The sequence below is a fragment of the Coenobita brevimanus genome, chromosome 13 (genome assembly GCF_032717465.1).
Source record: "Coenobita brevimanus isolate Jiangsu-jjx chromosome 13, ASM3271746v2, whole genome shotgun sequence".
NCBI lineage: Eukaryota > Metazoa > Arthropoda > Malacostraca > Decapoda > Coenobitidae > Coenobita > Coenobita brevimanus.
Genome location: NC_136966.1, coordinates 8,061,320 through 8,133,408, shown reverse-complemented (window position 1 = coordinate 8,133,408; position 72,089 = coordinate 8,061,320). Strand labels below are relative to the sequence as shown.

The 72,089-nt window shown below is 45.0% G+C and overlaps 1 protein-coding gene across 1 annotated transcript; it reads left to right on the top strand.

Annotated features, from left to right (window-relative positions):
• Positions 1–25,332: 25,332 nt before the first annotated feature.
• On the top strand, positions 25,333–47,199 carry LOC145414827 (uncharacterized). Its single transcript, XM_080284251.1, has 7 exons — positions 25,333–25,352; positions 31,017–31,228; positions 35,456–35,587; positions 36,343–36,418; positions 38,569–38,681; positions 43,481–43,667; positions 46,709–47,199. Coding segments are annotated over exons 1-7 (1,212 nt in total). The 5' UTR covers positions 25,333–25,351.
• Positions 47,200–72,089: the final 24,890 nt, after the last annotated feature.

Below are 72,089 nucleotides of genomic sequence, written 5' to 3'. Positions count from 1 at the left end.
TTAGTAGGAGAAGAACGATGGCCGTCTACAACAGCGGTTATAGAACGACCAGAAAGGAAGCTAGCGATGAAGGCACAGATAGCAGGATAGAAAGCGTAGGAGGGCAGTTTGGAAATTAAAGATTTATGCCAGACTCGATCGAAAGCCTTAGATCGTTTCGTTTCGTTTTGTTTTTAAAGGCTCCAACATGCTTGCATGTGTCGGCTTTGGTCACCTAATGGCGGCTCTCCACGCTGCATGATCCATTGCAGCCTCCCTGTTCAGTCCCTTAACCCTAAGGTCACACTTAATGACCTCGTCCCATGTCTTTCTCGGTCTACCCCTCATAACCCCACCCCCAATATTAACACCTCTCACCTTCCTCACCCAATTATCATCCCCCATCCTCTCCACATGTCCAAACCACCTCAATCTACCTCTCCTCATCACAACACCAATACACTCCAGTCCCATCCTACCTCTCAACTCTTCCATCGTAAACTCAGCCCCCCTGGACCTTGCACGGAGGGACGCAATACACATCCACCTAATCAGTCATTTCTGTATATCTGAGCCGGCGAATATCTTCCTCCTTCACTGCCTAGGTCTCACTGCCATACAGCATTACACTCCTAACACATGCTGCATACAAAGACCCCTTAGCACGTAGGGAGAGCCCTCTCAATGTCAGGAGAGACAAGAGCTCCCTGAACATCTTCCAACCACTTCTCACCCTAGCCACAGAGCTAGCTCCAGCCCCACCTCCAGCACACAACATGTCTCCCAAATAACAAAACTCTTCCACACACTCAAGAGATTCACCAGCAAGTTCAATCCTTTCATGTCTGACGATCTCCACCTGCTCACCCCGGCACGCCGTACACATAAAATCAGCATTATCTCGCAGTCTACCTCTGATACCACTACATCTCTTATGCACCCATTTATCACACACACCGCACAAGATGGAATTACTTCCCACGCCCTTGTGGCAAACTGCACATGGCCACTCTCCCTCGTCTTTGACAGTATCGCCACCAACCCTAGATATCATCACTTTTGTTTTATCTGCATTTACCCTTAAACCCTTTTGCCCCATACCATCTCTCCACTTCCTAAACCTTTCCTCCGCCTCCCTTTCATTCTTTGCAATCAACACCAAATCATCAGCATACAACAACTCCCACGGGAGTCCGTTTCTAAAGTCACGTGAAAGGGCTTCGAGTACCATGATAAACAACATGGGACTCAAGACTGACCCCTGTTGCACACCAACATTCACGGAAAACTCATCACTCAAATCTCCATTCACTCTCACCTGGGTGTGAGCACCCACATACATGGCCATAACCACCCTAACCAGCCACTCCTCCAAGCCAAGCTTTCTCATTGTCCACTTCACCACCTCTCTAGGGACTCTGTCAAAGGCCTTTTCCAAATCAACAAAAACAAAATAAAGATCCCTTCTCCAACCAATATATTTTTCCTGAAGCTGTCGAACAATGAATATGGCATCAGTGGTCCCCCTACCTGTCAAGTGCAATGGCAAAGCTTTCACCAAAGTCCCGAAAGGAGGATGACCAGGAGTCTGAAAGGTAGGTGAGAAGATCGCCAGTGGAGCATCCCTGACGGAACCCGTACTGACGATCGGAAAGAAGGTTGTGATAGGAAAGATGCCTTAAAATTTTTCTATTGAGAATTGACTTGAAAACTTTTGAAATACAGGACGTTAAAGCAATTGGACGATAGTTGGAGGGTTGGGAGTGGTCACCCTTCTTTGGGACTGGCTGAATGAGAGCAAACTTCCAGGAAGAAGGAAAGGTACAAGTTGACACACACAGGCGAAAGAGTTTGCCTAGGCAGGGTGTAAGCACAGAAGCACAGTTCTTGAGAACAACAGGAGGGACCCCATCAGGCCCATATGCCTTGTTAGTACTTAGGCCAGTGATGGCAGAAAATACATCAGTTGAAGAAATTTTAATGTCAGCCATGAGGAAGAGGGGGGAAGTGATGAAGGAACAGCACCGGCATCGTCTAAGGTGGAATTGGAGGAGAAAGTCTGTGCGAAGAAATCTGCTTTATCAGTAGAAGAAATAGCTACAGAACCATCAGAGTAGAAAAGAGGAGGGAAGGATGATGAGGTAAAGTTGTTAGAAAGTTTTTTGGCAAGGTGCCAGAAGGAGCGGGAAGAATTCGAGTTGGAGAGTTGAGAGCATTTAGTATGGATGAAATTATTTTTAGCAGAGCGAAGAACAGACTTAGCATGATTCCGGGCAGAAACGTAAAGATGATGTGATTCATGGGTGGGTTGGCTCCGGTACCTTTTGTAGGCCCTCTCCTTGTTGTGGACAGCATTAGAACAAGCGTGATTAAACCAAGGCTTTCTTGTGTTAGCCAAAGGATATGAGAAAGGAATGTATGCTTCCATGCCCGAGAGATTAACCTCCGTAATGTGCAAGGCACACTCAGATGGCTCCCGGCCATGGAAGCAATAATCATTCCAGGGAAAATCAAAGAAGTACTGCCTGAGGGCCTCCCAGTCCGCGGCTCCAAAATGCCACAGACGACGTTTCCCTTGAGGGTCCACAGGCCGTACCGGAGTGATAGGACAGGTTAAGGTGATAAGGTTGTGATCGGAGGAGCCCAACGGAGAGAAAAGATTAACAGAGTAAGCAGAAGGATTAGTTGTGAGGAAGAGGTCAAGTATGTTGGAGCTCTCTCCAAGGCGATCAGGGATACGGGTAGGGTGCTGTACAAGCTGCTCTAGGTCATTAAGGATAGAAAAGATGTAGGCTTGTTCACCAGGTGGATCACTGAAAGGAAAGGAGAGCCAAAGGTGGTGGTGAACATTGAAATCTCCTAGAATGGAGATATACAGTATAGATATATATATATAGATATAGATATGTAGATATATATATATATATATATATATATATATATTTAAATATATATAGATTTATATATATATATATATATATATATATTTACATATATATATATATAAATATATATATATATATTTATATATATATATATATATATATATATATATATATATATATATATATATATATATATATATATATATATATATATATATATATATATATATATATATATATATATATATATATATATATATATATATATATATATATATATATATATATATATATATATATATATATATATATATATATATATATATATATATATATATATATATATATATATATATATATATATATATATATATATATATATATATATATATATATATATATATATATATATATATATATATATATATATATATATATACAGTATATATATATATATATATATACTGTATATTTTTTTTATGCGAGGAAGAAGGAACCAAAGGCCATGAGCCTGCAGTAACAGTTCCCTCCAAGAGAAAAACAAAATACAATAGAGAGCCAAATTCAAGATCCGATCATTTTGAGATGCCTGGACACACTGCGTTTGAAAGACTGGAGATCATAGGCTGCAGGAAATACAGACAGAGGGAGACAGTTCCAGAGCTGACCTGTTGCATATATGAAAGACTGGGAGTAACGGTTAACTCTTGCATTAGAGAGTTGGACAGAAAAGGGATGAGAGTTTGCTGCCAGACGGGTGCTACGCGCCCGTCGTAGAGGTGGAGGAATGCAAGCAGACAGTTCAGAGGAGCAGTGACCATTAAAGTAGCAATAGAAAAGAGATAAAGATGCAACAGTGCGGCGAAGAGAGAGAGGTTGAAGGGAGTCAGTAAGAGGAGGAGAGTTAATGAAACGAAAAGCCTCTGACTCCACCCTATTGAGAAGAGCTATATGTGGGGAGCCTCCCCACACGTGAGAGTTGTACTCCACACGGGCGGATAAAACCTCTGTATAGAGTCAACAATTGTGCAGGGGTAAAGAAAGAGCGGAGTCGGCTTAGCACACCCAATCTCTTGGAAGCAGATTTTACAAGAGATGTAATATGATCTTTCCAAGATAAGTCCCGAGTAAATGAAACCCCAAGCATGTTCAAGGATGATGCAGGATTAAGCTGAATATTATTAAACATTAGTGGGTATACCTGTGGAAGATTTTGACGGGTTGATAGGTGTAAGAACTGAGTCTTAGATGCATTAAAAATAACCATATTATTTTTACCCCAGTCAGAGATACGAGCCAAGTCAGACATTAGGTGTGCCATAGCCTCATCCCTTGTTTGTTGAAGTAATTGTTGAGATGGGCGTTGCGGGAACCGAATGGAAAGGTGAAGGGTGGAGTCATCAGCATATGAGTGGATAGGGTTAGATGTACAGCTTAGAAGATCATTGATGAGTAAAAGGAAGAGAGTTGGTGATAGGACAGAGCCCTGAGGAACACCACTGTTGATAGATCTAGGAGAAGAACGATGGCCATCTACAACAGCGGCTATAGTACGACCAGAAAAGAAGCTAGCGATGAAGGCACAGATAGAAGGATAGAAAACGTAGGAGGGCAGTTTGGAAATTAAAGATTTATGCCAGACTCGATCGAAAGCCTTTGAGATGTCAAGTGCAGTGGCAAAGCTTTCGCCAAAGTCCCGAAAGGAGGATGACCAGGAGTCTGAAAGGTAGGTGAGAAGATCGCCAGTGGAGTGTCCCTGACGGAACCCATACTGACGATTGGAAAGAAGGTTGTGATAGGAAAGATGCCTTAAAATTTTTCTATTGAGAATTGACTCGAAAACTTTTGAAATACAGGACGTTAAAGCAATTGGACGATAGTTGGAGGGTTGGGAGTGGTCACCCTTCTCTGGGACTGGCTGAATGAGAGCAAACTTCCAGGAAGAAGGAAAGGTACAAGTTGACAGACAAAGGCGAAAGAGTTTGCCTAGGCAGGGTGTAAGCACAGAAGCACAGTTCTTGAGAACAACAGGAGAGACCCCATCAGGCCCATATGCCTTGTTAGTACTGAGGCCAGTGATGGCAGAAAATACATCAACTGAAGAAATTTTAATGTCAGCCATGAGGAAGTCAGAGGGGGAAAGTGATGGAGGAACAGCACCGGAATCGTCTAAGGTGGAATTGCAGGAGAAAGTCTGTGCGAAGAGATCTGCTTTATCAGTTGAAGAAATAGCTACAGAACTATCAGAGTAGAAAAGAGGAGGGAAGGATGATGAGGTAAAGTTGTTAGAAAGATTTTTGGCAAGGTGCCAGAAGGAGCAGGAAGAATTCGAGTTGGAGAGTTGAGAGCATTTAGTATGGATGAAATTATTTTTAGTAGAGCGAAGAACAGACAGTACGATTCCGGGCAGAAACGTAAAGATGATGTGATTCAGGGGTGGGTTGGCTCTGGTACCTTTTGTAGGCCCTCTCCTTGTTGCGGACAGCATTAGAACAAGCGTGATTAAACCAAGGCTTTCTTGCGTTAGTCAAAGGATATGAGAAAGGAATGTATGCGTCCATGCCCGAGAGAATAACCTCCGTAATGCGCAAGGCACACTCAGATGGCTCCCGGCCATGGAAGCAATAATCATTCCAGGGAAAATCAAAGAAGTACTGCCTGAGGGCCTCCCAGTCCGCGGCTCCAAAATGCCACAGACGACGTTTCCCTTGAGGGTCCACAGGCCGTACCGGAGTGATAGGACAGGTTAAGGTAATAAGGTTGTGATCGGAGAAGCCCAATGGAGAGAAAAGATTAACAGAGTAAGGAGAAGGATTAGTTGTGAGGAAGAGGTCAAGTATGTTGGAGCTCTCTCCAAGGTGGTCAGGGATACGGGTAGGGTGCTGTACAAGCTGCTCTAGGTCATTAAGGATGGAAAAGATGTAGGCTTGTTCACCAGGTGGATCCGTGAAAGGAGAGGAGAGCCAAAGGTGGTGGTGAACATTGAAATCTCCTAGAATGGAGATTTCAGAGAAAGGAGAAATGGATAGAATGTGTTCCATCGTAGAAGTATGATAGTCAAAGAATTTTTGAAAGTCAGTAGAATTAGGGGATAAGTAAACAGCACAGATATATTTAGTCAGAGAATGACAGGAAAGCCGAAGCCAGAGTGTAGAGAATTCAGAAGAATCGAGTTCAGGAACACGAGAGCAAGATAAGTCGTTGCGTATATGTACACAACAGCCACCTTTGGCTTTGAAATGAGTATAGAGAAAGTAGGAGGATACAGAAAAGGGTTTGCTGTCAGTTGCCTCAGACAGCTGAGTCTCCATTAGAAAAAGAAGGTGAGGTTTAGAGGAGGAGAGGTGGTGCTCAACAGAGAGAAAATTAGAGGAAAGGCCGCGAATGTTGCAGAAATGAAGTAGAAGAGAGTCAGACAGTGGTTCCAGGCACCTCGAGTCGTCACCGGGAGAGGGGCGGATGGTGGGGGCATTTATGGTCCCCCCCCCTGGGGACTCCAAGGCTTGGTGAAGAGATGGCATTTTTGTTTAATTTTGAATAGGAAGTGTAGTGTGTACTGTGCATGTAGTTTGGTGTAGATAGTTAGAGAAATTTGTACTGGAGAGCATGCTGGCCTACTCTCTGTGTAACTGAGACACTGAAAAAGTTCAGCAAAGGGGGATGGTCAGGAACTAGTCCTGAGGGCTGATGAAACGGGAGCTCCAGCACTCCCTGTCATATATATATATATATATATATATATATATATACTGTATATATCTATCTATATATATATATATAACTATATATATATATATATATATATAACTATATATATATATATATATATATATATATATATATTGTAGATGATATATATATATATATATATATATATATATATATATATATATATGAGCCCGGGGCTAGGGAGTTGGTCTTGACATTTAAGATGAGCGTGACCAGTCTCACTCATCCCTGAGTGGCATTACATGAGCAGTCAACCCCAACCATCCCTTGGATATAAACCTTCACCGACTCAATCCGATTGGAGCGCAGTAATTACCCACTAAACCACCAGGTGCCAAAATTTGGCTATATGGTTACCACCCAGCATAGTAAATGGTTTCCTGGTGTACAGGAAACCATTTAGCTTGTCACTCAGTGTAAAGTCATCCACAGGCAGAAGTAAAAGGAAAGAATGAAGGAAAGAAAGACAGAAGAGGGAGCATAAAGTCATCCGTAGGCAGAAGGACAAGGAAACAATGAAGGAAAGACAGAAGAGAATGGAAGGAAAGAAGGATGGAAGAAAGGAAAGGGCAGACACCCGAGAGGAGCACTACATCGAGTGAGTGGATGGTGAGCGCTCCCACCTATCACAGATATATATATATATACTGTACATATATCTGTGATATATTATGTCTCCAAGGGCCAAAAAAAGTCGAGGCATGAGGGGGTACCACCCATATGTAATTTTTCCTATAAGATTATGTATTCTCAGTGCTCGAATTCACACTGCGCGAGGTCGTGGACTGTCCAATCTCCCTTGGACTGTGGAAGCCTACTGTATATATATATATATATATATATATATATATATATAAGTAATCCCTCCAATATCCGATGTAATAGGGCCATAGGCAGGTCCGGATAGTGGTCCTGTCTGGATATTGGGCCCCAGCTTATGGACTTGTACTTATGGACCCTAACTAAGATAAACACCTATACAACTCCCTCTGGACATGCATAGCACCTAATTAAGACCTGCATAGCACCTAATTAAGACCCAAATCACACCAATAAGGGACATAAAAGACTGAAATAAATGCAAAAGAACCATAAAATGAGGTTTTATCTATCTATCTATCTATTGCCAGACGCCTCAATCCCGTTTGGGGTGGCCACAAACAAATCGCCTCCAAGTCGCCCTGTCCCCCGCCATTTCACTGCCCTGTTCCCAACTCACACCCCCCTCTCTCATATACCTCTCCACCCCATCCCTCCATCTCATCCTCAGCCTCCCCCTCCCTCTTCCCCCCTCCACCTCACTCACATACACTCTCTTCGTCAGTCTTTCACCCTCCATCCTCTCCACATGGTCAAATCCTCAGTGTGTTCCTCATAACGCTTCCTATCACATCCACATCCACACCACAACGCTCCTTTATATCCTCATTCGTCAGCCTGTCTCTCCACGTGACTCCACAGGCTCCTCTTAAATAACTCATTTCCACTGCTCTCACTCTTGACTTGTGTCCTTCCAACAGTGTCCAAGCTTCACTTCCGTACGTTAGAGTTGGTATCACAATACTGTCATGTAGTAACTTTTTCACTTCCATGCTCACTTCCCTGTTCCTTATCACTGCTTTCAAGGAACCAGCAACCTTTCTTCCCTCCTGTACCCTTTCAAGCACTTCACCCTCCAAACCTCCATCCTTACTCATCACACTACCCAAATACTTAAACGTACTCACATTTTCCAATTCCTCACCATCCAACCTCGCTGTACATTCACTAACTTCACCTCTCTCAAAGACCATCACTTTACTCTTCCCTACATTCACCTTTAGGTTCCGTTTCTTACACACTCTCTCAAACTCATCCACCAAGCCTTTCAGCTCCCCTTCGTCTTCACTCAACAACACAGTATCATCTGCAAACAACAGTACAGGGAGTTTCCAAACACTATCCTCTCTCACCAGGGCCACTCCAGCATCCACTACCCTACCTTGTACCTCTTTTATTACCCCATCCATGTACAGATTGAACAACCATGGAGACATGACACATCCCTGTTTCAAACCAACTTTCAAAGAGAAAAATTCACTTAGTTCACCATCCACACGCACTGCAGCCTTTGCACCATCGTACATACCTACATTCACCTTTAGGTTCCGTTTCTTACACACTCTCTCAAACTCATCCACCAAGCCTTTCAGCTCCCCTTCGTCTTCACTCAACAACACAGTATCATCTGCAAACAACAGTACAGGGAGTTTCCAAACACTATCCTCTCTCACCAGGGCCACTCCAGCATCCACTACCCTACCTTGTACCTCTTTTATTACCCCATCCATGTACAGATTGAACAACCATGGAGACATGACACATCCCTGTTTCAAACCAACTTTCAAAGAGAAAAATTCACTTAGTTCACCATCCACACGCACTGCAGCCTTTGCACCATCGTACATACTCTTCACAGCATTCAACAACTTCCCATCTACTCCATATATTCTTAACACTTTCCACAATCCTTGTCTATCCACCCTGTCATATGCTTTCTCCAAATCCATGAAAGCCGCATACAACTTCTTTCCCTTCTCTAGAAACTTTTCCACTAAAGTTCTAAGAATGAATATCTGATCTACACAACCTCTTCCCTTCCTAAAGCCTCCTGTTCCTCTCCAACTAATTTCTCTGTTCTTTCTCTAACTCTGTCTATAAGTATCCTACCATACACTTTTCCTATTATACTAAGAAGACAAATGCCCCTATGATTACCACACACTTCTTTTCCCTTTTCCTTTGTACAAGGGAATAATTATACCTGACTTCCAATCCTCCGGGACTCTACCTTCCTCCCAGGCCAATCTGCACATCTTCCACATCCATTCTACTACTATCTCTCCCCCATGCTTCAGCATTTCACCACACACTCCATCAATTCCTGGGGCTTTCCCCGATTTAACTTTCTTCATTGCTTCCACAACTTCTATCCTACTGATTTCTTCCTGTCTTCTCACCTCCCTCCTTCTCCCAGCCATTCCCCAGCCACTTATACTCGCATTACTTCCATCCTCTACGTTCAACAATTCCTTAAAGTGTTCTCTCCATCTGCTCACTTTTTCTCCCTTCTCCACTAGTAATCTACCATTTTTATCTTTCACTCTCCTGCTAACTTCACTTCCACCCTGTCTTACTCTTTTCACTTCTCTCCAGAACATTTTCTTACAGTCCCTCCACTTTACACTCAAATTCCTTCCAAATTCCTCATCCACTCTCTTCTTACTCTCTCTTACTAATCTTTTCACCTCTCTCTTCCTTTCCACATATAACTCTCTCTTCCGCCTCTCAACTTCTTCCACACCCCTATTTCTCATCCATTCATTGTATGCTTTCTTCTTTTGTGCCACAGCCTGTTTCACCTCTTCAGTCCACCACGCTGTTCCTTGCACCCCCCTCCGTCTTCTCTTCCTTCCACACACCACATCACATGCTGCACATATTTCTTCTGTAAATATCTTACACATACCTTCCACGTCTCCCATCTGCTCCAATTCATATTTGCCCAATCGTTCCTCCACTTCTCTCTTATACTCTGCCTTTTTCTCATCCTCTTGTATCCTTTCCACTCTCCTTGCAACTACTCCTTCCTCTCGTCTTTCCCTTCTTCTATTCCTCCATCTTACTTGCATCCTAATTCTGGCCACCACCAAGTAGTGGTCAGAAAGTCCACTCCCCCAACCTCTATACACTCTTGCATCCTTTACACATCTTCGCATCCTTTCATCCACACACACATAATCAATCATTGCCTTCCTTTCATTCATTCACCACCCACCCTTCTCATCACTCGCCATGTATACCTGTGGATTATTTTATGCCTGAAGAGGGTATTGGCTATCACCAACCCCCTCCCAGCACAAATGTCCACTAACGCACTCCCATTCTCATCTATCTCAGCAGGCACACCCCACTCACCAACTATTCCATCCACCTTCACATTACCAACTTTACCATTCAAATCACCAATCAAAAACACTCTCTCATTCCTTCCAAACTTTTCCATGCACACTTCCACATTTGTCCAGAACTCTTCTCTCACTCTTCTAGCACGATCTTGTGTTGGCGCATACACACACACAATCGCCCACATTTGTATTCCAACTTTCAACTTTACCCACACAATCCTTGACCCAACTGATCCATACTGTCTTATGCTCTTCTTCCATCTTTTACTCACAACTATACACACTCCTTCCTTTGCCCTCTCATTCTCATCTACTCCTGCACATATACCCCATACAATATTAAGCATTCTGGGTACTTACAAGTCCCTGGCTCCTGGACTGGTTTGAACCGCCAGTTTGCAGTCCACAGTTAATCCTCTGCACTCTAAATTCTACAATTAACACCATGTTGATTATTTTCACGCTATGTAGGGTAGCAGCTTAATCAGAGATAGCAAACAATCCATCATCTCCATCCTGTGTATCCTCATACATGTGAAAAATCCATTTGGCAATGCATTATTCTGATTCATTACCAAACGAATTTTTCATTACCAAATTGGCCCACACTTGGTAATGAAAAATACCAAATGGCAACCCTGACAGCAGAGGGGGGAGGGGGGAGGAAGGAAGGGGTGAAGGGACCATGGTGTAACAGCTGTTCGGTGCCAGTTGGCAATTTCAAATTACGGGTGGGAAAAAAGTCAGATTTTTTTTCGAATTTTTTGTGGTTTTTGGCCCATTTTTGGAATATTGGATCCCAGGATGATTATGTCCAGTTAGTGGGGATGTTCGGATATTGGGCGTTCGGATATTAGAGGGATTACTGTGTGTGTGTGTGTGTGTGTGTGTGTGTGTATATATATATATATATATATATTGTTACGGTTGCGCCAGCCCGGGGCTATTACAAAAAAGACAACAAGTCAGCCTTAGATGATCGGCCTCCACTGCGTTGCAAAAATAACGCAGACCCCGGCACTGACACTCCGCAAACTAGAGAAAAACTGCGCAACGGAAAAACTAAAACGCAACACTCTGTACTTTGATAATAAACGGAACAGCCTACCTATAGATCTAGCCTACTATCGTCACTACCGGAAGTAATACCGCCCGAGACAGTATACAGGAACACCTCCCACTTACTTCCGGTGGTGACGACTTTCTACTTAACCCGTGTCCAAGGGGGAACGCAGTTAATAGCTCACGATGGTTCTCACTAGCCTTGAGCAAAGAGATGGGATTAACTGTGTAGGGGTTAGGGGTGTGAGTGTGTATGTACGTGTGTTGGGGAACGTTAACAAAGGCAGCGAGACCACGGTGAGCCAAACTGGCCCTCCAAAGACAACACGGTTACAAAAACAAAATAAAATAACTACTTCCCTCAGTCAGCAACAAAAGAATAAAAATAAACTTAAATGAAAACGCCAGCTCGGCATAAAAATGACTGGGGAGAGAGAGAGAGTGTACAAGCACCCGATACTAAAGCTGGCTGGGATGATACTGACTCTGATCAAGGCTCGCGCACGGCCAAGCGCGAACGCATAATCAAATTAATTGATAAGAACTTATATTCGTGCCCCTCTCTCTACAATAAACTGGTACTTCTAATGCAAGCAAAACATCATTAAATATACTGGTAGCTCACACAAGACAATCAAAATAATCAAATGCATTCTCAGCATGGTATTAAATAAAATTGCCCTCAGTGGCAGGAACGAAAGAAACAAAAGAACTTGTAACACTCGCTAATGTAAACTCCGCGAATGACACGGATACATACTGCATAATCCCCCTAGCCCAGCTGTAACGGCTGCATCCGTGGGAACGAAAGGCGGACAACGTAACACGCCCTTCCCCAAGGGAAAATTTTGAGCCCTGGATCAAAATTTTCGAATCAAGACCCTGACCCCTCCCTGGATAAACAATCAGCAATTACGTTATCAATCCCCTTAATATGCCTAACTTCTAAATTGTACTCCTGCAAAAGCAAACTCCAGCGGGTCAAACGCTGGTTCTTGAATTTAAACTTGTTCAAAAACTGCAGGGGATGATGGTCTGAATAAATCTTGATCACAGGGCCAAAAGGGGGCAGGTAGACAGCAAAGTGTTGCAGGGCCAGGATAATCGCTAATAACTCCTGCTCTATGACAGAGTAGTTCTTCTGAGCTCTATTAAACTTCTTTGAGAAGTATGATATGGGATGTTCAACCTGGCCCTCATCCGGCTGCATCAACACTGCTCCTACCCCTACTCGGTTAGCATCAACTGCCAGCACAAAAGATTTGTCAAAATCTGGTGCACGCAATATAGGGTGGTGGCACAGCAGAGACTTAACAGTAATAAAAGCTTGCTCACACTCGGCTGTCCACTGCCACTTCTTATCCTTGCGCAATAAGTCAGTAAGAGGGGCAAGCACTGTGGAGTAATTCCCAATAAATCGTCTGTAATAGCCGATCATGCCCAAAAATCGCTGGAGGGCACGGCGACACTGGGGTGCTGCAAAGTTGGAAATGGCATCCACCTTAGCCCGAGGTGGAGCCACTTGCCCATGTCCTACAACAAATCCAAGGTACTGGACCTTAGCACGTACGAACTCGCACTTGTCTAAGTTGACTACTAAGCCAGCTTCCTCCAACCGCTTAATGAGCATTTCCACATGATCAAGGTGCTCCTCCCACTTGGTGTCATACACAATGACATCATCGATGTAAACGACACAATTGGGTATGCCATCCACCACTTTATCCATAAGCCTCTGGAAAGTGGCTGGAGCATTCTTCAATCCATAAGGCATCACCTGGCACTGATATACTGCACCACTGACAACAAAGCTAGCCACTTGTTTAGCCCGTTCCGTCAGCGGGACCTGCCAGTATCCTTTTACTAAGTCAAGCTTGGTGATATAAGTGGCATTTCCCACCTTGTCCACGGAGTCATCGACCCGAGGCAAGGGATAAGCATCGGTCTTAGTGAGTTAACTTTCCGGAAGTCCACACACAACCTAACCTTCCCATCTGGCTTCGGCTGCAAGGTAACTGGTGAACTCCACTCACTGAAACTCCTCTTGATCAATCCATGGTCCAACATATACTTGATCTCATTATCGAGAGCTTTCTGTCTGATAGGGTTGATGCGGTAGGGAGCTAATTTTACAGGCTTACTATCCCCAACGTCAATGTCATGAGTAGCCCAAGTTGTCAATCCCGGTGAATCTCCAAAAACTTTCGGATGTTTCCATAATCTGTTGCAGAGCTCTTCTCGCTTTACTGGATCAAGGTGTCGCAATTTCTCCACCAGAGCTGCATAACCATTGCCCTCCCATAGGTCAGCTGGTAACATCTCACCACGACTAAACACTTCCTCCTGCTCCTCCAACTCACTACCAACCACCAAAACTACAGGAGCGCTCTTATCCCTAGTTCCCTCAACGTCCACTCCAAAGTCACCTTCCAGGAACTGTGGCTGTAACCCTGGTCCACCACTCACATCACCGGCACCAACAGCTCCCTCCACAGCACGTTCCCTTGATGCCACGTCCTCCATTCCCCGTCCTTCACATCCCAGGTGAGAGACATCAGCAGTCATCCCACAATGAGAATCAACTGGGCGGTAGTATGGCTTCAACATATTAATGTGGCACAACTGAGTACTCTTCCGCCTGTCTGGGGTAACAATTAGATAGTCAAGTTCCCCAACTCTCTTCTTCACAATATAAGGACCACTGAATCTAGCTGCCAGAGGTTTTCCTTGCATGGGCAGCAGTGCCAAAACTTCATCTCCTTGCTTAAACTCACGACTTCTGACCTTCTTATCGTAATGAGCCTTCATTTTCGCTTGAGCCCCGATTAGATGGTCACGGGCAAGCTCTAAAGCGCAATGCAGTCTCTCCCGAGTGCGGCAGACATAGTCAAGCATGGACTCCTGGTTGCCAGATTTGTTGTTACTCCAGGCCTCTCGCACCACATCCAAGGGACCACGAACTCTGTGCCCAAACACTAACTCATTGGGTGAAAACCCTAACGACTCAGTTGGTACCTCTCTCACTGCAAACATAACAAAGGGTACCGCTAGGTCCCAATCCTTTCCACTATCATAGCAGAAGGTGCGCAGCATGGTCTTTAAGGTCTGATGATGCCTCTCCAGGGCACCTTGTGACTGCGGATGGTAGGCACTGGACAAAATGTGTTTGATGCCCAACTCTGTCATTGTCTGCTTAAATAAATTAGATGTAAAATTTACTCCACGGTCTGACTGCAACTCCTTGGGCAGGCCAAAATGAGTAAAGAACAGGATAAGTTGCTTGACTACTGACTTCGCCTGCATGCTTCTGATTGGTATAGCCTCTGGGTATCGCGTTGTAACATCCATTATGGTTAACAAATACTTGTTTCCAGCAGAAGTAGGAGGTAAAGGGCCCACAATATCAATGATTACCCGGGTAAACGGAGGTTCAACTGCAGGAATGGGAGTCAAAGGGGCCACAGGAAGAACCTGATTAGGCTTGCCCACTATCTGACACGTGTGACAGCTCTTGATGTACGCAGCAACTTGTCCCGGCATACTTGGCCACCAAAAGTTATATCTTAAGCGCTGCACTGTCTTCCTGTTTCCCAAGTGACCTGCTAAAGGTCCCTCATGTGCTAACTGTATTAACGGCACCCTATACTGCACAGGCACCACCACCTGCACTAACTCACCCACTCCTCCATCCACCGTGGCGCCAGTGGGCGTCCATCGGCGATGTAAAACATTGTCTTTAAACAGGAACTCCTTACCACACTCCATACTTCTTTCTTCCCCTACTCGAGCAAACAAGGGCTTTAATGTTACATCCTCCTGTTGCTTCACCCTCAATTCTGCTGGCCCAACACCCGCCAGCTCTACTGAGGACTGAGATAAGGGACTGGTCGGGACACTGGATTGCGAAGGGCGATCAATCTCAGCGTCACCTCTAATACACTTGACAGGGGGAGGAATGTCAGACTCCACACTGACATCATCACCTCTACCCTCAACAGAGGCACTCTGTTCCTCAGGCGCGTTTGACGGTGGTCCTGCATCCCCGCAGTCGACCCCAGCGTCCTGAAATTCTAATTCAGTCGGTGGGCTGGGTTCAGTCTCCACACAGACATACTCAGCACCACCTCTAGTGTCCTGAGTGGGAAGTGGGGCGGCACCCATGCACGCATTCCCACTCTCCTCACCCACCACAGCAACACTCTGCTCACTAGGTTCCTCCATTGGTGGCCCTGCCTCACCACAGTCGACCCCAAGAACCTGTGACTTCACCAGTTCTTCCTCCCGGGCTGCAACCTGTGCCATAGATCGTGTAATTGCACAGACCGGGAACATGGCTTCCACTTCTGCATCAACTTCAATACCAATGTCTGGGGCGTCAAAACACTTCTGTGCCACAACAACTGGTGGGGGAAGAGATGGAAATACCTTCTCCCCAGCCAGGTCGTTCCCCAGCAGAAAATCAACCCCCTCTAGTGGCATTACATCAGCAACAGCTACTTGAGCTGCAGCCTGAACAATGGGGCAATCGAGTTCCACATGAACATAACCATAGTATTCATCTGAGTTCATGCCTCTACACAGCACATACTTCCCTGAGTTTACAGGCCCTCCAGTCACGTTTCTGCACACAGACTGTTGTGCACAGGTATCACGAGCCACAGTAACTGGATAACTGATCCCATGAATTTTCACTGTGCCGTGACATATAAAAGGTTTACACCAGTCTAGGGACGATTTCTGAGGCAGTTCATCCGGAGGTGGCGTAGCATGTTGGGTAACCTTTTCAGCCTGAGCTGGCAGCGAGCACAGCCGGCTGCACTCCAGCTTTCCACAGACTTCTCCCTCACCGTTACCACTCTCCCAACTCCTCTCGTTCACCTGACTCGAACCTACAATTAGTGCCACTGGTTTGGCATTTTGGGAGGCCTTCCACTTAGGGCAGTTAGGCTTGATGTGCCCACTCTGTTTGCAAAAGTAACAAACTAGCTTCGAACTGGATACAGGGCTCTTTCTCCCAGAATTCTTTTTCTCCTCTGAACTTCCCTTGGACTGATTCACGGGAGATTTATCCCAGGCAGGGCCACTCACAGTCCTCTCCCTGGAATACTGAAAATTAGCATACTTGACCCCCATACTCCGCAAGGCAAACACCCGGTCATCAGCCCACGTCGCTGCTTCCTTCACGGTCTTTAATCTCTTCTCCCTAATTTTAACACCAATTTCTTTGTCAGCCATGTTGGTAAAATGTTCCATCAAAAGCAGTTCACGCACCTCGTTATACGAAGTGGCGCTCTCACTCAGCAACCACTCGTCTAACCTCTCCTCCAGATACCTAGCGTAGGCCATATAGGTGTCAGCAGGCCTTTTCCGAGCACCACGGAACAACAACCGATAAGCCTCTGGTCTAAGTTCATATGCCTTCAGGATGGCTGTTTTAAATTCATCATAATCATCTACATCCTCAGGGCTCAACCTATTATACACTTCCAAGGCTTTTCCCTTCAGCACATTAGATACCAACCCCACCCAGCGCTGCCTTGGCCACTCAAACTCCCTAGCCTTCTTCTCAAACCTGACAAACCATTCTGTCACCTTCAACTCATCAAATGCTGGCACTAATTTTAGACTCCTTGAGAACCAACTCTCCCTATCCTCTGCACGGCCTGAGGTTTGGGTATCTGAAGTTGGTCTATTAGCAGTCACCTCCAAGCGAGTCTTCTCCAGCTCAAATCGCATCTTTTCACGCTGCATCTCCATCTCCCTCTCTTCTTTCTCTCTGGCACGCTGCATTTCCATCTCCCTCTCTTCTTTTGCACGCTGCATCTCCCTCTCTTCTTTTTCACGCTGCATTTCCCTCTCTTCTTTTGCACGCTGCATTTCCATCTCCATCTTTTTCAACTCTAACTGCAACTGAGCCTCAGGTGACAAGGCTCCAGGGTATATGGGAGTGGAATGAACAACTCCAGGGAAAGCACTAGACATACCTGGGGGAACTGCTCTAAACTGGCTCGGCGGCATCATAGATGGTAATAGTGGGGTAGCGAAACGAGGCATTTCAGCACCATAGTCAAACTCAGGGCTCACACGGGGAGTACCTTTGCTATGTGCCTCTCGTTGTTCCATATCCACAGGTGACTCAGCACGTACGCGATCTGGTGTAGACACGCGTGACTCCATGGCGACAAATCAATGGCAGTACTAAATAATGAAATACTAATGCTGACTGAGAAACTACACACACATCAACTTCACCTCAAAGCACAGAGAACGCCAAGGTAACGATATCCTAGCAAGAAGAAGACACTGTTAGGATATCCTGATGCGAGGTCGCCACTGTTACGGTTGCGCCAGCCCGGGGCTATTACAAAAAAGACAACAAGTCAGCCTTAGATGATCGGCCTCCACTGCGTTGCAAAAATAACGCAGACCCCGGCACTGACACTCCGCAAACTAGAGAAAAACTGCGCAACGGAAAAACTAAAACGCAACACTCTGTACTTTGATAATAAACGGAACAGCCTACCTATAGATCTAGCCTACTATCGTCACTACCGGAAGTAATACCGCCCGAGACAGTATACAGGAACACCTCCCACTTACTTCCGGTGGTGACGACTTTCTACTTAACCCGTGTCCAAGGGGAACGCAGTTAATAGCTCACGATGGTTCTCACTAGCCTTGAGCAAAGAGATGGGATTAACTGTGTAGGGGTTAGGGGTGTGAGTGTGTATGTACGTGTGTTGGGGAACGTTAACAAAGGCAGCGAGAAGACCACGGTGAGCCAAACTGGCCCTCCAAAGACAACACGGTTACAAAAACAAAATAAAATAACTACTTCCCTCAGTCAGCAACAAAAGAATAAAAATAAACTTAAATGAAAACGCCAGCTCGGCATAAAAATGACTGGGGAGAGAGAGAGAGTGTACAAGCACCCGATACTAAAGCTGGCTGGGATGATACTGACTCTGATCAAGGCTCGCGCACGGCCAAGCGCGAACGCATAATCAAATTAATTAATAAGAACTTATATTCGTGCCCCTCTCTCTACAATAAACTGGTACTTCTAATGCAAGCAAAACATCATTAAATATACTGGTAGCTCACACAAGACAATCAAAATAATCAAATGCATTCTCAGCATGGTATTAAATAAAATTGCCCTCAGTGGCAGGAACGAAAGAAACAAAAGAACTTGTAACACTCGCTAATGTAAACTCCGCGAATGACACGGATACATACTGCATAATCCCCCTAGCCCAGCTGTAACGGCTGCATCCGTGGGAACGAAAGGCGGACAACGTAACAATATATATATATATATATATATATATATATATATATATATATATAATATACTATAGCACTAGCCGTGTGTGTGTATGTATTTTGGGCAGCAGAAACTGCACATTCAGAGTGCACCAAAATTGGCACAAAAATTGCAAAAAATTCACTGATGTGAAAAAACTTGGTCCCATCACAATTGAAAAACTTACTATATTTAATGGGTTTATTGCTCACGTAATGCCACTCGGCGATGAGTGAGGCTGGTCACTCTCATCTTAAATGTCAGGACCAACTTGCCTGGCCCCAGGCCCCTACGCTCCTCATGGGGCAACGTAGGATTGGCTGGTGGATGATGGATGAGAGATCATAGGGCTCTTGCTAACTGCCGATGGTTGCGAGCCATTTAGCTCCTAAGGTTTCAGATTTACAAGCCAAATAAATTTTTAGTAGCCAAACTGACTACAAGCCAAAATATTTTACGAGCAGTAAATATATTTGTTTATTTATTGACACATTGTCTGTTTTTATACATTCACAGTGGCGACAAGGAAAGAATAATCGATCACAATGTGCTTTTTTTTTTCATTTAAGTGAGATTTACTTATTTTGTAGTTTACTGGGTTTTGAAGTGGATGTATTTCTCCTCGCCAAAAGGCGACTTGCATGTAAAATTTATTCTATCTATCTATAGCCCGATGCCCTAATCCCGCAAAGGGTGGCTGCAGACAAAGCGCCTCCAAGTCGCTCTGTCACCCACTATTTGACTACCCTCCCCCCAGCTCACCCCCCCTCCCTCATATACCTCTCAACTCCATCCTTCCACCTCAACCTCAGTCTACCCCTCCCCCCCCTCCACCTCACCTACATACACCCTCTTTGTCAGTCTTTCATTCTCCATTCTCTCCACATGTCCAAACCACCTTAGTGTATTTCTCCTAATCTTCTCAACCACATTGCTGAAGGGTAAAAATACTCGCATTTTTGAGCTGTGGCTCGCCAAACAAGAGCCCTGGATCATATTTTGATCAAAAAACGCCGCTATTGGCGCCTGGCATAGGATCTCCGTAGAATTTTTTTGCCCATAGGTACAACTAAAATAAACTACAGCAGCGTGAGAGCCCTCCGCAGGAGCAAGTGCGAGGGGCCTGAAGGGCCCATGAGCAATTGTGTATTTATAAATATATATATATATATATATATATATATATATATATATATATACATATACACACACACAGTAAGACCTCACTATAATGGATCAATTGAGGCCCAAACCATTCCAAAAAATCCATAAAAGCGACATCCAGACTTCCCCCTGCTAATCCGGACTTTTTCTGATATATCAGACATTAGTCCGGATTGCATGAATGGTTTTTAAACTGTTTTGACTACCATTGTGGTACTGTACTGTGTTATAACTTCCCTACATTAATCAAATGGTGTAATATATATAATAATACTGTACTGTACACTGATAAACATGTCTTTTATTTACCTTATTGTGGTGAACATAGCTGAAGTGGTCAGGCAGTCCGGACTGCTTCTGGCTTTATCGGACTTTTTCCGACATATAGGAATTTAGTCCGATAGCTTCTCGAGTTCGATAAAAGTGAATTCTGGTCTATTGAAGTCCGTTATATTGAGGTTTTACTGTATATACAGTACAGTATTATTATATATATTATACCATTTGGTTAATGTAATGAAGTTATAACACAGTATAGTACCGCAATGGTAGACAAAACAGTTTTAAAATTGTTGGTGCGATCCGGACTAATGTCTGATATATCGGAAAAAGTCCAAGTTAGCAAAGGAAAGTCTGGATATCACTTTCATTGGATTTTCGCATTTTTTGGGATGGTTAGGGCCCCAATTAGTCCGTTATAGAGAGGTCTTACTGTATATATACAGTAATCCCTTAATTTATGCGAGGGTTACGTTCCCAGACCCTTTGCGTATGTGGTAAATTTGCATATACGTTCTGTGCATGTGTGCACGTAATTACGCATGTGTATTAATTGAATAATACCATTTATACACTACATACACCCAATAAACTAGAATAAAGTATGAAAAACAACAAAAATTTAAGAAATTTAACACTTACTGAAAACTGACAAGCACAGGCGAAGGTGGGAGGTGGAGCAGGGAGTTATTGAGTGGCGGGAGGAGGAGTCGACAGGTCATCGACCTTATCTTCCTCAACCTTATCTTTGTCACTTTGGATGACTGGGGTTGTAGACTGATTGGGGGATGTATGTGATGAATGCTGGCTGAAGAACATTGTTATTTTAGGTTGAGATACAGCTCACTTCATGTCATTGAAGATTTGGCGGTCACAAGCAAAAGCATTTTCAGCCTGTTCTTTACACGTAAGGATCTTATGTTGGGATCTGTGTTGTAAAAATGTTCTGTTACTGCCTTCAGCATCCTTAAACCCTAAGCCATGTTATCACTAGCACTACTCCTAGGCCCCATGTTGGCAAACAAGGCAAGCAATCACTGGAATGCAAAAAAATAAGCCACAACTATTTGCGAGTCGCTCATGGTTTGAGCATCGGTTTCACACTGACTCTGTGGTGCATGGTAGACCGACCTCCCACCCATGCACACACACACATACACCCATGCGCGCGCACACACACACACACACACACACACCGCTCGCTGGTGCAGTGGTAACGTTCTCGCTTGCCATCTGGTAGACGGGAGTTCGCGCCTCGCTCAAGTTGCGAAAAGTTTCACTGACGAAGTGGGTGGTTACTGTCCCCCTTGAGCAAGGGGACGGGTATGTGAAGGTCACAGCCTTGCCCTTAGATCGGACTATATGAGCTCTCAGCTCCCTTCCGGGAGGGTAAAATGCTGACGATCACGACCATCAAGTGATCCTGACCGACCCGGTGAATTACACACACGGATGTGCACGGGCAGTGGGTAGGCATTTTTATATTTTATTTATTTCTCTCATATATTAAAATCATTTATTTGAATACTTTAATTTTATGTTTTAATTATTGTACAAAAAAATTCGTGGATTACCGAAATCGCGTGAAAAAAGTTTGCATGAATTAAGGGATTACTGTATAATTTATTTCTTTAAGAGGGGGATAGCTACAGCAAGAAAAATTGTTTCCTGGAAATGAAATTTCATATTCATAAAAGGTGAGAAGTGTTGATGTTAGGGGTCGGGTTGCGAAAGGCAGACTGAAAAAGACCTGGAAAAGGTCATTGAGTATGGTTTTAGAGATAAGGGACTGAATAGGGAAACTGCCGGAGATCGAGCGGCATGGAGAGCTGCAATTAGGTGACCAAAGCCAACACATGCAAGCATGTTGGAGCCTTTAAAAATGAATGGACAAAGGTTGCAGATGAATATCAAAAATGATTATTATTCTGCAGTTGAATGTATCAGTACGTATTAATTTTTAAGTCTGCCTGAAGGTTGAAGGAATAAAGTGATATTTTGAGGTAAATGCTGATGTAATTTGTATTAATCCTAAGTCTTCACTGCATATCCCAGTCTCTTAACCCCTTCTCTCCAAGGACCTATTTTGTACATGTACTGTTATTGTGAAACTGGGTAAAAATTTTAGTTCATTGTTCTGTTGATTTGCCTCATAACAATCTTATAATGTGACCTGATTGTATTGCCTTTTTCTACCACTGAGCTATGCGAAATAAGCAGCAAAAGATGAAAATCTGAGCCAGGTTAAGATGAAAGAACTGTAAAGGAGTCATAGTCCTTATTATCCCCATCAGTATAAGAGGCTTTGTAAATTGCATAAAATCCTGTAGAAGCAGCAAGACCAAACTGCATGTAAATGTCACTAAAGTTGAGATTAAATAAGGAACTAGTATATTGTGGAGGCTGTATTCATGTAAGTACATATCCCTCACATAACATACATATATTTTTTGCAGGAAGAAGAGACATGGGAGGAACACACACACACACACACATATGATAGCTTACCACTGGAGGCCACCACTGGGGATGCTGGGTGATGGAACCTATAGCCAGGGGGACATGCAATGGGGACACTGCCAACTCAGAGCAGAAATCCTTTCCATCTGAATCATATTGCCAACCAAGCTTCGTCTCACATCCCACACCACTCCTAAGCAATGTAAAGACTGTATGAGATTTATTAAATTACTGTAATTACAGTACTGGCCAGGGTTCGAACATGGGCCCCCGTGCACACCAGGCATGCACAGTACACTGAAGCCAAAGAGAGAATCCCTACATTGCATCTGGCAGCATGGGCTTATACCTCATTCCAATCTTGTTGGTGGTTCAAACTTGTTGGCCAAGTGGGTAGGCTGGTAAGCAGATGGGTGGATAGGTAGGTGGGTGGGCTTTGTGGATGGGTAGGTGAGTGGGTGGATGTGAGGCCTCGCTGAGAACAAGGCAAGAGATGAGCTAGCACTGGTTGAGTTGGTGACAGACAATTTTAGATAGTTCCCCAGTGAATTCCATAGCAGACAAACAGACAGACACACTTTTAAAATCAGATTGGGAGGCGAAATTCTATCTATCCATGTACTGTATTGCCAGACTCTTTAATCCTGTAAGGGATGACCACAAACAAATTGCCTCCATGTCGCCCTGTCCCCTGCCATTTCACTGCCCTCCTCCCAGCTCACATTCCCCTCTCTTGTATACCTCTCCACTCTATCCCTCCATCTCATCCTTGGCTTCCTCCTCCCTCACTTCCCTCCCACCTCACTCACATACATTCTCCTTGTTAGTCTCTCGCTGTCCATCTTCTCCACATGGCCAAACCACCTCAATATATTTCTCCCAATGCTGTCTATCTTAGATGAAAGTAGCACAAGTATATATGGGGTATCTGAATCACTAAGAAAGTCAAAATGAGGAAAGCCCCAGAAACTGATAGACTGTGTGGTGAAAATAGTGTTGAAATCACATACAGTATTCTTCAAAGATGTTTCATGGAAAAGTATTTAAAGAAGGGAAAGAAGTTGTTTGCACCTTTCATGGAACTGGAGAAAGCATTGACAGTGTACGCAGATAAGGAATATGGAATGTGCTGAAAAAATATGAAGTAGATGGAAACTGCTGAGTTATATCAAGAGTATGTGCAACTTGAGGGTGCTAGAGCTGCAGTGTGTATGAAGTTAAATTTTTTGTGTATCTTGTCCCTGTGGTTGTTTAATATGTACTGTACAGTATATAAATGTTTAGCATAAGAAATACAGGAGGAGGTATGGTTTAAAAACTGCCTGAAATGTTGTCTGCTAATAAGACTTTATTGTTAAGTGAGGATGAATGGAAGCTGCAAGAATTTGTGAATGAATTTGGGTAGTGTATGTAAGAAGTGAAACCTCAAAGTGAATGTAGCTATAAGAATAAAGGTGTGGTCTTTAAGAGAAATGAAGTCACAGAAATCACATGAAGGCTGTATGGTCAGGAAATGGAGAATGTGAGTACCTTCAAGTATGTAGGTGGATGAGTAAGGATGGAAGTATAGAGGAAGTGCATGAATGAGTACAGTCTGTTCACTAAAATAACTCATAAGGACTTGGGAAGTGTGTATGGAAGTAAAAAAGTCACAGCAAGGCAGTATGTTATCCCTACTCTAACGTATCAAAATGAACCTTAAACCCTGTTGGAAGGACGAGACAAAAGCGAGAGCAGTGGGAATGAGTTACATGAGAGCTGTACATGTGGAGTTTCATAGAGACATAAATGAGGAAGTAAAGGAGTGTTGTAGTATTGTGGATAACTGAAAGCGTTAGGAGAATTGCTCCGAGATAGTTTGGCCATGTGAAGAGAATGGAAAATGAAACTGACGAGAAGTGTGTACGTGATTAAGGGAGCGGGAAGGGGAGTGGGATATCGAGGATGAGATGGGGGATGGGGTGAAGTATGAGAGAGGGAGGTGTGAGGTGAAGTCAGAGCAGTTTGATGGCAGAGGACAGGGTGCCAAGGAGGAGACTTGTCCGTGGCCACCACTCGGAACCAGAGCGTCAGATTGTAGATATACTGGTAGATTAATGCAATGATAAACTGAGAGCTGAAGACTTAAAGCTTAAAAAATAAAAAGCTAATAATAATGTTTCCTCTCGTTTATTTTTGTTTTGAAAATTTTTATTCAATCAGCTTTTGCATATTTGATTACGAGGAAGTTGATAAATCATTTGAAATGGCGGGTAAAAACAAATGATGTTGGGGAAGCGCACAACAGTGTAGCGACGAGGACGTGGGGGAAGCAGAAAGTTTTATACGTTGTTATTTCTCGTGTCTACACCCTTATTTAATATTGGTTAGATAGATGAGCAGAAAGGACGCCAGAAAGAGTAAGTAGGTTTAGGTTAGAGCTGTAATGAACTTGTTTTGTAGTGACTGGTGCTCGGTTTAGCTGGTTCAGCTAAAAGCAGCCATTATGGCTACCCCAGCACCATAACACTACAGCGGGAACGAGTGCTGGGTGAGAGGAAAGTGTTAATATATAATGATTAGTAGATGTTGATGATTTGCAGGTGATTTGGTGCATGAATAAATGGGTATATAACGATACATGAAAGGGGAGAATGGTCATTTGTATTTTGAGAACCTCAGCATTGTAACAACGGCCTAGAGGTTGAGAGGAGGAAGGAGGGAAGTTATTATTTGGTTAATTGGTGTATGGAGAAGTGTAAGAATGTATTTGGAGGGCCAGTAATCATTACTGGTAGGCGTCATGGTTGCCCCAGCATCAGAGCTTCAGGAAGGAATGGAGGGAGAGGAACGTCATTTCAAACCAATGACGTCCTACTTGACACTCTCCAATCAGACGATTGTGTTCAGGCTTAATATATGAAGTGAAAGGATTAATAAAGGCATTACTGTACCAAGTTCCTCTAGATTTAAATGTTTTTCATAATGTGAATTAAGTCAGATTGAAAGCATACAATTTGTCTTGTACATGGGAATATTGTTAATAGGCGTGAGTATGGAAACAGGGTGGTAAGTTGTTAGGTGGTTGGGTGATAGAAAACTCAAGGAAGAGAATCCAGATGATTGCATCACAGGTGCTGAAAAGTTTTTGAGAATGATTCAAGTTCATCTCAGTGTAATTCATTTTTAAAACCCAAATATGTACAGTAAAGAGCAAAGATAAAAAAAATGTTGCTCTTGTGGCTAATTTCTGTTAGGCTTAGCTTTCCTGTAAAATTGATGAGGTTCTTTCAGAAGCAGTGCTAAACATGCATTTTTATTTATTTTTTTTTTTTAGTGGGGTTATGCTGGTTACATAGAACTTTTTCTTTGGATCTGACTAAATCTTTTATACATTTAATAGATTAAAGTAAACTACTAAACTAAATTTTATTAAAATTGGTCAGTAATATCTCAGGAAAAAAAAAAATCTATATCCATCTCTATAGCCAGACATCGTAATCCTGTAGGGGGTTTCCATCAGAAATGCTTGAGAATTGGTCGTTCTGCTTATGAAACAAATTTCATAAACTGATCTCAGGCTTTTAAAATGTGCTTCAGTGAAAACGGAAATATCCAAAATCCCCTCCCCGTAAAACAAATAACTCAGCAGTCAAATGGCCGCCCCTTACGGGATTGTGGCGTCTGGCAATAGGTAGATAGATAGAAAATCTGCAAGGGTGGTTGCTTGCCTGTGGTTGAAGGATCTGCTCGGCTAGACAAACTGGGGTTGGTCATCAACAATAGTATGGTAGTAGTTTCATAGTTATTGAAAATCCTGGGATATCTTGCTTTGTACATACGGTACTTTTAACAGTCCCAGTCACAGTGATGACAAAGATGCATTTCCAGATTAAAGTTAATTAAATATTATGCCAGGTCAGACTTGCTCCAAGGTAGACTCAGTAGCTTTGCAGTATGATCTGTATAATGCAATGGGGGATAATACTTAAACCAATAATATTTGTAATGAGATTGAAGAAACAAAGGTGACTATAATTACTGTATGCAGTAGTTTTGTTTTAGCACACTTTATCAAAATATAAGTTACTGGTAATACATATTCATGTGGTTTTACTTTTTATAAAGAATAATGACATATTTGTGATGTGGTACCTAATTTGAACTGAACTCCAATAGCTAGTTCAAATTGGGTTTCAAAGAGATGCAGTTCGGGGAATAAAAGAATTTTGATAGGCAGAAGGGGGTTTTTTCAAGAATACCCGGTACTCCCCCAGTATCCCTGCTTGTCGTAAAAGGCGACTAAAAGGGTTGGCGGAGGGTTAGTGCCCCTCCCCGGAAAACGACTAACTAAAAAAACAAACAATAAGCCTCGGACAAGGCCTGACCAAACGATGATGACCAAGGACCAACAAAGGACATGGTAATTGGAACTTGGAATGTAAGGGGAGCGAATGACGAGGTGAAAGAGAGAGAGATTGTCCAGGTGCTTGAGGGTGCGAAAGTTGATGTATGTGGAATAACTGAAACAAAATGGAGAGGAGAAAGTGTGAGAGAATGGGAGTATGGATGGGGTATATGTGCAGGAGTAGGTGAGAATGAGAGGGCAAAGGAAGGAGTATGTATAGTTGTGAGTAAAAGATGGAAGAGGAGCATAAGACAGTATGGATCAGTTGGGTCAAGGATTGTGTGGGTAAAGTTGAAAGTTGGAATACAAATGTGAGCGATTGTGTGTGTAGCACCAACGCAAGATCGTGCTAGAAGAGTTCTGGACAAATGTAGAAGTGTGCATGGAAAAGTTTGAAAGGAATGAGAGAGTGTTTTTGATTGGTGATATGAATGGTAAAATTGGGAATGTGAAGGTGGATGGAATAGTTGGTGAGTGGGGTGTACCTGCTGAGATAGATGAGAATGGGAGTGCGTTAGTGGACATTTGTGCTGGGAGGGGGTTGGTGATAGCCAATACCCTCTTCAGGCATAAAATGATCCACAGGTATACATGGCGAGTGATGAGAAGGGTGGGTGGTGAACTGAATGAAAGGAAGGCAATGATTGATTATGTGTGTGTGGATGAAAGGATGCGAAGATGTGTAATGGATGCAAGAGTTTATAGAGGTTGGGGGAGTGGACTTTTTGACCATTACTTGGTGGTGGCCAGAATTAGAATTCAAGTAAGATGGAGGAATAGAAGAAGGGAAAGACGAGAGGAAGGAGTAGTTGCAAGGAGAGTGGAAAGGTTACAAGAGGATGAGAAAAAGGCAGAGTATAAGAGAGAAGTGGAGGAACGATTGGGCAAATATGAATTGGAGCAGATGGGAGGCGTGGAAGGTGTGTAGGATATTTACAGAAGAAATATGTGCAGCATGTGATGTGGTGTGTGGAAGGAATAGAAGACGGAGGGGGGTGCAAGGAACAGCGTGGTGGACTGAAGAGGTGAAACAGGCTGTGGCACAAAAGAAGAAAGCATACAATGAATGGATGAGAAATAGGGGTGTGGAAGAAGTTGAGAGGCGGAAGAGAGAGTTATATGTAGAAAGAAAGAGAGAGGTGAAAAGATTAGTAAGAGAGAGTAAGAAGAGAGTGGATGAGGAATTTGGAAGGAATTTGAGTGTAAAGTGGAGGGACTGTAAGAAAATGTTCTGGAGAGAGGTGAAAAGAGTAAGACAGGGTGGAAGTGAATTTAGCAGGGGAGTGAAAGATAAAAGTGGTAGATTACTAGTGGAGAAGGGAGAAAAAGTGAGCAGATGGAGAGAACACTTTAAGGAATTGTTGAACGTAGAGGATGGAAGTAATGCGAGTATAAGTGGCTGGGGAATGGCTGGGAGAAGGAGGGAGGTGAGAAGACAGGAAGAAATCAGTAGGATAGAAGTTGTGGAAGCAATGAAGAAAGTTAAATCGGGGAAAGCCCCGGGAATTGATGGAGTGTGTGGTGAAATGCTGAAGCATGGGGGAGAGATAGTAGTAGAATGGATGTGGAAGATGTGCAGATTGGCCTGGGAGGAAGGTAGAGTCCCGGAGGATTGGAAGTCAGGTATAATTATTCCCTTGTACAAAGGAAAAGGGGAAAAAGAAGTGTGTGGTAATCATAGGGGCATTTGTCTTCTTAGTATAATAGGAGAAGTGTATGGTAGGATACTTATTGACAGAGTTAGAGAAAGAACAGAGAAATTAGTTGGAGAAGAACAGGGAAGCTTTAGGAAGGGAGGAGGTTGTGTAGATCAGATATTCATTCTTAGATCTTTAGTGGAAAAGTTTCTAGAGAAGGGAAAGAAGTTGTATGCGGCTTTCATTGATTTGGAGGAAGCATATGACAGGGTGGATAGACAAGGATTGTGGAAAGTGTTAAGAATATATGGAGTAGATGGGAAGTTGTTGAATGCTGTGAAGAGTATATACGATGGTGCGAAGGCTGCAGTGCGTGTGGATGGTGAACTAAGTGAATTTTTCTCTTTGAAAGTTGGTTTGAAACAGGGATGTGTCATGTCTCCATGGTTGTTCAATCTGTACATGGATGGGGTAATAAAAGAGGTACAAGGTAGGGTAGTGGATGTTGGAGTGGCCTTGGTGAGAGAGGATAGTGTTTGGAAACTCCCTGTACTGTTGTTTGCAGATGATACTGTGTTGTTGAGTGAAGACGAAGGGGAGCTGCAAGGCTTGGTGGATGATTGAGAGAGTGTGTAAGAAACGGAACCTAAAGGTGAATGTAGGGAAGAGTAAAGTGATGGTCTTTGAGAGAGGTGAAGTCAGTGAATGTACAGCGAGGTTGGATGGTGAGGAATTGGAAAATGTGAGTACGTTTAAGTACTTGGGTAGTGTGATGAGTAAGGATGGAGGTTTGGAGGGTGAAGTGCTTGAAAGGGTACAGCAGGGAAGAAAGGTTGCTGGTTCTTTGAAAGCAGTGATAAGAAACTGGGAAGTGAGCATGGAAGTGAAAAAGTTACTACATGACAGTATTGTGATACCAACTCTAACGTACGGAAGTGAAGTTTGGACGTTGTTGGAAGGACTCAAGTCAAGAGCGAGAGCAGTGGAAATGAGTTATTGAAGAGGAGCCTGTGGAGTCAGCTGACGAATGAGGATATAAAGGAGCGTTGTGGTGTTGATGTGGATGTGATAGGAAGCGTTATGAGGAACACACTGAGGTGGTTTGGCCATGTGGAGAGGATGGAGGGTGAAAGACTGACGAAGAGAGTATGTGAGTGAGGTGGAGGGGGGAAGAGGGAGGGGGAGGCCGAGGATGAGATGGAGGGATGGGGTGGAGAGGTATATGAGAGAGGGGTGTGTGAGTTGGGAGCAGGGCAGTGAAATGGCAGGGGACAGGGCGACTTGGAGGCGATTTGTTTGTGGCCACCCCAAATGGGATTGAGGCGTCTGGCAATAGATAGATAGATAGATAGAAGTTCGCCAGTATTACAGTGTGACAGTCCAGTCTTGAGTGCTGCCAGATACCCGTGTAGCAAGGGGGAAGGCATGGAGAGTTGGCACAATGGATGCAACTTTGTCATAGCATTTGCCATTAAAGTATCTGTAAAATAATGCAAGAGAGGCAACATTTCTTCATACGTGTAGGAGTAGGAGAGGTAGTTCATTCGTAATTGCAGGGTTATTAATAATTCTCACAGCTTTGTTCTGAGTTTTGTCCAGTTGTTTTAGTGCAACCTGTCCTCATCCACTCCACAAGGGTGAGCAGTATTTCAGGTGAGAGCGCACATGACCTGTGTAAATTATAGCCGACTGCCCGCCAGCAAAGAAGTTACGAATTCTGTACAATAATCCAAGTTTCGTTGAAGTGGTTTTAGCAAGTGAACTAACATGAGAGGTCCAGCTGAGGGCATTGTTAAGTGAAATACCGAGAATTTCAACACACTTAGAGACATGAATATTAGCACCATTGAAGGTAATGCAGGAATCTGGCAGTATCTGTCTATTAGTAAATTGTACATACGGTATTAAATCAGACACTGTTACTTTTGTCCCCATTCAGTGGTCTTAGATAAGTCTTGATTTATGGAGATTGCCATACTATCACAACTGAAACCCGCATGTCCTTCTTACATAACCTAACCTTGATGGATTGGAATAATTCTAATGCACAGTACTTTTTGTATCCCATGTTTTTTTTTTATTTTGCCTCACTCCTCCATATGTAGGAATAAGGGTTAAGGCATTGATTTAGCTGTACATTCTATACAGTGGGAAAAGGTTGATGATGGTGATTGGTTTCAGTGGGAGGTGGCGTTGTTGAAGGTGAGACTCGAGTGCACTGGGGTCATGAGGATGTGCTCAACCTTGTGGCACGAGTCAAGGATCACTGGGATGAATTTAGTGGCGGCATGCGCAAGAAGAAGTTTATTTGGAATGATATTGCCACTGAGTTGGCACGCGACGGATTCGTTGCTACTGGCCTTGACTGCGATCGCAAGTGGAGAAATCTTAAGGTAAATAGATTGTTTTGCTGTACTCCTTTCACCTTAACTTGGCCCAGATTTTTCCCCTTTTATAGCTTATTTCAGATAGCCCAGTGGCAGAATAAAACAATACCATGACTCTACATCCTTTCCATAGCACTGCTTTATGACCAGCATCATATTCTAGTATCAGTCTTCTGTTACAACTTAGCCATCAAAATGGAGAGATGGCAATTTCAGGCCAAGTTATAGTAAAAAGGGTACAGTTATACAAACATACCTTGGCTCCATCCCTGTCCTTCAAAATGGAGAACTGCAGGGGCAGGGCAGCTGCAGCCTGCAGTCCACTGGGCTCATGTCAGGATTAGCTTGCGACATAGTGACCTTTAGTTATGATGCCTTTCACTTGTGTTCCAGCTAATGGCAAACTGTTTTATTCAGTTTAGGAGAGACTTTTCAAACATGAAAGGTTACATATAACATTCTTTAGTCCCATCTCTAGCAAGGAGCTCTCATATATAGATACTCGGTACATACTCTGTATAAAATTGATGCCAAGCTTCCCCTCAAGGAATCCCAGTATTAAGGTTGGCTTTGGTACAGCTGATGTTGCCTATGAACTGGAAACAAAACTAAGCACCAAAACCAGCTGACTACTTCCCAGCATTTGTTAGAAGCCATTGGGAAAAAAGAAATTTGAGAAAAGTACCGGTAATAAGAGAGTAACAATATGAGTCTCAGCTTGGAGTTTGACTCTATATACAGACACTGAGAAGAAAGACCATTGAGTGACTGTAATTGTGGCTGAATGTTTCCTGCTTGAGAGTGATTGTGTGGCTTTCATAAACTGGTTTAAATTGAATTCAGATATATAAAACCTATATTTAAAAAAAAAAAAAGTGACATGACAAACCCTTGATTTTGAACACTGCCCTGAAGTTTTCAGACAACTGCATTAACACAACCGGCATTGACTGCCATTGCATGTAGGTGGGGGTCAACTACGGCTTTCATTAACCTTGAGCTATGGTGGTGTCTTTTATTTCTGCAATCAGATAATTTTATATAACTTAGAGTTTTTATTGGAACAGGTGGGGGGGGGATTGTTGATATCACATAGCCTTCACCAACTCATTCACAGTGAAGACACCAATGTTCTCTCCTGGCTACCATCAAGTTATTATATTCAGCTTAGGGCAGCTTGTAAAGCATTATTCACAGGGATCGTTTCATTTTGTTTATAAAGGCTCCAACTTGCTTGCATGCATCAGCCTTCGTCACCTGATGGTGGCTCTCCACATTGCCTGATCTCTGGCAGCCTCCCTATTCAGTCACTTATCCCTGAAGTCACACTTAATTATCTCATCTCAGGTCTTTTTTGGTCTATGTCTCACAACCCTACCCCTAACATTAACACTTGTCACTTTCTGCACCCAGTCATCATCCCACATCCTCTCCACATACCCTACCTCTCCAAATCACAACACCAATACGCTCCAGTCCCATCCTACCTCTCAACTCTTCCATTGTAAACCTAGCCCCCCAGGCCTCACACTCAAGAATGCACAGTACATCCACCTAAGCGTTGTTATTTCTGTATGTTTGAGCCTGTGAATGTCCTCTTCCTTTACTGCCTAGGTCTGACAACAGTACAACATTACGCTCCTAACACATGCTTCATACAAAGATCCTTTAGCAGGGAGGGAGAGCCCTTTCAATGTCAGGAGAGGCAACAGCTCCCTGAACTTCTTCCACAGAGCTAGCTCCTGCCCCACCTGCAGCACATAACATGTCTCCCAAATAACAAAACTCTTCCACACACCCAAGAGACTCACCAGCAGGTTCAATCCTTTCACGCTTGACAATCTCCACCTGCTCTCCCCGATATGACACACACGTGAAATCAGCATTATCTCGCAGTGTGCCTCTAATACCACTACATCTCTTATGCACCCATTTATCACAAACACTGTGCAAGATGGAATTACTTCCCATGCCCTTGTGGTAAACTGCACATGGCCACTCCCCTCTTCTTTGACAGTATCACCAGCAGCCCTAGATACCATCACTTTTGTTTTATCTGCATTTACTCTAAAGCCCTTGTGCCCCATACCATCCCTCCACTTCCTAAATCTTTCCTCCACCTCCCTTTCATTCTCTGCAAGCAACACCAATTCATCAGCATACAACATCTCCCACAGGAGTCCATTTCTGAAGTCATGTGAAAGGGCTTCAAGTACCATGATAAACAACAAGGGCCTCAAGACTGACCCCTGATACACACCAACATTCACGGAAAACTCATCACTCAAATCTCCATTCACTCTTACCTTGGTGCGAGCACCCACACACATAGCCATAACCACCCTAACCAGCCACTCCTCCAAGTCAAGCTTTCTCATTGCCCACTTCACCACCATCCCTAATAGTCGTATCCATCTTTCGAGAGGGATTAGGTACAGTTGTAATAAAACCCAGTAGAATACAAGACACCTTCTTGTAGTAGTAGGAGTAAACTGGGAAGAAATATCAGTGGATTTGAGATATCAGTGGATTTGAGGGGTTAAAGAATGGAAACAGCCAACTGGTACCCAGTTTAAGACTATAATACTGTAATTATAATTTTTTGTGTGTAAATATTTGTATGGGCTATTTCACTGAGCATGTGTTAATAGATCTCCCAGTGTTGTGTTTTCTCCTTTAATTCTGTATCATACCTCACCCTATCTATTTAGGGTGGAATAAGAATTTTAATAATGATAATAATAGTAACACTACCACTACTACGACTACAGCTACTACTACTACTACTATTAATGATAATGATGATGATGATGATAATAATAATAATAATAATAATAATAATAATTGGTGGGTGGGGGTTTCCATCATTCACACACCAGATTTAGTGCTGCTTTTAAGTGACTGATGTAAACCTATGCAAACTCATTGTAGTTGGAGCACCTAAACCCAGTAAACCACCAAGTGCTATTTGGTTACATGATTATCACCCAGCCTAGGAAATGATTTCCCAGGATACAGGAAAACATTTGGCATGTCACTCAGTGTAGAGTCACCTATTAGCATCTCCACCTACCATGTATATGATAATGATATTCATCGTCTTCATTATCCTCATCCAGACCTCCATACCCACCCCATGGTGGGGTAAGATAGAGTTCAGAGAGCCAGAAAAAAAAATGAACTAATGAAAGTTTGCCCAGCTGAATGAACCACACTCCTATTCACTCACCACTCAAGCCCCTGGAATCCTGGCTCCACCTGATACTGTAGGTCAGAAAACATTCCACTTGTAGCTTCACACCTACCTGTCTGACTGTCAACCCAACAACTGTCAAGTTATAAGGGGTGTTAAACCGTGGTCATGCACTCTCTGCATAAAACTCATCCAGCCAGGTTGATTGCATGTCAGTTCCGTAGCCTCATTAGCTCCTACATCTTTCCCACACTCTCATGTACCATACCTAGCCACCTTCTTCTAGTCCTACTACACCTTCTCCCACCTTCACGTTTGCTTAGATATACCCTACACTTTTCACCACTCTGTTCACACCCGTTCTCTCTATGTGGCCATACCATCTAAGCACTGTCTCTTCAACTCTGATGCCCACAGACTTCCTTACTCCACATGTCATATATCTCATAATAATATTAATAATAGTGTGGTAGTTGGGGGTGCTCACCATCCACTCACTCGATGTAGTGCTGCTCTCAGGTGTCTCCTCTTTCCTTTCCTCCCTCCTTTCCTTCCTCCCTCTTCTGTCTTTCTTTACTTCATTCTTTCCTTGTCCTTCTGCCTACGGGTGACTTTACACTCCCTCTTTTATCTTTCTTTCCTTCATTCTTTCCTCTTCCTTCTGCCTATGGGTGACTCTACAATGAATGACAAGCCGAATGGTTTCCTGTACACCAGGAAACCATTTACTACACTGGGTGGTAACCATATAACCAAATTATGGCACCTGGTGGTTTAGTGGATAATTGTGGCACTCCAATTGGATTGAGCTGACGAAGGTTTATATCCAAGGGGTGGTTGGGGTTTATTGCTCATGTAATGCCACTCAGGGATGTGAGGCTGGTCACTCTCATCTTAAATGTCAGGACCAACTTGTGTAGCCCCAGGCTCCTGTGCTCCTCATGGGGCAGTGTAGGATTGGATGATGGATGGATGTATGGCTGTAATAATAATAATAATAATATTGATAATAATAAAAGTAACGGTGACTTGTTTTTCAGATCCGTTATTTGGCAGTATTGGAGAAAAAAATGGCTGGAGAAAAGACAGGGCATCGGATAGACTATTTTGACAGCATCCATACCTTTCTTAAGGATGATGATGACACCATTGCATACCTTCAGCAGAGGTTGGTCTACATTAACAACTGAAATTCAGGTTTATCTCCCCCCCCCCTCTCTCTCTCTCTCTCATTTGAAGTTTTAATTAAGACTATCTAATCCTTTCAGTTTAAAAATCTGAAGTGTACAATATTGTCTAGAAAGAACAAGAATAAAATTGCCATAAGAAAAACTAAATCTGATCTGAACAGGATAAATCAGTTAGTTGTTATTTTAAGTAGATTTCTATACTGCATGTCCTTGCTACCACCACAGTCCTACTTGATCAGAGGAAGCATTTGGAACTGGAGAGATTTGATGTTGCCTTCATTATTCCCTTCAGTGTGAGAAATCAGTTGTCATTAACTTCTTCACTGTGATGATGTAGGTACATGTGTAACTTATTTTTACTGCTGAGTGGATATTTTTGTTCAACATAAGGGAGCCTGTTAGTAAATGCCCTTATGAAGTCTGTATCTAACTCCTTCGGTTTGAAGTGCCCATCCCAAGCTTACTCAGATCAAAGGGAAATATAAGGGAACCTGTTAGTTCATGGCATTAGTCAGTATCCAACTCCTTTAGTTGGAAGTGCCTCTCCAAAGCTTACTTAAATCAAAAGGAAATATAAAGGAACCTGTTAGTTAATGGCATTAGTCTATATCTAACTCCCTTAGTTGGAAGTGCTTATCCAAAGCTCAAAAATCAGATGAAGATAGCAGGACTAATTAAAAAATAAACTTCATCCAGTTAAAGAGGGTAATGTGTTTATCTTTATCTACAGGCATCAGCAACAACTGGAATCCAAGGAACATGTAAAGCGAAACAACATGGATGATGAAGACATCTCGGATATGTCAGCAGATGGTAGGAAACACCCCCCCTCCTCTCAGTTTCTCATTAGCATTATGTCATCCCTAATTTCATCCTAAAGCTGGGTTGAGGCAAGATTCAGAAGCAAAGAAAGAGAAGGTTTAGAACTAGAAGCAGTTATCATCATCATCATCATCAACAACATCATCATCATCATTGTTGACATCTTTGTCATTATCGTCTTGTCATCATCATCATCATCATCATTGTACCAACTCAAATTCCTGCCTAAAGATTGGTCAGGTGGGATCGAGGAATAGAAGAGAAAGCGCAGAATTAGGAAAAAGACAATTATCATCATTTTCCCACCATTGATTCTTACCTGAGAGATGGTGAGGTTTGCTTTGTGTATAAACTCTCCAAAATGCTTACATTGGCCCTGGTCATCTAATGGTAGGATTCCAAAATAAAGAGAAAGCACAGAGTTGAGAGGACTAGCATCATCATCATTATCATCATCGTCATTGTTGTCTTTGTTGTCGTTGTCATCGTTGTTGTTGACATCGTTATCACAATACTGTATTCTACTAATCTTTCATATTAATGCTACAGTTATCAAAGGGTAGTTTTGGTAATTATTGTAATTATTCCTCATTTGAGGCCTATGTGTGTTGGCAAAATGTTACTTGAAGTGAAACAACTTTAATGCAAACATACCTTGGTTCATGATTGATGGATTTAATGTATTTATTTCTATTTATCTGTTCTATCTATTACCAGATGTCTTAATCCCATAAGGAGTGGCCACAAACAAATCACCTCCATGTCACCCTGTCCCCACCATTTCATTGCCCTGCTCCCAGCTCACACACCCCTCTCTATATACCTCTCCACTCCATCCCTCCATCTCATTCTTGGCCACTCCCTCCCTCTCCTCCCCTACACCTCACTTGCATACACTCTCCTCATCAGTCTCTCAATCTCCATCCTCTCCACATGGCCAGACCACTTCATTGTGTTTCTCCTAACACATTCTGTCACATGCACATCCACACCACAATGCTCCTTCACTTCATTTATTTATTTATTTATTTTATAAGACCTTGAAAGTGAATCAGCATATGAAATATTGTGTTGGCTAAGGTCTGCCAGCCAGTGAGATGTAAACACACTGGTGTGGACTAGGAGCAATAATGGGCATGTGCCATGACCACACTATTGTACTTTTCTTTCTCCCTACAGAAAGTACAGTACAGACAGGATAGATATTATTACAAAATTTCAGTTATCTCCTACCAGTACAGTTAGACATGACCCGATGTACAACAGTTCAGTATGCAGTAAGTTGGTAGAATAATGAAGGAAAAGTTATACCCAGTTTTGGGTTAAAGGTTGCAGAATTTGCTTATACGATAATTGTGGTGGCCTCATGTGACAATCCTGTGCATACGTGGTGCCACATGCACTAGCCAGCAGTCAGAAGTTTGAGCCAATATGCCACCCAGTGTTTACACGTGCTGTGATCATCTCCCTTTCATTGTCTCGTGTGTGCGAAGCTGTTGGAACACCATCGCTATCAGCAGATAGCAGTGCAAGTGTACAGTGAATTGTGCAGTGTGCGATATTAAGTGGAATGGTTACTTTTTGTGTGTGAAATAATGTACTGAAACTTGTGACCTGAAAATCATGTCTGGCAAGCATGCTACACCTAATGGAAAGTGTGGTGCTTCTGAGGGCACCAAGGGCAAGCCTAAGAGGAAAGTTTTTTAAGGTTATGTGACCCTTGACTCTCAACATACTGCAATGAGCCCATGTTAAATCAATATTAATACTGCATATGATAAATCAGTACGGTATACGATAGGTTTTCGCTTGACATCCCTGTAACATACCGAGTTGTGACTGTGTTTAGTTTATGGGAGGGACTATATTTTTCAGAAACAAAGTTCCCAGCCATTTTTGATTTTCCCAGATTTTACACATTTTACTAAGGATTTTGTCATGTTGTCAAAATGAATTGCACCAACTTCATACTTGTATAGGCCTACATTACACATAAATGGTTGCTCTTGAAGACAGATAACCAACATCCTGGGGGAAAAAGGTAGGTGTTATTCACAATTAAAATGATCTGGTCTGGTCCGCCCAGGTATTTCACGTGATTCGATTTGCCTCGGTCATCATTAACTCTGAACTGTTTACAGGTGCGATGGAATGGACAGAAAAATCAATTGAGTTGTTGTTGGATGTACTGCTAGTTTTCCGAGACTGGTTCACTGGCAAGGATGCAGAGCAGGATGATGGAACCATATGGGAGGTGAGTCAGCATCATCATCATCATCCATTTCATGACTCAGTTTCCCAAATGCACACTGTCAAATCATCATCATCATCATCATCATCATCATCATCAATCATCATCGCCATCATCATTGTCAATCATCATCAGTCATCATCATCATCATCATCATCAATTATCAGTCATCATCATCATCAATCATCAATCATCATCATCATCATCATCATCATCATCATCATCCAGATGATGATGATGATGATGTCCAAATATCCCCAAAGCACCCAATTTCCCTTGGTGTGGTGGTGTGATGTGATGGATTATAACAATTGTCTGGAATTAGCAAGCATGTAACTGTACGGATATAAAATATGAAAATAAGATATGAAATCAAAGAGAGTGTACTGAGCTGGTATGGTCATGTGGAGAGAATGGATAACAACAGAGTGATGAAAAAGGTATATCTGAGTGATTTTGCAGGAGGGAGGAGGCAAGGTAGGCCAAGGAGAAGGTGGAGGGATATGGTGGATGAGTATGTGAGGAAGAGAGGTTTGGAGGTCGGTGAGGCTAGGGAACTGACAAGAGATCGAGCTGGCTGGATGAATCTTGTGAAGAGATGCGCATGATCAGGGATTTGGCACCCCTTTTTAACGTGACAGCATCCAGATTGACTCTATCGGATACGTTTATGTGAAGCTACAGAACGTGGTGAGGTGAATGTTTCTGACATATCAGATAGAGCCAGGATTCTGGGAGTCTGAATGATGAGTGAATGGAAGAGTGGCCCATTGGATTGGGCAACCTTGGGCTGTCTGGACATTTCTATTCCTTGCCCTGCCGTAGGCGTAGGGGTTTCAAGAATACTCCCCCAGTATCCCTGCTTGTCATACGAGGCGACTAAACGTGTTGGTGGTGGGTTAGTGCCCCACCCCGTAAAAAGAACTAACTAAACAAACAAATAAAGCGCCTCGGACCAGGACGGACCATACTTTGACGACTAAGGAACGGACAAAGGACATTCTGAGGGTGGGGACATGGAATGTGAGAGGAGTGAATGATGAAGTGAAAGAGAGAGAGAGATTGTTCAGGTGCTTGAGGATACAAGAATGGATATATGTGGATTGACTGAAACTAAATGGAAAAGTGAAAGGGTGAGAGAGTGGGAATATAGTTTAGGTATATGTGCTGGTGTTAATGAGAATGAGAGGGCAAGAGAAGGAGTATGTCTGATGATAAGCAAGAAGCGGAAGGAGAATATAAGAGAGTATGGAACAGTGGGTGCAAGGATTGTATGGGTGAGGATGAAAGTAGGTATACAAGCATGGGCGATTGTATGTGTGTATGCGCTGACAGAGGACCGAGTGGCAAGAGTGAAAGATGAGTTTTGAGCGAGTGTAGAAGCATGTATGGACAAATTTGAGAGGAGCGAGAGAGTGCTGCTGATTGGAGACATGAATGGCAAAGCTGGGAATGTATGAGTGGATGGAGTGGTTGGTTAGTGGGGTGTGCTAGCTGACGTAGATGGGAATGGAAGTGCTTTGGTGGACATCTGTGCTTGTAAGGGGTTGGCAATAGGCAACAGCTACTTTCGGCATAAGATGATCCACCGGTATACATGGAGAGTAATGAGGAGGATGGATGGTGAACTTGTTGAACAAAAGGCAATGATAGACTACGTGTGTGTGGATGAGCGAATGAGAAGACAAGTGTTGGATGCAAGAGTGTGGAGAGGGTGGGGGAATGGAGTCTCGGACCATCACTTAGTGATGGCCAAGGTAGAGATGCAAAGAAAATGGTTGAGGAGATGAAGGGGAAGACAGGAGGAAACAGCTCCTGTGAGAAGAGTGGAGAAGTTGCAAGATAGTGAGAAAATGGCAGAGTATAAGAGCATAGTGGAAGAAAGATTGGGAAAGTATGATCTAGAGCAGATGGAAGGGGTGGAAGACGTATGTAAGATATTTACGGAAGAGATAGACGCAGCGTGTGAGGTGGTTTGTGGAGTGAGGAGGAGATGCAAGGGTGTGCAAGGGACAGCATGGTGGAATGATGAGGTGAAACGAGCTGTGGAACAAAAGAAGAAGGCATATAGTGAATGGTTAGCGAGTAGAGGTAGGGGAGAAGATGAGAGAGAGAAGAGAGAGGTATATGTGAGTAGGAGAAAGGAGGTGAAGAGACTGGTGAAGGAGAGTAAGAAGAAAGTGGATGAAGAATTTGGGAGGAATCTGAGTGTGAAATGGAGGGAGAGTAAGAAATTGTTTTGGAAGGGGGTAAAGAAAGTAAGGCAGTGTGAAAGGGGAAATAGTAGGGGAGTGAAAGATAGGAATAATAGATTGTTGGTGGAGAAGAGAGAGAAATTGAGGAGATGGAAGGAGCACTTTGAGGATTTGTTGAATGTAGAGAGTGAGAGCAGTGCGAGTATAAGTGGTTGGGGAATGGCTGGGAGAAGAAGAGATGAGTGGAGGGAGGAAGAGATCAGTAGGGTGGAAGTAGTGGAAGCGATGAAGAAGATCAAGATGGTAAAGGCCCCAGGAATTGATGGAGTGTGTGGTTAAATGCTGAGGTATGGGGGTGAGATTGTTGTGGAGTGAATATGGAAGTTGCGTAGATTGGCTTGGGAAGAGGGAAGGGTTCCAGAGGACTGGAAATCAGATATAATTGTTCCCTTATACAAAGGAAAAGGGGAGAGAGAAGTATGTGGTAACCATAGGGGTATTTGCCTTCTTAGTGTGACTGGTAAAATATATGGTAGAATACTCATTGATAGGGTTAGGCATATGACAGAGGAGCTAGTTGGAGAAGAACAAGGGGGATTTAGGAAGGGAAAAGGGTGTGTAGATCAGATGTTTGTTCTAAGATGTTTTGTGGAGAAGTATCTAGAGAAGGGAAAGAAAGTGTATGCTGCCTTCATGGACTCGGAGAAAGCTTATGACAGAATAGACAGGCAAGGTATGTGGAAGGTATTAAGAATATATGGAGTGGAGGGAAAATTGTTGAGTGCTGCGAAGAGTATGTACGAGGGAGCTAGGGTTACGGTGCGAGTGGATGGTGAGCTGAGTGAGTTCTTTGATCTCAATGTGGGACTGAAACAGGGTTGTGTGATGTCTCCATGGCTGTTTAATATATACATGGATGGGGTTGTAAAGGAGGTGCAAGGTAGGGCAGTGGATGTGGGGGTGGCTCTAATGAATGAGGGTTAGATTTGGAAGATTCCGGTGTTGCTGTTTGCTGATGATACAGTATTGTTGAGTGAAGATGAATGGGAGTTGCAAGGTTTGGTGAATGAATTTGGGACAGTGTGTAGGAAGAGGAATCTGAAAGTTAATGTAAACAAGAGTAAAGTTATGGTGTTTGAGAGGAATGAAGTCACAGAATGTACAGTGAGGTTGGATGGTGAGGATATGGAGATTGTGAGTGCATTCAAGTACTTGGGTAGTGTGATGAGTAAGGATGGAACTTTGGGGGATGAAGTGTGTGAAAGGGTACAGCAGGGTAGGAAGGTTGTTGGTTCACTGAAAGCAGTGATGAGAAATAGGGAGGTAGGTATGGAAGTTAAGAAGTCACTGCATGATAGTATTGTGATCCCTACCCTGATGTATGGAAGTGAGGCATGGACCTTGCAAGAGGGGAACAAGTCAAGAGTGAGAGCAGTGGAAATGAGTTGCTTGAGAGGAGCATGTGGAGTGACATGGAGGGACAGGTTGACGAATGAAGTGAAGGAACGTTGTGGGCTGGATGTGGATGTGGTTGAGAATATTAAGAGAAATACACTGAGGTGGTTTGGACATGTGGAGAGAATGGAGAATGAAAGACTGACTAAGAGGATTTATGTAGGTGAGGTGGAGGGAGGGGTAGACTGAGGATGAGGTGGAGGGAGGGAGTTGAGAGGTACTGTATATGAGGGAGGGGGGAGTGAGCTGGGGGGAGGGTAGTCAAATGGTGGGTGACAGAGTGACTTGGAGGCATTTTGTCTATGGCCACCCTTTGCGGATTAGGGCGTCGGGTTATAGATATTAGATATATAGATAGATAGATTTTTATTTATATACTCTTTTAGGTGGAGTCTGGATTTTTAAGGCTTGAATGATATGTGAAGATTAACTTGTTCAGGCACAGGATTGTTACTTGTTTTATTCCTGCTTTCTCTAGTCATCTTCATTCATCTCAAGATTGTGATACAACAGTTGGTGGTCTTGTGAGGCAAGGTGTGCCAATTGGATATATAATGTTCAGAGGCAAGCAGTTGACTCTTGTTGCCTTATGCTGAAAAGTGGTTGGTGGGGGTGCTCACCATCCACTCTCTCAGTGTAGTGCTGCTCTCGGGTGGCTGTCCTTTCCTCTCTTCCTGCCTTCTCTCCTTCCTTCCTCTTATGCCCTTCTTTCTTTCCTCTTCTTCTGCCTGTGGGTGACTCTACACTGAGTGACAAGCCAAATGGTTTCCTGTACACCAGGAAATCATTTACTATGCTGGGTGGTAACCATATAACCAAATTATGGTGCCTGGTGGTTTAGTGGGTAATTAAGGCTCTCCAGTTGGATTGAGCCAGTGAAGATTTATATCCAAGGGGTGGTTGGGGTTTATTGCTTATGCAGTGCCACTCAGGGATGAGTGAGGCTGGTCACTCTCATTTTAAATGTCAGGACCAACTTGCCTTGCCCCGGGCTCCTGCGCTCCTCATGCGGCAATGTAGGATTGGATGATGGATGAGTGGATGGATAAATGTCTGAACTGAAAAATGTAGCCCCAATGCCTCTGATGAGACAGTACAAGATTGGATGATGATTGTAATGATGATGATGAAGATGTTGATATATTCTTGCAGGCAGTATCAGAACAGATGAAGTTAGAGGGTCACCAGCCGGGCCCTGAGCAGTGCCGTCGTCAGTGGTGCTCCCTGGTGGCCACATACCAAACCCACCAGGCCCAGGCTCAGGCCACTGCTTCTGTACCACTGTGGCCATATTATACCAGAGTCAGACGCCTTGTTAATATTGGCATACCAGACACAGGTACAGTGATGTGTGTGTGTATCATGTATCATTTATAGAAGCTGCAACCTGCTTTTAGCCAGGCCTTTTCTTCTTATCATTTTTTTTTCTTCTTTTTTGCTGATAAACTACTGTGATGTTATTCTGTATTTTGCTCTTGCTTCCACCATTTCTTCTATCATGTGCTTTTTAACCGTTTCATTGTGGTTGTTGCATTTGGCCATGCTATGCACATTGACAGTGGAAGATTTGCCATATGTGGCAAATTGGACCACATGAACCACCGGGACACACTGGGCCAGATCATTTTAATTGTGAATAAAACCCACGTAAATTATTTGTTTCGGGATTTCGGGTATCTGATGTCAAGTGCAAGCACGTATTTTTGTTTTGTGTGAGAACGAAGTTGATGCAGAAGGTTTTGGCAGGGTGTAATAATTCTGAGTAAAGTGTGTAAAAAGTGGGAAAAGTAATAGTGGCGGCAAATTTTGTTGCCTAAAAACCTTACTCTGGTGAAATTTCTTCCCGTGAACTAAACGTTGGTCAGAGTTAACCTAAGTTTTGTGTGAATATCTGTAGTGTCTGTTCTTTCTCTGGAACATATAAAAAATGTTAAGAACAGTAGTGTACCATTGTTGGTCTAGGTTCACCCCTTTGTGTTTGCACCTCACTGTGGTGGATTGACTTGCACCACCACAATATTTCCCATGGTGCAGATTGTTGCATGAAGGAAGTTGTGCTAGGTCAAAGAGAATCTATCTATCTATTGCCAGATGCCTCAATCCCGTTTGGGGTGGCCACAAACAAATCGCCTCCAAGTCGCCCTGTCCCCCGCCATTTCACTGCCCTGCTCCCAACTCACACCCCCCTCTCTCATATACCTCTCCACCCCATCCCTCCATCTCATCCTCGGCCTCCCCCTCCCTCTTCCCCCCTCCACCTCACTCACATACACTCTCTTCGTCAGTCTTTCACCCTCCATCCTCTCCACATGGCCAAACCACCTCAGTGTGTTCCTCATAACGCTTCCTATCACATCCACATCCACATCCACACCACAACGCTCCTTTATATCCTCATTCGTCAGCCTGTCTCTCCACGTGACTCCACAGGCTCCTCTTAAATAACTCATTTCCACTGCTCTCACTCTTGACTTGAGTCCTTCCAACAATGTCCAAGCTTCACTTCCGTACGTTAGAGTTGGTATCACAATACTGTCATGTAGTAACTTTTTCACTTCCATGCTCACTTCCCTATTTCTTATCACTGCTTTCAAGGAACCAGCAACCTTTCTTCCCTGCTGTACCCTTTCAAGCACTTCACCCTCCAAACCTCCATCCTTACTCATCACACTACCCAAATACTTAAACGTACTCACATTTTCCAATTCCTCACCATCCAACCTCGCTGTACATTCACTAACTTCACCTCTCTCAAAGACCATCACTTTACTCTTCCCTACATTCACCTTTAGGTTCCGTTTCTTACACACTCTCTCAAACTCATCCACCAAGCCTTGCAGCTCCCCTTCGTCTTCACTCAACAACACAGTATCATCTGCAAACAACAGTACAGGGAGTTTCCAAACACTATCCTCTCTCACCAGGGCCACTCCAACATCCACTACCCTACCTTGTACCTCTTTTATTACCCCATCCATGTACAGATTGAACAACCATGGAGACATGACACATCCCTGTTTCAAACCAACTTTCAAAGAGAAAAATTCACTTAGTTCACCATCCACACGCACTGCAGCCTTCGCACCATCGTACATACTCTTCACAGCATTCAACAACTTCCCATCTACTCCATATATTCTTAACACTTTCCACAATCCTTGTCTATCCACCCTGTCATATGCTTTCTCCAAATCCATGAAAGCCGCATACAACTTCTTTCCCTTCTCTAGAAACTTTTCCACTAAAGATCTAAGAATGAATATCTGATCTACACAACCTCTTCCCTTCCTAAAGCCTCCCTGTTCTTCTCCAACTAATTTCTCTGTTCTTTCTCTAACTCTGTCTATAAGTATCCTACCATACACTTTTCCTATTATACTAAGAAGACAAATGCCCCTATGATTACCACACACTTCTTTTTCCCCTTTTCCTTTGTACAAGGGAATAATTATACCTGACTTCCAATCCTCCGGGACTCTACCTTCCTCCTAGGCCAATCTGCACATCTTCCACATCCATTCTACTACTATCTCTCCCCCATGCTTCAGCATTTCACCACACACTCCATCAATTCCCGGGGCTTTCCCCGATTTAACTTTCTTCATTGCTTCCACAACTTCTATCCTACTGATTTCTTCCTGTCTTCTCACCTCCCTCCTTCTCCCAGCCATTCCCCAGCCACTTATACTCGCATTACTTCCATCCTCTACGTTCAACAATTCCTTAAAGTGTTCTCTCCATCTGCTCACTTTTTCTCCCTTCTCCACTAGTAATCTACCATTTTTATCTTTCACTCCCCTGCTAACTTCAGAGAGAAACTAGAGAAACTAGTTAATATTTAATATTTATGCAAGTTTTCTCTCATTTACTGTGAGCTTGACTCCTTCAGCCTAAGAACATCATTTATTTTTTCTCCTTGCAACCACTACATTGTTCCATGTCTCCTTCCATTATCACTTTTATTTTATTTTATTTCATTTTATTTTTTATGTGACCAACTCTGGGCAAAGGCTGCAGGGCCTATCCCAAGCCCAGTAGTCCTACACACTTCCACATGTCACCACTTTGGTGCCAGCACCCACTGTCCATATTGAATATGTGTTAGGGCTGCCTCATACAGGACTGATGAACTGGTATTAGCAGGGTTATTTTTACATGTTGATGGGTCATCTGGTAGATCAGTAAAGGTTGTTTTGTATGAAATTCAAATCCTTAAACTGTTCCCTGCCCCAGCTTAGATTCTATCCTGGGTCCATTAGGACTGTGGGCCGCATTTCTACTGATTATTTTATTATATTCTTGTTGACACAAATCTGTTTTATTTTTGAGTTTTGTGTTATATTCGTGCTACCACAGAGCTGTTTTATTTTTCCCATTCAGGTTCTGTGCCCCACATTCCTCGAAAGCGTCGAATGAAAGGAGGTCGTGGCAGGCCAAAGAAAACTCAGAGAGTATTCAAGCAGGAAGTTGAGGATCCTGATGAACATATGCCCGATGGCTTTGGTGATGATGATGCCATAGAAGGCAACTATACTTCAGTGTCAGGCAGCCACAGGGCTAGGGTGTCCGGGGGTGGTACTGTGGGGGCAAACGAGCTGCGAGAGGTTTGTGAACGTCTGGAACGAGTGGAGGAGAACCTGGCAATCTCTCGCCGACTGGAGCAATTGGAGACCAGACTGGATGACATTAATCAGCAACAACAGGCACATCAGCATACCAACTCCTTGCTGAGGCAAGTGTTGTCAGAACTGTCCCAGCTGACACACACGCTATCAACACGTTTCCAGGCTGCACATGCACACGTGGATGACCCAACAGACCTTAGTTCTGGGATTACCATTGTTGTTCCACAGTCGCAACATTTGCCATAAAAGAATTAACATCATCATCATTATCATCGTTATTATTATCATAATCATCATCGTCATCATCATCATCTTCCCAGCCATTATTCCCATCCAGAGAGATGGGATGATATAGGAACCATCTTCATCATCATCATCATCATCATCATCATCATCAGCAGCAGCAGCAGCAGCAGCAGCCGCCACATCCATTTCTCTCATCTAACCTATAATATCATAAAGTAGGATTCAGAAACATCATCATCATCATGATCATCACTGTCAGCATCATCATCATCATCATCATCATCATCATCATCATTTCCACCACCATCCCAATCATCGCTATTACCACCACAATCTCACTACCACCACCATCCCAGTCATCACCACCACCGCCACCACCATCATCCCAGTCATCATCACCATCGCCACCCCAGTCATCATCACCATCGCCATTGTCATCCCAGTCTTCATCATCCCAGTCATCGTCACCACCACCACCACCATCCCACTTATCATCACCACCACCACCACCACCGTCCCAGCCCTTATTCAGTCCTATAAAGAAAAACATAAAATGTAATGTATATATAGCATGTATGCAGTAGGTTTGTGATGTAAAGCCAGGATTTTGAAGGCTTGTTTGGTTATGTGAGTCATTCTCTCCCCTTCCCTCCTCTCCTCTCGTCTCGTCTCCTCTCCTCTCTTTTCTGTCTGTCTGTCTGTCTGTCTGTCTGTCTCTCTCTCTCTCTCTCTCTCTCTCTCTCTCTCTCTCTTGGTGACAAATGTGTTAAGGATATGGTTTTGTCAAGCCAGTAAGCTAGGGGATATGTGTTCCATTTTATTTTGCTTAGGTTAAGCTTTTATAACTATAGAGATTATATCCTTCCTATCCCCCTTGAGTATTGAGTGGTCCTTTGTGATATAGAATTGTCTAGTTGCAGTAAGAATAAGCTGAAAGGCATCACCTGGATTCACTAAGGATGTGATGATGATGATGATATTATATAATCATGATGATGATGTAGTTGTCAGAGTTTTACTGACTGTATATATACACATTGCTATGCAATAATAACTTTTATAGCGAAGTTACTCAGTTATTAGTTGTGAAGATGCAGCCACACAGTATCCCAGGTGGCAAAGATCTGGATGTAAGCTTATTTGAAGATGAGTTAAGTTTAATAATGGAACTTATTACAGTTTTGGGACATTTAACAAATAAAACAAAAGACAGAACTTATCACAAGTTGGGGATTATGTTTATTTTTTTGTTATACAGTATTCATAGTTTCCATTTACTAGTATGTGACTGATGAGAATTAATCAGAGAAGTAAAAGAATTTCTGTGTAAAGCCATAAAAGACATCCCTGCACGGTATGATTATCAGGGTAAAAAATAACGATCGTTTTCCCTTGGGTAGAATAAATCGATGTGGATTAACTTTCGTCTACACTGGTTTTAGTATGAATACTTGGGGTAAGAACAAAAATTTATTACACAATAATTACAAATGCAGTATAGTGTGTCTGCATCCATCCATCACCCAACTCTGTATTGTTCCATCAGTAGCTTAGGGGTCTTAGGCAAAGCTACCCAGTTCAGACATTTGAGGTGAATAACCAGTTGCTCTCCCCTGAATGGCATTTCATGAGTAAGCAACTGTAGCCACTCTGAAGTTGGGCCACATCTGGTTGGAGCAGCTGAACTCACAAGACCACCTGGCATTAGAATAAGTGTATGAGGACAAGAAGGCATGCACACTACAACAGTATATAGCGCAAAGCCCCAGCTTTGATTGTTCTGCATATGCAGTATTAGAGAACTGAACTCAAGATCAAGAATGGGCCTTCATACAGTTTATTGGTATGTAGTGCAGATTTGTGCAAATGAAGGAAAACAGCTGAGGTTCATACTAAGCTCCAGTTGTTTGCCAGTTGAGTACTCCTGCACAGTAATTTTAACTTGCATTTTAGTTGTGCAGTTGCAATTGTTAATTTCTTGGTGGTTTCAAAAACTTGAGGGGTTGCTAAAGTAATTATTAATATTGGATTTTGGTAAAAGGATTGTAATATCAGTTCATAAGTTCCCACCTGCTAGTGTTTGTAGCTATATGTATATTATACAATTTATTTGAATTACTGATAATAAAAAAAGCTATTAATGATTGTGCTTTTATCACTTAACATACATAAGTTGGCCTGTATAACATTATTTTTGGCCATTAACTCAGCCTAGGCATGTGCTTTGTGTGTTATTGTGGTTAATGCCAAACCCTTATATTCAGCCCACAAGAGACCTTTCAACTTGAAGGGGCTAAGCACTTCACTGTGATAACATCATTTACTAACGTTACCTCTAGAAGAGCAATCGGGGAGAAAGACTGAAAGTCGAGAAGCTGAGGATCAAAGAAATGGCAAATGAATACAGGACCAAAGTAGGGGAGGAGTTAGAATCAGTGAATTGCAATGAAATGGATCTGGATAGTCTGTGGAATGCATATAGGGATTGCTTAGTTAGGAATGCTAAAGCGGTGTGTGGTGTGGCAAGAGTAACAACAAAGAAGAAAGGTACAGCATGGTGGGATGAAGAGGTTAAGAGAGCAGTAGAGGAAAAGAGGAAGAAGAAGCTAGAGTGGTTACAGGACAGGAGTTAAGTTGAACTGAATATATTGATAGCAAGAAGCAAGTAAAAGAGACTAGTGAAGAGGAGAAAGAATGAGGTAAATGATCTAGGAAGAAAAATGAATGCAAATTACTCTGAAAATAGGAAGTTAATCTGGAAAGAGATGCAGAAATGTAGAAGTGACAGCAGAAAGAAATGTGAAAGTGTGAAGGAAGTAAATGGCAGATTATTAACCCATGAGGATGAACTAAAGACCAGATGGAAAGAATATTTTGAAAGCCTGATGAATGGGAATAGAGAGAGCAGAGCCACTGTAAACATGATTGGTTTTGTTGGTGTGCAGAGAAGGAATGCAGTGCCAGGAAACATGACACTCGCACAGGTGAAGAACGCTGTGAAACGGCTGAAAAAGGGAAAAGCAGCTGGGGTTGATGAGGTGTATGCAGAGATGATTAAGTGTAGTGGAGGGAGTGGAATGAAGTGCTTGTTGGAGATATGTAAGAAGACATGGATGAGTGAAACTGTACCAGCAGAGTGGAAAAAGGCTGTGATTGTACCCCTGTACAAAAATAAAGGTGAGCGAAGTGAGTGCGAGAATTATCGTGGCGTAAGTTTACTGAGTGTGGTAGGAAAGGTATATGGAAGAATTATTATAGAGAAAGTAGGAGAGATATCAGAAGTCCTAGTGAGTGATGAACAGGGTGGCTTTAGGAGTGGCAGAGAATGTGTGGATCAAATATTTGCAGAGAGATAGACAGTGGAGAAGGACTGTAAGGTGTTTATGACATTCATTTATCTGGAAAAAACATACGACAAAGTGGACAGAGAGGGATTGTGGAAAGTTTTGTGCATGTGTGGTGTAGATGGTAAGCTGCTAGGTGCCATAGAGAGTTTTTATGATGGTAGTGAAGCTTGTGTAAGGGTAAATGGGCATCTAAGTGAATGGTTCACGATCGGTGTGGACATGCGACATGGTTGTGTGATGTCCCCATGACTGTTGAATATATATATATATATACAGTATATAGATAGATAGATAGATAGGTAGGTAGGTAGATATAGATATAGATAGATGGATAGATAGATAGATAGATATAGATATATAGATATAAATGGAGTGATGAGAGAAGTAAAAACACGAGTAAAGGAGAGAGTGATGTCGTTGGTAATGAATGGTGATGGATGGAACATCTAAACTTTGATATATGCTGATGATGCAGTGCTACTTGTAAATACTGGAGAAGAACTTGGTGGACCAGTGTAGAGTTTTGTAGATGTCTGTGAGTGTCGTGCCTTGAGAGTAAATGTAGAAAAAAGTAGTCATGGTTACTGAGAGAGAAGGTGAGCCACAGTTTAATGTTACGGTGAATGGAGAGAGACTGGAATTGATGCGAGAGTTCAAATTCCTGGGTACAGTGATAGAGAGGAAAATGTGCAAAAGAAATGGAATGTAGAGTAACCCAAGGAAGGAAAGAACCTGATGCTATGAAGGCCTTGATAAGAAACTGGGGCTTGAGTGTTGACGCTGCACGAGGCTTGCATGAAGGAGTGTTAATGCCAACCTTAACATATGGATGTGAGACTGTGGTATGGCATTCTGGAAATACTGTATTAGATCCAATCCCAGATATCTAGCAATCTTTATTTTATTAGGCTGCCAACATACAGTCTTTCGACTAGTTAAATATCTCACTCACCTGCCTCCAGTCTGGGTACTGCGTGCCCACCACATACCTTGAGGTTGCCTTTCCTCTCTCTTCTGCCTCACCTCATTATTCGCCCTGTCCTGTCCTCTCCCACTCCTACCTGCCCCTTACTCACCTCTGTTCCTCCGCTTTCTTGACACATTACCATACTAACCTCGCCTCTCCTTGTCCATCACTTCTTGCTGCCAGTCTCTCTTGATGTTTGGTTTACCCTTCCCATCATGATTCCAATTTGTCCCTTCCTTTATATCATTGACCCACAATCTAATGTTCCAGATCCTTGGCCCCTTCCCTATCACTCAACTGTTATCTCTGGTTTGTTATATCCATCCCTTGAACACATGTTTCCCTCCTTTCCGAGGTTTTGCTTCCTATGCCCTGATCCTTGCTTTGTCTTTTCTCTTGCCATTCGACCTTTTCCGCACTGGCTATCAAAACCCATGAACATTTCCCCCTCGCTCTATTTCATTCTGTCCACAACTTCTTCTAAACCACAAACTCAAAACTATCATTTCTGTATCCATTTACTTACCATGTGCACTTTCTTTCCCCCTCCCCTCTTTTCCTGTCCCTCCCCATGGCTATAATATGCAGGTTCCTGGCCCCCTCGGCCGAGTTGTCCTCGTCCCTCAGTCAGGTGCAATTCCGAGAAAGACTGAAACACCATTACTCTCTATAAGCACCAGTGAGTGGTGTTCCCCTCCATCGTGCCAAGTGTGTTCCAGCCCTTTGCAGCCGAGCTCCGTCGTGCCAGGTAGGTTCCCAGCTCTCTGTAGGGGAGTTCCATTGTGCCACATGGGTGTGTTGCTCTCTGTGAGTGAGCTCCATCTTGTCATGTGAGACCGCTGCACTCTGTGAGGGAGCTTCATGATGCCACGTCAGCCAAATGCACTCTGTGAGGGAAATCCCGTGATGTCATTAATTGTAAGGAAGGAATTTTTTGGCTGAGAGCTTTTAAACTTAAGCAAATCCATAACTTCCTGTCCACGAGAACTTTTGTATACCGCCTTCCTGAAGGCGAAACCGTTTCCCTCCATGTGCCATTTTTTTGTCTCCCACTCTTTACTCACGTCTGGACCAGGATGTCAGGTATTTATAAAATTACCGACCATCAACAGCTTCCATAAGCATGTAAATACCCTCCATAACCAATCTGCCTCACTAACTGATGTCATTAAGTACACCTTCACAGATTTTCCCTCATTAGCTGCTACACTTACCCTTCCTCAACACTACCTTTGCCTCGTTAACCCCATACTTGATTTTCCATCGATGCCCTCGTCTCATTACACACTCCACTTGCCACTTTCAACTGTTTCTCCACCACTGCCCTCTCCTCATAAATAACTAATCAATTCTTTCCTTCCCACTACCTCACCGTCAATGGTCTCTGTTCCCCTCCTCCACAAAACCAGTCAACAGCTCTCTCCCGACCTTCACCTCATTGGCCTCCCATTGCCTCTGTCCTGCCCATCAACCTTATTGTCCATTCCCTTCTAGTCTTGATGGGTCTGTTCTCGTATCATTACCAACAAGTAGGTCTGTTTCTTTCAAAGGTCTTTTTTCGTGTCTTCTCCCGTCTCGTTCTCTCCTGGTTCACATGTTTTGCTACACACATTGCCTTTTAGCTGTTTTCTTTTCCTTTTCCCCTGCTACCCGTATTTTTTCATTCATCTCTCCACCCTAAACGCTTCACCCAAATTAATTTCTTTTTTCTTACCTTCTTACCCCTTCTCTTTAATGCGTCTTCTTTTCTCTTTCTTTCTTTGGTCATTCCTTGTGCCCCTAATGTAATGCTAGGTGAAATTAGGCTCGACTTCTCGTTCCTATTTCACCTAACGTGGAGCGGGGTCCTCTTTAGAGACCGGAGCTTAGTGCAATAAAGAGAGGCATGACACAAAAACTCTAGGCAACAACCTTTACACGTATATTACCACAGTCACACACAGGACAAATCAGCATATATTACAGCACAATATATAGCAATATAAAACCTTATTTAGGATATGTGTATCTCGCAGGATACTTGCTTCTCTGATAGTAATGACAACACAAACAATCCTAGTGTATCAGGAGTGCAGTAAATATAGGCGTGCGGGGGCGCGGGAGGGGGGTTGAGTCTCACTAGGAGGAGATAGGGGAGGTGCGGGAAGTGACTTGTGATGGCTAGGGGAAAGTTATGGTAATACTGGAGGGCGGCAGATATTAGCCGTGAAGTTTATATGGTTTCCACTAGCCAAAAGACTTTGGTAATTGATTTTATTCTTGATTTACACTTACTTGAGCTATGGGAGGGAGAGAGGGTGGTAAACAAGATTTATGGGTAGCGTGGGGGAGGGAGAGAATACCATTAATACTCCCTTTCACAATATTCCTTCACAGTAATGGGGGTATGTCTTTATAGGGGAATCTCCCAGCGGCACAGGCTTATTAATTGTACAACAGAGATGTCACTCACACGTATAGTCAATCAGATCTTGTTCCATACTCTCGTCCTTTAACTTCTCACTGTGATCTTATTCTCCCCGATATTCACTATATGAAATCACTGCACAATACTTACATTAGGGGAAATCACACTTAACCTAAATCACTCGTGCTACAATATTACACGTATTCATCAGGGGGATAGACAGGAACATGTCGTCGGCGATCCTGCCGGGCTAGGGGCACCGCCAATGCGAGGCGTGCCAAGAGGGCACGGGGTAACTCGTAAGGGCGTCCTCTCGTGTCCTGGGCTTCCCGTGGCTTCCGGGCTTGGCTCAGGCGTGTGGCCCTCGGGACTGGGGCCGAATAGCTCCAGGAACCTCTGTGATAAGTCCCGGCGTCGTGGGGGCGTAGAGAGACCACGCCTGGGTGTCCTGGGGAGAACCGAGAGAGACTGTGGGCTGCGGTCTCCAGCGTCTAGGGGCGCCGACAGGGGAGGGCTGCGGCAGCGACTTCCACTGGGGTCCGTCAGGTGCGTCTGCTCTAGAGCCAGGCATAGGGAACAGAGACCAGGGGAGGCTGTGAGGCCTGTCTGGGTCACTCTAGGACAGGAAGCCTGGGCTCTAGTCTCCTGCCGTGGGAACGTCTCTCCACTCACCTCTCTCTGCACACCCTCGGAGCGACAGTAGATCGTCTCACGAGGAAGGGAGCGACAATAGGTCGTCTCTACCAAGACACTCTCGGAGCGACCATAGATCGTTTCACGAGGATGGGAGCGACCATGGATCATCTCTACCGGAACACTTTCGGAGCGACCATGGATCGTCTCACGAGGATGGGAGCGACCATAGATTGTCTCTACCGGAGCACTTTTGGAGTGACCATAGATCGTCTCACGAGGATGGGAGCGACCATAGATCGTCTCTACCGGAACACTTTCGGAGTGACCATAGATCGTCTCATGAGGATGGGAGCGACCATAGATCGTCTCTACCGGAGCACTTTGGGAGCGACCATAGATCGTCTCTACCGGAACACTTTCGGAGTGACCATAGATCGTCTCACGAGGATGGGAGCGACCATAGATCGTCTCTACCGGAGCACTTTGGGAGCGACCATAGATCGTCTCAACTGGAACACTTTGGGAGCGACCATAGATCGTCTCTACCGGAACACTTTGGGAGCGACCATAGATCGTCTCTACCGGAACACTTTGGGAGCGACCATAGATCGTCTCTACCGGAACACTTTGGGAGCGGCCATAGATCGTCTCTACCGGAACACTTTGGGAGCGACCATAGATCGTCTCTACCGGAACACTTTGGGAGCGACCATAGATCGTCTCTACCGGAACACTTTGGGAGTGACCATAGATCGTCTCTACCGGAACACCTTGGGAGCGACCATAGATCGTCTCTACCGGAACACTCTGGGAGTGACCATAGATCGTCTCTACCAGAGGGGCGCCGTCTGGAGTGCTTTTTCTAACTCCACCCCTAGCTGGCTCAGCAATTCCACTCCACGAAGGTAGTGTCCTTCTCCTACGGTGGCGGCGGCGTGGTGGCTGCATGACATAGGGCCGCATGGCCCGGGCTGACATGTGTCGCTGTTGCCGGGAGTGGTGGTGACTGGTGGCGGCTACCCCGCGGGGTCCGTGTGGGGGTGTCGGCGCATCCTCAGGCATACTAAGCTGTGTTTGGCTTGCCCTGTCGTCGGGGGTACTATGGTATTCTTCGGGGGCACTGTTCTTCAAGCCACGCATTTTACCACTCTCCCCCTGTAAAAAGTCACGTCCTCGTGGCTGGAGGTGGAACGCTTGTGTGTTGGAGGTGGTGTAGACAGGCTGGAGGTGTTGCAGCGTAGTTTGCCAGGTGACAGTGTAGGGGTTCTCTTTTTGTGCTGGGTCACAGGTGAGGAAGAGTGTGGAGGTGGCGGTGGTAGACTGGAGGAGGTTTAGCAGGTGGTGTGGCCCGTGGAGTCTGTGGTTCCTGCCAAGGGTAGGTGACCATACGGCCCGCTTCACTCTCATCTTGCTTGGTGTGGCTGTCAGTGTGGTTGGGGGCTGAATGCTGGCTACTGCGGGTAAGGGCCAGGTTTTGTGCCATGGTAATGCGGCGTTGAGTCTCTGGGGAGTACAGGTAGAGGGGATTTGGGCCTGATGGAGCTTGACGGTGTGAAGTCATGGAGAGGTGGGTGGTGTAGGGGTGTGTAAGTATCGGGCGGGCGGGCGTGAGAGGCGGGCCGAGCGGGTGGTGGTGGTCTTGAGGGTCTGGGTGGGGGGAGAAGTGGGCGTCTGGGATGGGCAGGTTTTTTGCATGTTGTGGGCGCGGTGGGGCGCAGTGTTGGCGGAGTGGGTGTACGGATGGTGGGTGGGGGAGGGGGGTTGGTAGTGGGTTGTGGTGAGGGTGTGGTGGCATGGGCGGAAGATGTAGGAGTGGGCGTTGAGGGGGAGGCCATGGAAGGAAGGGGTGAGGGTGAGGGAGGGGTGGCGGGGGAGGCGTCAGGTGAGGTGCTGGGGGTGGTGGTGGCCGGGGAGGTGGAGATGGTAGGGGGGGGGAGTGGGAGGGTGAGGAGGAAACATAGCACTCATATGTGACTGTAGAGGGTGGTGCGGGAGCTGGAGGGGGCTGGGTGTGTGGGGCCGGAGCAGGGGAGGTGGGCGTGCGGAAAGGCTGCACGTGACGGTTGTGGAGGGTACAGGGAGTGCTGTGATAGTCTATGACTACTTGGTATGGGTTGGGGACTTTGGTGATTGTGTGGGGCCCCGTGAAACGGGGGGCGAGCTTGTGGGGAGTGGGAAGTTGGGCGACGACGACTGTGTCACCCGGGTTGAAAGGGTTGGTGGCTGTGTCGGGTCCAAGGTCTAGGTTCTTTTGTAGGTGGTATATCCGTCCTTTTAGCAGGTGTAGCGGGTCTGTAGTGGGAGCGGAAGCAGTCGGTTGCAGGTGATGGCGTAGGGGTAGTAGGAGGGGGGTTTCGCCAAAGATTCTTTCATGAGGGGAAACCCCGTCTTCTCGGGGGCACGAATTCATGCCCCATTGGACAATTTTTACATGTGCCGGACAATCGTCGTCTTTTGTAGCCTCGATTCTGGTGCGTAGCTGATTGATAAGGGTACGATGGCTACGTTCACATACCGCGTTCCCTTGTGGCCCGTATGGTGAGAAGTGGGAGATCTTGTACCCGAAAATCCTGGCTAGTTCTTCCCAGACTTTTCCGGAGAACTCGGGGGCATTATCGGAATGGATGGCTTGGGGAATGCCAAAGTAAGGGAACACGTGTCGGAGCAGGGCATCAGCGACAGTGACGGCATGATGTTCCTTAGCTGGGCAGGCTACTACGAATTTGGAGTACATGTCTACAAAAGTGATCTCGTATTTATATCCAGATTTAGGGGGAAGAGGGCCTACTATGTCGATCGCCAGGAGTTGCCATGGCTTGTGGGCGGTGATATGGCCAGATGGCCTGGCGGTCCGGGTGATATCTTTCCCAAGCGCGCAGGCGCGGCAAGTCTGGATAATTTCCTTGGCGAGGGTGGAGGGATTTGGGGCCCAGTAAATATCATTGAACACCTGTAGTAATTTTTTGGTGCCCAAGTGGATGCCGTTGTGAGCATGTAGGTGGCGTAGGGTGTCACGTGCTGCATCGGGGGTCAAAAGGATGTGTCCGGACGAGGTTAGAAGGTGGTCGCCCTGTCGGCACAGCTTGGGAATAGGTGAGCAGCGATCCAGGGGGGCCGTTCCTTGTGGTGCCAGAGTTGTAGTAGGTCGGGGTCCGGTTGTACCGCGTGGATGGGGAGGCGGGAGAGGGCATCTGCATTGGTGTGGAGCTTTCCGGGTCTGTATGAAATCTCGTACTGAAACTCCTTGAGGGTGTCACGCCACTGGACGGGTTGGGCGTTATGGGAGTCTGATTGGCGCAACCACTGGAGTGATTGGTGGTCGGTGATTATCGTGACTTGGGTCCCAGAAAGATAAGCCCTAAAATATTGGAGGGCCCAGATTATGCCGAGGCATTCTCGCTTGGTGGCGGCATAATTTTTTTCGGCTGGGTTCAGAGTGCGGCTGGCGCAGGCGATGATGTGTTCCTGGCTGGCCTGTACCTGGGCTAGGACGGTGCCTATCGTGGTACGGGATACATCCGTGTAGAGGCGAAAAGGGAGGGCATAGTTGGGGAAGGCCACGATGGGGGCCGAGACAAGCTTGTCTTTTAGCTGTTGAAAAGCAGCTCGCCGATCCTCGGTCCAGAGGAAAGGTTCCCCTTTTCGTGTCAAGTCGTGAAGAGGCTTAGTGATCTGCGCAAATCCCTTCACGAAGTGACGGTAATAGGACATGAGTCCCAGAAAGGCGCGGACGCCGTGGACATCCTGCGGAGGTGGTATGTCCGCTATGGCACGGAGCTAGTCGGGATCTGGGGAAATTCCTGCTTGGGAAATAGTATGTCCTAGGAACGAGACAGTCTTAGCGGCCAGGACACATTTAGAAGGATGTAGCTTGAGGTCTGCCTGGCGAATTCTGGTGAAAACTCGACGGAGGCGCTGCAAGTGGTCGGCCCAGGTCTGGCTAAAAACAATGACGTCGTCAAAATAAGCTAAACATATTTCCCAAGTGAGGCCGCTCAAGACAGATTCCATTAGTCTGGAAAAAGTGGCAGGGTCGTTGCAGAGGCCGAATGGCAGAACATTGAATTCGTAATGTTTGCCATTACTGGTGGAAAAGGCCGTCTTGCCTCGATGGTCCGGGTGGACGGGGACCTGCCAGTATCCAGACTGGAGGTCGAGGGTAAAAAACCAAGACGCCCCATAGAGGGAGTCTAGGGAATCGTCAATGCAGGGAAGGGGGGTGGCATCTTTAATTGTGACGTTGTTCACACGGCGGTAGTCGATGCAAAACCGCATCGTGCCGTCTTTCTTTTTTACTAGAATGACGGGGGAGGACCACGGGCTGGTGGAGGGGGAGATAACACCTGCCTTTTCCATTTCGCGCACCTGGCGGTCCTCCTCTTTCTGTCGGGGGTTCTTGCGTCGGGATGGTTGTCGTATAGGTGGGCCTGTCGTATGGATTTCGTGCGACAGGTACGTAGTATGCCCTATATCTGCTGGTCCTGTCGCAAACAAATCCTGGAAATCCAGGAGGAGGCGGCGTAAGGTGTCTGACTGCTGGTTGGAGAGATGGTCAAGGATCGGGGGTAGAGGTGTGGGGTGGTGGGAGGAGGATGGGGCACAGGGCTCGGCTTCCTCCATCTCTCCGATGATAAGTCCTTTGGGGAGGGTGAGAGGGGACGGGGCGAGATTGGCGATGCGGATGGCGGCGTGGTGGGGAGGGAGGAAGGTGGGGGACACAAGGCAGGCAGAAAGGGGTCTGGAGGGGAGGAGGGGGGAGAACAAAACGGATGGACCTGAGGGCCTGTTAAGGGGCACCCATGCCTCATGGTGGGAGGGGATGGTAACGGCGGTGGAGATGGTGCAGGGAAAGAGGGGGCAGGAGTAGGGTGGAAAGGCACGGGAGGGGGGGGAGAGGGAGGTGGAAAAAGGGGGGGAGAAGGGGGGCACTGGGGGGAGGAAGAGGGCGAATCCTCCGGCCAGGGCCGCGGCGTGCATGTGCAAACGGCTGGGGTGGAACGGGGTGGGGGGCGGAACTGAAGTTGTCGGTGGCGACAGTCGATCGTGGCTCCGAGTTTTTGGAGCAAGTCTAGCTCTAAATACCCGTCATAATTCCGGCAGGAGGAATAAAAAATGATGAATGGATGTTGGGCGGACACTGGCTGGTGGGTGTCGACCCGTAGGGCCCGAGTTTCCCCACGGATGGGCAGGGGGCCATCCCCCGCATCCACAAGGTGAGTGGTAGTAAGGCGGAGTGGGCCAAACCGCGATTTGTAGCAGGAGAAATAGTGGCTGTAAAGGCAGGACCTGGCCGCTCCCGTATCGACTAGTAGTCTGGCCTTCACGCCGTTTATTTTCATCTTGTGGTATACTGGGGGCGATACTGAGGGGTGATGGCTCCCGCCACCGTGGGTTGGTGCGGGGGCGGGCCTAAAAATCCAGCTGGCTAGGGCTCTCGATCTCCTGTTCCTGCTCTAGTTCTCCTGGATGGGGCTCGTCCACGGGCGTCAGCTCGTCCCCTGGGGCCTCGCCTTCTAAGGCGGACACTTCACGCGAACCCGGGGCTGTGATTCTGCGGCTAGCAGCTTTGAGCTGGTCCCGTATGTCATGAAGGGGGCAGCGGGAGTTGCAGGCTGTGAATTCCCACGGGTTGATAAGAATTAGGTTCGGGTTTTCTCACGGGGCGGGGCGCCAACGGGAGGGGTGTGCCCTGGGCGGGCTAGGCGTCGGGGTCGGGCTGGTGTGAGGCAGAGGTGGACGCGGTGTGGCTGGGGGAGCCGGGGGTCGGGTGGGGAATTTCTTAACAACGTTAATTTGTTGTGGAGAAGGGCAGGCGGTCAGGAGGCGCCGCATCAGCTGTATATCTCTATCCATGTCTCCTGTTGGGTCATGGATAGTGAAGTGTTGCTTCACAACACTTGGGAGTACTCTGAGCAGAGTATTAAATGTATGCTGATCCCGGGTTTCCTCATCTGCCTCCGGGTAGGCAGCAGTAACCAGGCGTCTTGCCTGTATCAGGGTATTATCTAAATCCCCGTCGAATGCAAAACTATCCAATTTAGATAGAGCCACTACTTTCCCTAATGATGGGGTGATGGCTTGTACAGTAAACTTTGTAAAGTTCTGCCAGGTGAGTTCTGGGACGATTTTTGGCGCTATGTTCGCCGCCGCTTTACCCAATAGTGGGAGTGTGACTGCAATTTTTTGTTGGTCATTTTCAAAGCCAATATCCAGTAAGGGTTTAATTATTGCCAGATATGTGTGTATATCATACTGGTCAGGGTCAAACTTGGGTAACGGAACGTGCGGTTTGGTTGCCATTTTGCCAAATATTTCCTGATTACCTCACTCTTACGCCCGGGTCTCTAGAACCACCGCTGGCCACCAGTGTAATGCTAGGTGAAATTAGGCTCGACTTCTCGTTCCTATTTCACCTAACGTGGAGCGGGGTCCTCTTTCGAGACCGGAGCTTAGTGCAATAAAGAGAGGCAGGACACAAAAACTCTAGGCAACAACCTTTACACGTATATTACCACAGTCAGACACAGGACAAATCAGCAGATATTACAGCACAATATATAGCAATATAAAACCTTATTTAGGATATGTGTATCTCGCAGGATACTTGCTTCTCTGATAGTAATGACAACTCAAACAATCCTAGTGTATCAGGAGTGCAGTAAACATAGGCGCGCGCGGGGGCGCGGGAGGGGGGTTGAGTCTCACTTGGAGGAGATAGGGGAGGTGCGGGGAGTGACTTGTGACGGCTAGGGGAAAGTTATGGTAATACTGGAGGGCGGCAGATATTAGCCGTGAAGTTTATATGGTTTCCACTAGCCAAAAGACTTTGGTAATTGATTTTATTCTTGATTTACACTTACTTGAGATATGGGAGGGAGAGAGGGTGGTAAACAAGATCTATGGGTAGCGTGGGGGAGGGAGAGAATACCATTAATACTTCCTTTCACAATATTCCTTCACAGTAATGGGGGTATGTCTTTATAGGGGAATCTCCCGGCGGCACAGGCTTATTAATTGTACAACAGAGATGTAACTCACACGTATAGTCAATCAGATCTCGTTCCATACTCTCGTCCTTTAACTTCTCACTGTGATCTTATTCACCCCGATATTCACTATATGAAATCACTGCACAATACTTACATTAGGGGAAATCACACTTAACCTAAATCACTCGTGCTACAATATCACACGTATTCATCAGGGGGATAGGCAGGAACATGTCGTCGGCGATCCTGCCGGGCTAGGGGCACCGCCAATGCGAGGCATGCTGAGAGGGCACGGGATAACTCGTAAGGGCGTCCTCTCGCGTCCTGGGCTTCCCGTGGCTTCCGGGCTTGGCTCAGGCGTGTGGCCCTCGGGACTGGGGCCGAATGGCTCCAGGAACCTCTGTGATAAGTCCCGGCGTCGTGGGGGCGTAGAGAGACCACGCCCGGGTGTCCTGGGGAGAACAGAGAGAGACTGTGGGCTGCGGTCTCCAGCGTCTAGGGGTGCCGACAGGGGAGGGCTGCGGCAGTGACTTCCACTGGGGTCCGTCAGGTGCGTCTGCTCTAGAGCCAGGCGTAGGGAACAGAGACCAGGGGAGGCTGTGAGGTCTGTCTGGGTCACTCTGGGACAGGAAGCCTGGGCTCTAGTCTCCTGCCGTGGGGACGTCTCTCCACTCACCTCTCTCTGCACACCCTCGGAGCGACAGTAGATCGTCTCACGAGGAAGGGAGCGACAATAGGTCGTCTCTTCCAAGACACTCTCGGAGCGACCATAGATCGTCTCACGAGGATGGGAACAATCATGGATCGTCTCACGAAGGATGGGAGCGACCATAGATCGTCTCTACCGGAGCACTTTCGGAGCGACCATATATCGTCTCACGAGGATGAGAGCGACCATAGATCGTCTCTACCGGAGCACTTTGGGAGTGACCATAGATCGTCTCACGAGGATGGGAGCGACCATAGATCGTCTCACGAGGATGGGAGCGACCATAGATCGTCTCTACCGGAACACTTTGGGAGCGACCATAGATCGTCTCTACCGGAACACTTTGGGAGCAACCATAGATCGTCTCTACCGGAACACTTTGGGAGCGACCATAGATCGTCTCTACCGGAACACTTTGGGAGCGACCATAGATCGTCTCTACCGGAACACTTTGGGAGCGACTATAGATCATCTCTACCAGAGGGGCGCCGTCTGGAGTGCTTTTTCTAACTCCACCCCTAGCTGGCTCAGCAATTCCACTCCACGAAGGCAGTGTCCTTCTCCTACGGTGGCGGCGGCGTGGTGGCTGCATGACACAGGAGCGCACAGCCCGGGCTGACATGTGTCACTGTTGCTGGGAGTGGTGGTGACTGGTGACGGCTACCCCGTGGGGTCCGTGTGGGGGTGTCGGCGCATCTTTGGGCATACTAAGCTGTGTTTGGCTTGCCCTGTCATCGGGGGTACTATGGTATTCTTCGGGGGCACTGTTCTTCAAGCCACGCATTTTACCTAATATAACGGTAAATGGTGTGCACTGGAGGGAAGGCAGCTAGATCGAAGAGGACAAAGTGTCATGGAGGGAAGTTGTTTGCAGCCACCACCTCTGCGATGAAGGCGTCTGGCTATAGATTTTTGTCTCCTTCAGCTCTCCCTTTCTGATTCTTCTCTTTCTTCTTACATTAACTCACGAAATTTCCCTTCCCATAACGTTCATCTCCTTTGTTCTCACCGCGTCCTGCGAAAATGTCTCTACCTCAGTAATGAAATCTCTCCTCAATCGCCCTTCCCTTCATACTTCACCAAAAACGTTATAGCAGCTCTTGATCTCTATGCCAGTGTAAATATACCAGGCGAAGAGGAAGATAGTGTGGTGTGGAAGGGAACTGTAGCTTTGAACATTTGGATGTAACGAACTTGATGTAATCGAGAGAGAGATAAATGATGGGGAGGAAGAGTACGAGCAAAGAGAAAGGAATGCTAAATGTATGTCTGTCTGTGGAAAGAAGGAATGAGAAAGACTATGTTTCAGGATGTTACCGTCCGGAGAGGAAAGCTGAAAGCCTGAGAGGTAAGAAAACGAGACATGGAAGAGAAAGAAGGTAAAAAGAATGAAAGTTTAGTCAAAGCGCCAAGGACGGAATAAAGTAGTTGAAGAAATTTGGAGGAAGCTTTTGGAAACGAAAATTTCCTGAGAGGGAAGGGTAAGTTAAGGAAGAGAAGTGAGGAAAATACTGTGTCAATGCGTGCCCGTGTGTTGTTTCTGTGCCTAAGTGTGTTATCTCTTTCAACATGTGTTTGGTATATGGCCATACATTTGCCTGTACTTACGTATAGGGATATTTCTGTATATGTGTGTGTGGTGGGTCTGTGTTTTTATCTCCTTGTGGCTATACGTGCGCGCGTGTGTATGTATGTGCTTGTTCATTTGTGTCTGCTTATGAGCCCAGTGTGTGTGCCTGCTTGTGTCCTTATCTGCCTGCGTGTGTGAAAATGTTTAATTATGAATGATTGGCTATTGATTTTTCTTAATGTAATGAACTTGAAAATTTTATCAGTGGTAAGGACAGTTTTTAAGACAAGGAGGTGACCTTGGTTTGATTGGTGCTTCCACGTCATTAATCCCTTTGTATTTTAATCTTCTCCTCTCTACGGCACTAACAACTCCAAACACCACGTGCGACTCTCTCTCTCTCTCTCTCAACCGATGTAAATAACCTAAAACATCACATCACAAGTTTCATATTACAGGCAACTACACAGTCCATCTTCCCATACGGTGGCATGATCAGAGAGGTGGAACTGGCCATATCCAAAGTATACCTGCGCATCCAAAATTTTTGCAGGAATACCCTTGAACTCCTCTAATGATTTATCCTTGAGCCACTTGAGTGAAGAGGTATATGAGAGAGGGAGGTGTGAGCTGGGAGCAAGGCAGTGAAGCGGCATTGGTCAGGGTGACATGAAGGCTATTAGTTTGTGGCCTCCCCTTACGTGATTAACCCTTTAACCGCGGGTGTCATTCCAGAATGACATTGACAAAACTGGACCAAACCGCGGATGTCATTCTGGAATGATCGTGAATATTTTGAACACCGCGCATTTTTCCTGTGTGCAAATTGTCTCACGCAAGAGTAGCTGTCGAGTTCTTTCACGCCAGCCATCCCACACCTCCCTCCTCCAACCCCGAGGGGGCCCCCCCCACCCCTGCCCTGACCCGCATCAGTCAGTATCTGTCCAGCTCTGTGCGTGAGAATGGCGCTCCGTCGCGACTCATCGTCGCTCGCTTCCTCCTCGCAAGTGATGAGTGCTAGTGTGCCTTCGACCTCTACACCGGTGAAGGAACTGCCGACGGCGAGGCAGAAGGGGTTGAGCACTTCAGAAATTAGAACAGAGCTGGACAAAACTGTAAGTACTACTCTGGATTGTGGCAGTGAGAGTGATACACTTACAGCAAGTAGTGACGATTTTGCAGTGATTGGTGGTGAACCCTTTACCATTGACAGTGATAGTGATGAAAGTGATCGTGTAGTTTCCCCACCACCACCCCCAACTTACTCTGGGAAAGGAAAGGCGCCTATGGGGAAAATTGGTGTTGCACGTGGGAAGGGAGTGAAGCGCAGCCTTACGTCTCCTACACCAGGCCCTAGTAAGCATTTCCCATCACTTTCCCGTTCCCCTAGCCCTATTGCCCTCACATCATCTTCATCTTCTGCCGTGCCCTCTCCTCAGTCTACATCATCTGAGGAATATGAATTCCCAGAGCCTGCAAAGCGAGGGAAGGCAGGCCGTGCAGGCAGGGCAGGCCGGCCTAGAACAAAGGGGATGCGTGGCAGTTGGAGGGCAAAGCTGGGCGATAAGCGAGGTGATAAGCGAGGTGATAAGCGGGGAAGAAAGGGTCAAGTTTCACCACGCACCAGGTCAGTAACCCCCCTGCCTGCCCCCCGCTCAGCTCCCTCACCCTCGCCACCCCCCCACTCACCGCCCCCTCACTCACCCCCCTCCCGCTCACCTCCTGCCTCACCCCCCTCCCGCTCGCCTCCTGCCTCACCTCCTGCCTCACCCATTGCCTCACCCATTGCCTCCACCTCAGCTCCTTCTCACGGGGAAACGAGTGCAATGCGACCTGCCACTTCCACTGAACCACGCACAGGGAAAGTTGATGCATTTGTTTGGTCTGACGGTGCAGATTTTCAGCCACACAATCAGCCGCTTGATATGACAAATGCTGGAATACAGCCTGCCTTTCCATGCAACGCAGGAGATGATTTTGTGGACTACTTCCTGGCCTTCATGGATGACGAAATCGTGCAGCATGTCAGCGATGAGACCAATAGGTATGCAGCTCAGTGTGCAGCAGAAGGGCTGGGACCTATTGGCTCACCAAAGCAAGTGTCGTGGTTGCCTGTCGGGATCAGAGAGCTGTATGTGTTCTTTGCACTGATGTTTTTGATGCCCCATATCAAGAGACGAGAGTTGGAGGAGTACTGGCTCGTGGATGACATTACTTCTATCCCAATATTCGGGAAGTATATGTCACGGGATCGGTTCCGACAGCTGCTAGGATACCTGCACTTCGCTGACAATGGAAACCCGTCCCAAACTGACCCTTTGTGGAAAGTGAGGGATTTTCTCAACAGGATTAGGGATCGATTTATGCGATTTTTCCGTCCTATGCAGAAAGTCGTCATAGACGAATCCCTGGTATTGTTCAGAGGACGTCTCAAATTCATGCAGTACATCCCCAGCAAACGCCACCGCTTTGGGATAAAGTTCTTTGTGCTGTGTGACTGTGAGACGGGGTATATCCTTGATTTCGTCATCTACTCTGCAAGCACAATGGACGTGAACAGGAAAGACCCCCTTGGCTTCTCTGGCTCCGTTGTAAAAGTGCTGATGGAGAGGTATTTTGGTGGGAATCATGTGCTGTACACAGACAATTATTACACAGCACCGAAACTCTCCAAATACCTGGCTGAACACGGCATTGGCACTGTTGGCACTGTACGGAGCTATAGGAAAGAGTGGCCAAGTTTCCCAGAAGCATCATCCTCATCCAAGGGAGATGTGCACCTGAAGAAGTCAGACAAGCTTCTGGCGATCAGGTGGCATGACAAGAAGGTCGTGAATATGATCAGCACCATCCACAAGGGGGAATTGCAGAGAACTGGGAAGGTCAGCTACAGGACGGGAGAGCCAATCATGAAGCCTGATGCCGTCATTGATTACAATGTCAACATGAGACTTGTTCATAAGTCTGATATGATGATTGGCGAAATAGACTGTCTCAGGAGAAACACCCGATGGTACAGGAAGGCTTGCCTGCACATGCTCGATATGTGCATGCTCAACGCCTTCATCCTCTACAAGACACAAGTCGGGGGCATAAGGCAACCATCCCTGAGACAGTTCTCCAAGACTGTCGTGCAGCAGCTGCTTGCACGATTTGGTCAGGTGACGGTATTGATCCCGAGGCGACACTCTGACACACAACCTGACCGTCTTGAGTGCCGCAATTACATGAGCCGGCACCAGCTTGTGAAATTGCCTCTTACAGCAGGCAGCAGGTTGTCACAGGGCCGCTGCAGAGTATGTCATAACACCACACGGAGGCCTCGGACGAGAAAAATGAGCACACACCAGTGCCTGGAATGCCAAGTCGCTCTCTGTGTGACTCCGTGCTTTGCCGAGTACCACTCTCTGAGTAAATACTGAAAGTGACAGTGGTATACAGTGATGCGACAGTGACGTGCTTTACCAATAATTGTATAATGGATAATGTAGTAATAAGGGATATTTTGCCTAGAAAAAAATGTAAATATTGGCCAGTATAATAAGTGATACTGTAATAAGAGAATCTGCGGCACTTGTGTAATTCTGTGATGCGACAGTGACGCAATATAGTAATAAGTGCAGTGTAAATATAATGTATATTGCCCAGATTATATGTAAAATAATATTAGAAGTTAGAAATAATGAAAAGATCGCTCCAAACGTCAGTGAGCGGGTGACGCCGCAGTGAAGTGAGGCGCAGCGGAGTGAAGTGCGGGCGCAGCCGCAGTGAAGTGCCTTTTACCTACCTCAGTGAACACAGAGTGGGTGTTTATCGTATGTGCAGTGTTCATATATGTTTATATTACTATTATCAGAGAGTGGTTGGCATTTGGTACTGGTGTGTGGGGCGTAAAATAGTGATTTTACACCCCTCACTTCTAACGGCTCTGCCCGTCCTGTGAAAGTCAACAAAGTCATGAAACCTACATCAATGGAAAGCTGAAGGTTAGTACTTTCTAATGGTACCTTATTTTTTTTCTCTAGCTTTATTCTGTGCAGAGTTATTAATGTTTAAAGGTTTGTTTACATTTGGCTGAAACCCCCGCGGGAGAGGACAGACAGGCCAAAACAATACCCGTGATTAAGGGGTTAAGGCGTCTGGCTGATGACAGATAGTAGACAGGCATACCAGTTACATTTGACAAGCCCCCGTTCACCCCATTTGTGTAATTCTAACTAAACTCCTGCCCCCGAAGCTACTGACGATAAAGAAAACTCCACGAAAGAGAGATCAAAACGAGAAAATCACTGCCGTCTAGCCATTAGCCATCGTAACGCCGCGGCACGATAATGGTGTGGGGGGGCAAAACACACACACACACACACACACACACACACACTCAAGTACGCACGCACGCACACGCACGCGCGCGGGTAAATACTGAACACATCACGGCTTTCAATTTGCCACACCGTCTAGCCCAAATTGAACTTGGTGTTTGCACAGGGAGGAAGTGTGGGCTGGGGAAGAGGGAGAGGTGATGCAGAAGGAGAGAAGGGGGAGCAGCAGGAGAGATTCACCGTATGTCGATGACCGCACTTAACTTTCCCTTTGAGTCCATCGTCATTTCCCTTCCGTCGCACTGTACACAAGGTAAAAACAAGTATCGGTGCACAGTTGACCCGAAACAATTTGACGCCACGGACGATGGGCTCTAGAAATGTTTAATGATTTTTTACCTCCTGTTGTCAAACATGCTTACATAAGTACGTCATAGATAGGTTTCATATGACAGTTTATGGCTGATATTGTTACTGGATGCATAGTCAGATGATAATCAAATAACTCTCCACGTACTGCACAAGCTATATCGATCATTTCGGATATCATCGTACCCCTCCTGCGTGATATTTTTTTTTTTTACCTTGTGTACATTGTATGACGAATGAATTTTTTCCACTCCGTGCTGTACTGCCCTTTATGGATGGAGTGGTGGCCTTGAAATATTCTGTATTTCTCAGTTAATTATTCTCTGTTATATTCCCTTACTTTTATCCTAAACATACCTTAAGCCTATTTTAATAAACTCCTACCTCCACTTTTGTATAAATACCGTATAATTTGGGTAACAACAACTGGCATCGGAACCCCTGACTTTTCTCATGTACGTTACAAGACGGGGCTTTGAATACATGATTAATGTGACTAAACTCTTTGATGAATATTAAGCAGTACCGAATAATGATTTTTTTAAATGTATTTATGGCACTACATGGAGCGATCCTGACTTTTTAATTTAATGCGCTTTCATGTCTAGATATCTTTGTATTCATACTTGCATAATATACCTGCATATATTTACCTTATGCCTAACTATATGTAACTTGGTGGAGCAGTGTGGGCAGTCTTTGCCCCGTCATCTTTACCTGTGGCAACAGCTCACTCTGAAACAAATATTCCTCGTGTTTGTCCATCGGAAAATTGAACTAGACAATGAGAACTGTTTGCCTGGCGCTCTTTTCTTCCCCCTCTGATCTTTTCCCATTGTACAAGTGGGTGTGTCACGGAATTTCTGGAAGATGGAGAGGGCATAAGGTGATGATATTAATGGTGATACTGATAATGATTATGATCATGATCATGATGAGGACGAGGAAGAAGAAATGGGTCTAAAAGAACACATTTTCTGGCAATCAGTAGCGTTCAGGAGCTCCTAGAGAACGTAATTTTGTGTAGTTGTAGACCTCGACTACAATCAGGTATCAGGCAGAATGAAACCTTCAAGTACTACCCCTTCTATAGGCTGAGAGAGGGGACTATACCGAGAGGTTCTAGTCAATTGTCAAAATACAAGATCAGTTTTTTACCTAGAAAAACGAAATGCATTATCATAAGTAGAAAAAAAAAAATAAAAAAGAGGCGTACTAACATGTTATACACACACACACACACACACATATATATATATATATATATATATATATATATATATATATATATATATATATATATATATATATATATACTGTATATGTGTGTGTGTGTGTGTGTGTATAGCTTCAGCTACCTTGTCATTCCGTGACTAGCTATTTGTCTGCTGTGTACTTGTCCGCCTATTCTGCTATGAAAAATTCATTGAATATCTTACTTCTAATATGGAACACATACCATGTGTATCTACTTTCTCTGAAATCTTCATCCATGGTCATTCAGTGTTCACGACGACCTTTGGCCCCCATCTCCATTCACTGATCCACCTGGTTAACAAGCCTACATCTTTTCTATCTTTAATGATCAAGAGCAGATTGTACAGCATCCTACCTATATCCCTGATCGCCTTGGAGAGAGTTCCAACATACTTGGCCTTTTCCTTACAACCAATCCCTCTGGTTATGCTGTTAATCTTTTCTCTCCTTTGGGCTCCTCCGATCAAAACTTTATCACATTAACCTGTCCTGCCGCTCTAGTAAGGCCTGTTAACCCTCCCAGGTGGAAGATTAGTGCCCCTTCCCTTAAAACAACGAACTCATATTCAAACTGTCACCCCTTACGGGATTATGGCGTCTGGCTCTAGACAGTTAGAAAAGAAAAGAAGGAAGAAAGAATACTGGTAAGAAATTCGGTGAATAAGGAAAGGTGAGGAGAAGGATGGGCAGAGAGTTAATTAAAACTTCATTTCTTAGGAACAAAGAATTTAGGCCCATCAAGATTCCAACATTTTCTTTTTCGCCACTGCAGTTTTCCCTCTCTCTCACTCCAGCTCTTTGACAATATTCCTCTCTTGTTCGCTTTTCTCTCTGTCATAAATTCCTTTTTCATCATCAGGAGCGTAGGAGACGAGGCAAGGCTGTTCAGTTTCGACATACTGGGTTAAGGTGACCAGTCTTGCACGCACCTGAGTGTCACTGAGGGAGCATTAAACCCCAATCACTCTGTGGATCTTCTCTTCGACCTGCCTCTTCACCACAACAAACCCCTTTCCTTCAGCACACCTCTCCCCTCCTACACGCTTCCTTCTGGCTCCTTCAAAAAGTGCTAAACAGCCACGATAGGACCAACAGGTCTGTTTCTGTTTGATATCCACTGTACGCCCTTTCTCTTTAACCTCCCCTTCCCTTCAAACATCAAACAATAGTAGCGTGTACAATTATCCCTTTATCTACTTCCTTATTAGCCAGTGTTACTGTCGCTCACACGCCCACTTTGTTGACGCGCCTGAACACAGATCTTCAGCATGGTCACACGCAGCGAGGAGTGATAAGGGGAACAGGAAGAAGGAGTAAACTTGAAGAAATAAAAAGGAAGATACTATAAAAGGGAGAGAGAGAGAGAGAGAGAGAGAGAGAGAGAGAGAGAGAGAGAGAGAGACGAATAATGAAGGAAAAACATTACTGAGAGGAATAAACTTATTATGCTTTAATCGGCAAGAGGGGCAACATAAACATACCAAGCATAACATGAGACCTAAAATGTATCAGTAAATGGAAGGAAGAACATAGGCCACGCGAGAAAACCGAGAGTAAGAGCTGAAGAGATCATTAAGGAAACAGTGGCCTTAAGTTCACTCTCCCTGCACAACTGTTATCTCTGAGACAAATGACAGCATGAATTGTATGAAAGGCAGCTGAGGAAAATAGAGTGCAGGGTGGCGGGGAGGGGGTCTTAAAGTTCATATGCCACCTTCACACACACACACACACACACACACACACACACACACACACACACACACCATGGTGGTGCCTTTTATAAACACTTAGGTGGTCATTTATAATTCCAGTCAGGAATATCTTTTCATCAGGTTAAAGGCTGGTAATACTCATGGGATAACTTGTTAAACCCGGGCGCCTAAGCGCGAGGGTATTATGTGTTTTTTCTTGTTTGTCTGTCCTGCAAATTATCTGTACATTAATTAAGAAGGTGCAGGAATACTATTAGATAGAAATTCACCAAACGTAGCAGAATGATTTGAAGACTCTCCGGAAATCAGGTGGTTAATTTTTCGGTGATAACCCTATAGGTCACAGGTCAAGGACTAAATCACCTCAAGCAACTTGGTCGAAAGGCTGTAGGACAGAAAAGGATGAAGTGATTTAGTTTTGACAACAATCAGAAGAATGTTCAGGTCACACGGCAAGGTCAAAGGTCCGGCCTTTGACTATTTTTTTAAAATTCTACTTGGACTGAACTTGGTGGAAAAGTTTATGATTAAGCTAGGATGAAACACTCAGTTTTCAGAACAAGTCAAAGGTCAAGGCCATAGTGCGAGCCAACTTAATCACT

What these genes read in the sequence shown, in the direction of transcription:
- LOC145414827 (XM_080284251.1), top strand. An exon ending in CATACCTTCAGCAGAGGTTG is followed by an intron (nt 35,588 to 36,342) that starts GTCTACATTAAC and finishes TACAGGCATCAG; the next exon opens with CAACAACTGGAATCCAAGGA. An exon ending in ATGATGGAACCATATGGGAG is followed by an intron (nt 38,682 to 43,480) that starts GTGAGTCAGCAT and finishes ATATTCTTGCAG; the next exon opens with GCAGTATCAGAACAGATGAA.